Source organism: Bubalus kerabau, chromosome 3 (genome assembly GCF_029407905.1).
Source record: "Bubalus kerabau isolate K-KA32 ecotype Philippines breed swamp buffalo chromosome 3, PCC_UOA_SB_1v2, whole genome shotgun sequence".
In the NCBI taxonomy this organism is placed as follows: Eukaryota; Metazoa; Chordata; class Mammalia; order Artiodactyla; family Bovidae; genus Bubalus; species Bubalus kerabau.
This window is the reverse complement of record NC_073626.1, coordinates 37,862,651-37,934,739: the sequence shown is the minus strand read 5'-3', so window position 1 is coordinate 37,934,739 and position 72,089 is coordinate 37,862,651. Positions and strand designations below refer to the sequence as shown.

Here is a 72,089-nt window from a genome sequence, read left to right as displayed (position 1 = left end):
ATGAGAGATAAGAAAATGCTAACTCAAGGAAATTTAGACAGTAAATCATCTCAGGAAAAATGTATTCATACTATAAATTAAAGGTATGCAGATGAAAACAAATTTAAGATGTAATTATACACATTTGATGAGCAAAACCAAGTAAACCATTTTTAAGGAGGTGGGAATGGGCTATTTTCACATTAGGTTTTCAACAGCTACAAGACTGTCTTAACCATAACTCACATGGGGTCTGTTACTGGCCCCTCTAAGCAGCTTGGGAGGGGTGGTGATTCATTCTACCTGGTCTGGACTCAGCACAGAAAAGAAAGTTAAGAGAGCCATAGATGCTAGACCATTTATGCTCATCATCATTATTATTCACATGATTCATTTACCTACTTCCTGTCATCCTCCTCTTTATTGGGGTTATTGAACGATAGACTTTTCTGGAAAGAGCTCAGGGGGCTATAGCAACTGGGCATCTCTTAGGTTCTCAGGCAGAGGTCAGGACAAGAAGAGCAAGGGCAGAGGCAGAAGGAGGGCCCAACAGCAGGTCACCAATCTGATGGGCCAGGGCCTGAGCCAGAATATAGTGAGAAGACCTAGGGCCGTGAAAACCATCAGAGCGAAAATCCAGACACCCAGGATGTGGAAGACCAGGATATGGTTTGGATATCTTACCCAATGGCAGCTTCACATTCCCAGTCTGTGTTCATTTAAAGGGGAGATTTGCGAGACACATAAACACCCAAGACTGCCCAGAACTCCAGACTGGTCCTCCTATCTATCCATTTACACATGTATTTCTGGCTGCCTGGGATGTTGTGGAAATAACCACTGACCATTTGTGGCACTTCCTAAGGAGCAAAGGGAATGTAAAATGAATCATGGAAGAAGGTAAGTTATAAATACCAGCTACGACCATATAACCAGATTCAGAAAAGACGAGGCAAGGAATTACGAGTTCTTTTCCTCATTTTGGTATGAATATATTTTGCATTTATTAACCCATTTTCCCTCATCTCATTCTATGATCTAGGTAAAAATGTATTAATAGTAGTTAATTTTATATCTTACTGTCTGAGTTTCACAATATTAAAGAGAAAATATGACATGGACTGAAGGGAGTTAATATAATGCAAAGATGGATAAAACGTGTCTCTTCTTTTGAGGAGGGGGTGGGGTGTTTTTAGTTGTATAAAAGACAGAGTTGCCTCATGTTAGGCAGAAGGTTGACTTTGCTATTGTCTATATTTGGAAAGTCAGTAGAGTTAAAAGAGCTGTGTATCCCCATGTCCTAACTTCCTTATATAGTCCTGACTTGTAAAGGTTAAAATGATGTGACTTAAGATATACAGAGGCATTCAATTAATGGTGTTTTATTTTTATTAGTAGTATATTGGGATCAAATGCAAGTCTATCAGACATTATAAATAAAATATGCTAACATGTTTATGACTGAGAGAGAGAGAATGAGGGAGGAACAGAGATGTGAATGGATGTTAAGTCCTTACAGTGTGGGTTGTGGTGGGTTTGTCCTGTGTTAACTTAGCCGTACTAGAAATGCATTTCCTAGAATGTGTGGTTTGTGGCTCGAGTTGGTCACAAGAAAAATTGAGCAGTTTGCAAGGCAAAGGCAAGGATATCCAAGACGGTGGAGTAGAAGGACAGGTGCTTATCTTATCCTGCGAGAACTTCAAAATTATAACTCACTGCTGAACAACTGTCAACAGGAGAATGTTGGATCCCACCAAAAACAGATACCCAACATCTAAGGGCAAAGGAGAAGCCCCAACAAGATGGTAGGAGGGGCGAAATCATGGTTAAGAATCAAACACCATACCTGCCAGAGACACTCAGAAGGCTCAAACAAAACCTTGTGCACACCATGAGACCCCACCCCACAGAAACTGACCCAGACCTGCCTTTGGGTGTTAGAGTATCTCCTGCAGAGGTACAGGTCATCAGTGGCCTGCTGCAGGGGCAGGGGCTCTGGGTGCAGCAGACCTCAGTATGGCATAAGCCCTCTTGGAGGAGGTCACCATTAACCCCACCATACAGCTACCAGGACTTACACAGGAATGGGGAAACAGGCTCTTGGAGGGCACAAACAAAACCTTTTGTGCACCAGGACCCAGGAGAAAGAAGGAATGACCCCACAAGAAACTGACCCAGACTTGCCCATGAGTGTCCAGGAGTCTCCGGTGGAGGCATGGGTCAGTGGTGGCGGCCTTCCACAGGGTCTGGGGCACTGAGTGCTGTACCTTTTGAAGGAGGTCGCCATTATCTTTATTATTTCCACCATGGTTTGACCTCAGATCAAACAACAGGGAGGGAACACAGCCCCACTATCAACAGAAAATTGGATTAAAGATTTACTGAGCATGGCCCCACCCATCAGAACAAGACCCAGTTTCCCCCTCAGTCAGTCTCTCCCATCGGGAAGCTTCCATAACCCTCTTATCCTTCTCCATTAGAGGGCAGATAGACGGAAAACCACAATCAAAGAAAACTAACCAATCTGATCACATGGACCACAGCCTTATCTAACTCAGTGAAACCATGAGCCATGCCATGTAGGGCCACCCAAGACAGATGGGTCAAGGTAGAGAGTTCTGACAAAACATGGCCCACTAGAGAAGGGAATGGCAAACCACTTCAGTATTCTTGCCTTAAGAACCCTGTGAACAGTATGAAAAGGAAAAAAGATAGGACACTGAGAGATGAACTCCCCAGGTCAGTAGGTGCTACTGGAGATCAGTGGAGAAATAACTCCAGAAAGAATAAAGAGACAGAGCCAAGGTAAAAACAATACCCAGTTGTGGATGTGATTGGTGATGGAGGTAAAGTCCAATACTATAAAGAGAAATATTGCATAGGAACCTGAAATGTTAGGTCCATGAATCAAGGCAAATTGGAACTGGGCAAACAGTAGATGGCAAGAGTGAACATTGACATTTTAGGAATCAATGAACTGAAATAGACTGGAATGGGTGAATTTAATTCAGATGACCATTGTATCTACTACTGTGGGCAAGAATCCCTTAGAAGAAATGGAGTAGCTATCATAGTCAACAAAAGAGTCCCAAGAGTACTTCAGTGCAATCTCAAAAATGATGGAATGATCTCTGTTCATTTCCAAGGCAAACCATTCAATTTCACAGTAATCCAAATCTATGCCCTGACCAGTAATACTGAAGAAGCTGAAGTTGAACAGTGCTATGATAGACCTACAAGAACTTCTAGAACCAACATCCAAAAAAGATATTCTTTTCATTATAGGGGACTGGAATGCAAAATAAGGAAGTCAAGAAATACCTGGAGTAATAGGCAAATTTGGCCTTGGAGTACAAAATGAAGCAGGCCAAAGGCTAACAGAGTTTTCCCAAGAGAACACACTGGTCATAGAAAACACCCTCTTTCAACAACACAAAAGAAGACTCTACACATGGACATCACCAGATGGTCAATACCAAAATCAGATTGATTATATTCAAAGATGGAGAAGCTCTATATTGTCAGCAAAAATAAGACCGGAGCTGGCTGTTGCTCAAATCATGAACTCCTTATTGCCAAATTCAGACTTAAATTGAAGAAAGTAGGAAAAACCACTAGACCATGCAGGTATGACCTAAGTAAAATCCCTTACAATTATACAGTGGAAGTGACAAATAGATTCAAGGGATTAGATCTGATAGAGTGCCTGAAGAACTATGGATGGAGGTTCGTGACATTGTACAGGAGGCAGGGATCAAGACCATTCCCAAGAAAAAGAAAGGCAAAATGCTTGTCTTAGAAAGCCTTAAAATAGCTGAGAAAAGACAAGAAGCTAAAGGCAAAGGAGAAAAGGAAAGATATACCCATTTAAATGCAGAGTTCCAAAGAATAGCAAGGAGAGATAAGAAAGAAGACTTCCTCAGTGATCAATGCAAAGAAATAGAGGAAGACAATAGAATGAGAAAGACTAGAGAGTTGTTCAAGAGAATAAGAGATACCAGGGAACATTTGTGACATTGTACAGGAGACAGGGATCAAGACCATTCCCATAGAAAAGAAATGCAAAAAAGCAAAATGGCTGTCTGGGGAGGCCTTACAAATAGCTGTGAAAAGAAGAGAAGCAAAAAGCAAAGGAGAAAAGGAAAGATATAAACATCTGAATGCAGAGTTCCAAAGAATAGCAAGAAGAGATAAGAAAGCCTTCTTCAGTGATCAATGCAAAGAGATAGAGGAAAACAACAGAATGGGAAAGACTAGGGATCTCTTCAAGAAAATCAGAGATACCAAAGGAACATTTCATGCAAAGATGAGCTCGATAAAGGACAGAAATGGTATGGACCTAACAGAAGCAGAAGATATTAAGAAGAGGTGGCAAGAATACACAGAAGAACTGTACAAAAAAGATCTTCACGACCCAGATAATCACGATGGTGTGATCACTGACCTAGAGCCAGACATCCTGAATGTGAAGTCAAGTGGGCCTTAGAAAGCATCACTACGAACAAAGCTAGTGGAGGTGATGGAATTCCAGTTGAGCTATTTCAAATCCTGAAAGATGATGCTGTGAAAGTGCTGCAACCAATATGCCAGCAAATTGGGAAAACTCAGCAGTGGCCACAGGACTGGAAAAGGTCAGTTTTCATTCCAATCCCAAAGAAAGGCAATGCCAAAGAATGCCCAAACTACTGTACAATTGCAGTCATCTCACACGCTAGTAAAGTAATGCTCAAAATTCTCCAAACCAGGCTTCAACAATGCATGAACTGTGAACTTTCAGATGTTCAAGCTGGATTTAGAAAAGACGGAGGAACCAGAGATCAAATTGCCAACAACCGTTGGAACATCAAAAAAGCAAGAGAAGTCCAGAAAAAAAACATGTATTTCTGCCTTATTGACTATCCCAAAGTCTTTGACTGTGTGGATCACAATAAACTGTGGAAAATTCTGAAAGAGATGGGAATACCAGACCACCTGACCTGCCTCTTCAGAAATCTGTATGCAGGTCAGGAAGCAACAGTTAGAACTGGACATGGAACAACAGACTGGCTCCAAATAGGAAAAGGAGTACGTCAAGGCTGTATATTGTCAACCTGTTTATTTAACTTATATGCAGAGTACATCATGAGAAATGCTGGACTGGAAGAAACACAAGCTGGAATCAAGATTGCTGGGAGAAATATCAATAACCTCAGATATGCAGATGACACCACCCTTATGGCAGAGAGTGAAGAGGAACTAAAAAGCCTCTTGATGAAAGTGAAAGAGGAGAGTGAAAAAGTGGGCTTAAAGCTCAACATTCAGAAAACGAAGATCATGGCATCTGGCCCATCACTTCATGGGAAATAGATGGGGAAACAGTGGAAACAGTGTCAGACTTTATTTTTCTGGGCTCCAAAATCACTACAGATGGTGACTGCAGCCATGAAATTAAAAGACGCTTACTTCTTGGAAGGAAAGTTATGGCCAACCTAGATAGCATATTCAAAAGCAGAGACATTACTTTGCAAACAAAGGTCCGTCTAGTCAAGGCTATGGTTTTTCCTGTGGTCATGTATGGATGTGAGATTGGACTGTAAAGAAGGCTGAGTGCTGAAGAATTGATGCTTTTGAACTGTGGTGTTGGAGAAGACTCTTGAGAGTCCCTTGGACTGCAAGGAGATCCAACCAGTCCATTCTGAAGGAGATCAGCCCTGGGATTTCTTTAGAAGGAATGATGCTAAAGCTGAAACTCCAGTACTTTGGCCACCTCATGCGAAGAGTTGACTCATTGGAAAAGACTCTGATGCTGGGAGGGATTGGGGGCAGGAGGAGAACGGGACAACAGAGGATGAGATGGCTGGATGGCATCACTGACTCGATGGACATGAGTCTCAGTGAACTCCGAGAGTTGGTGATGGACAGGGAGGCCTGGCGTGCTGTGATTCATGGGGTCGCAAAGAGTCAGACATGACTGAGCGACTGATCTGATCTGAAGGGAACATTTCATGCAAAGATGGGCACAATAAAGGACAGAAATGGTATGGACCTAACAGAAGCAGAAGATTTTAAGAAGAGGTGGCAACAATACACAGAAAAACTACACAAAAAAGATCTTCATGACCCAGATAACCATGATAGTGTGATCATTCACATAAAGCCAGACATCCTGGAATGCTAAGTCAAGTGTGCCTTAGGAAGCATCACTATGAACAAAGCTAGTAGAGGTGATGGAATTCCAGTTGAGCTACTTCAAATCTTAAAAGATGATGCTTTGAAAGTGCTGCACTCACTATGCCAGCAAATTTGGAATAATCAGCAGTGCCAACAGGACTGGAAAAAGGTCAGTTTTCATTCCAATCCCAAAGAAAGGCAATGCCAAAGAATGCTCAAACTACTGCACAATTGCACTCATCACACACACTAGTTAAGTAATGCTCAAAATTCTCCAAGCCAGGCTTCAACAATGCATGAACTGTGAACTTTCAGATGTTCAAGCTGGATTTAGAAAAGACGGAGGAACCAGAGATCAAATTGCCAACAACCGTTGGATCATCAAAAAAGCAAGAGAAGTCCAGAAAAAAAAACATGTATTTCTGCCTTATTGACTATCCCAAAGTCTTTGACTGTGTGGATCACAATAAACTGTGGAAAATTCTGAAAGAGATGGGAATACCAGACCACCTGACCTGCCTCTTGAGAAACCTATATGCAGGTCAGGAAGCAACAGTTAGAACTGGACATGGAACAACAGACTGGTTTCAAATAGGAAAAGGAGTACATCAAGGCTGTATATTGTCACCCTGCTTATTTAACTTATATGCAGAGTACATCATGAGAAACGCTGGGCTGGAAAAAGTACAAGCTGGAATCAAGATTGCTGGGAGACATATCAATAACCTCAGATATGCAGATGACACCACCCTTATGGCAGAAAACAAAGAAGAACTAAAGAGCCTCTTGATGAAAGTGAAAGAGGAGAGTGAAAAAGTGGGCTTAAAGCTCAACATTCAGAAAACTAAGATCATGGTATCTGGCCCCATCACTTCATGGCAAATAGACGGGGAAACAATGGAAACAGTGACACACTATTTTGGGGGGCTTAAAAAGTCACTGCAGATGGTGACTGCAGCCATGAAATTAAAAGATGCTTGCTCCTTGGAAGAAAAGCTATGACCAACCTAGATGGCATATTAAAAAGCAGAGACATTACTTTGCCAACAGAGGCCCACCTAGTCAAAGCTATGGTTTTTCCAGTAGTCATGTATGGATGTGAGAGTTGGACTGTGAAGAAAGCTGAGTGCCAAAGAATTGATGCTTTTGAACTCTGGTGTTGGAGAAGACTCTTGAGAGTCCCTTGGACTGCAAGGAGATCCAACCAGTCCATCCTGAAGGAAATCAGTCCTGAATATTCAATGGAAGGACTGATGCTGAAGCCGAAACTGCAATACTCTGACCACTTAATGCGAAGAACTGACTCATTTGAAAAGACCCTGATGCTGGGAAAGACTGAAGGCAGGAGGAGAAGGGGAGGACAGAGGATGAGATGTTTTGGATGGCATCACCAACTTGATGGACATGAGTTTGAGCAAGCTCAGGGAGTTGGTGATGCACAGGGAAGCCTGGCATGCTGCAGTCCATGGGGTCGCAAAGAGTAGGACACGACTGAGCAATTAAACTTAACTGAGCTTGCAAGGCAAGTAGTCCTGCTTCCTCTCTGAAGGTCATTGTGGATGGGCCTGCTTGTTTGGTTGGATCCTGACTGGTAAAAAGTCTCCTCCCTGTGGCATCTAGCATATTGCTCTCTGTCGACAGAGCCAGGGACCACATATCCCCCCTATTTCCATAAAGACAACTCTCACTTCCTTCTCTATGAAGACTGAGTGTTGGAATGATTACAACTGGCCTTTCTTCCCTTTGAGAGGGTAACAGGCAAGAAGGCCAGGGGTCTCCAAACAGAGGAAATAGGTTGCAAGTGTCAGACATTTTTTATCTCTCTCTTAAGTGGCAGGAGGAAACAAACTAGTGTTACATTTTTTCTCCCCCCTTCTCTGTACAAATTTCAAAAGAGATTTCTCTGAAAATTCTGTGTTGCCATAATGAAACCTGGTTCCACCTGAACTTTTCTCAAATCTTGAGCTAACCAATGCATTTTTCTTAAGGAAATGTTTGTTAATGTTAAGCTATGTTAATGTGCTATGTATTTACCCCAGACTCTATCTTCAAGTAGGTTCCACCTAAAGGTTCAGAACCAACTTGACAAACCAGTCTGTTATACTCATACATTGTTCTCCTAATCTATGTTAATGAAACTATATATTTGTATGGAAATCTGCCTTTCTTCAAGATTCAAGTCAATCCTTTTATGGCCCAGGATGACTCACCTGGTGCCAGATTATCTCAAAATGCATCTTGTGGATGAGGGGCCTGATGCCATTCTTTGAGTTTTGAGACATTTCCTTTTTTTAATTAGCAGACTGCTAGTAGCTATATAACAACCAGCTAAAGACTAGCAGGATGAAAAACTAGCACTGAAACCATAATCACAGAAAACTAGTCAATCTAATCACATGGACCATAGCCTTGTCTAACACAATGAAACTAAGCCATGCCCTGTGGGGCCACCCAAGATGGGCAGGTCTTGGTGGACAGGTCTGACAGAATGTGGTCCACTGGAGAAGGGAATGGCAAACCACTTCAGTATTCTTACCTTGAAAACCCCATGAACAGTATGAAAAGGCAAAATGATAGGATACTGAAAAAGGAACTCCCCAGGTCTGTAGCTGCCCAATATGCTACTGTAGATCAGTGGAGAAATAACTCCAGAAAGAATGAAGGGATGGAGCCAAAACAAATACAATACCAAGTTGTGGATGTGACTGGTGATAGAAGCAAGGTCCGATGCTGTAAAGAGCAATATTGCATAGGAACCTGGAATGTTAGGTCCATGATTCAAGGCAAATTGGAAGTGATCAAACAGGAGATGGCAAGAGTGAATGTCAACATTCTAGGAATCAGCGAACTAAAATGGACTGGAATGGGTGAATTTAACTCAGATAACCATTATATCTACTACTGTGGGCAGGAATCCCTAGAAGAAATGGAGTAGCCATCATGGTCAACAAGAGAGTCCGAAATGCAGTACTTGGATGCAATCTCAAAAATGACAGAATGATCTCTGTTCATTTCCAAAGCAAACTATTCAGTATCACAGTAATCCAAGTCTATGCCCCAACCAGTAACGCTGAAGAAGCTGAAGTTGAATGATTCTATGAAGACCTACAAGACCTTTTAGAACTAACACCCAAAAAAGATGTCCTTTTCATTATAGGGGACTGGAATGCAAAAGTAGGAAGTCAAGAAACACCTGGAATAACAGGCAAATTTGGCCTTGGAATACAGAATGAAGCAGGGCAAAGACTAATAGAGTTTTGCCAAGAGAACACACTGGTCATAGCAAACACCCTCTTCCAACAACACAAGAGAAGACTCTATACATGGACATCACCAGATGGTCAACACCGAAATCAGATTGATTATATATTATTTGCAGCTAAAGATGGAGAAACTCTATACAGTCAGTAAAAACAAGACTGGGAGCTGACTGAGGCTCAGATCATGAACTCCTTATTGCCAAATTCAGACTTAAATTGAAGAAAGTAGGGAAAACCACTAGACCATTCAGGTATGACCTAAATCAAATCCCTTATGATTATACAGTGGAAGTGAGAAATAGATTTAAGGGCCTAGATCAGATAGACAGAGTGCCTGAAGAACTATGGACGGGGGTTCATGACACTGTACAGGAGACAAGGATCAAGACCATCCCCGTGGAAAAGAAATGCAAAAAAGCAAAATGGCTGTCTGAGGAGGCCTTACAAATAGCTGTGAAAAGAAGAGAAGCAAAAAGCAAAGGAGAAAAGGAAAGATATAAGCATCTGAATGCAGAGTTCCAAAGAATAGCAAAGAGAGATAAGAAAGCCTTCTTCAGCGATCAATGCAAAGAAATAGAGGAAAACAACAGAATGGGAAATACTAGAGATCTCTTCAAGAAAATTGGAGATACCAAGGGAACATTCATGCAAAGATGGGCTCGATAAAGGACAGAAATGGTATGGACCTAACAGAAGCAGAAGATATTAAGAAGAGATGGCAAGAATACACAGAAGAACTGTACAAAAAAGATCTTCACGACCCAGATAATCACGATGGTGTGATCACTGACCTAGAGCCAGACATCCTGGAATGTGAAGTCAAGTGGGCCTTAGAAAGCATCACTATGAACAAAGCTAGTGGAGGTGATGGAATTCCAGTTGAGCTGTTTCAAATCCTGAAAGATGATGCTGTGAAAGTGCTGCAACCAATATGCCAGCAAATTGGGAAAACTCAGCAGTGGCCACAGGACTGGAAAAGGTCAGTTTTCATTCCAATCCCAAAGAAAGGCAATGCCAAAGAATGCCCAAACTACTGTACAATTGCAGTCATCTCACACGCTAGTAAAGTAATGCTCAAAATTCTCCAAGCCAGGCTTCATCAGTATGTGAACTGTGAATTTCCAGATGTTCAGGCTGGTTTCAGAAAAGGCAGAGGAACCAAAGATCAAATTGTCAACATCCACTGAATCATGGAAAAAGCAAGAGAGTTCCAGAAAAACATCTATTTCTGCTTTATTGACTATGCCAAAGCCTTTAACTGTGTGGATCACAATAAACTGTGGAAAATTCTGAAAAAGATGGGAATACCAGACCACCTGACCTTCCTCTTGAGAAACCTATATGCAGGTCAGGAAGCAACAGTTAGAACTGGACATGGAACAACAGACTGGTTTCAAATAGGAAAAGGAGTACATCAAGGCTGTATATTGTCACCCTGCTTATTTAACTTATATGCAGAGTACATCATGAGAAATGCTGGACTGGAAGAAACACAAGCTGGAATCAAGATTTCCAGGAGAAATATCAGTAACCTCAGATATGCAGATGACACCACCCTTATGGCAGAAAGTGAAGAGGAACTAAAAAGCCTCTTGATGAAAGTGAAAGAGGAGAGTGAAAAAGTTGGCTTAAAGCTCAACATTCAGAAAACGAAGATCATGGCATCTGGTCCCATCACTTTATGGGAAATAGATGGGGAAACAGTGTCAGACTTTATTATTCGGGGCTCCAAAATCACTGCAGATGGTGACTGCAGCCATGAAATTAAAAGATGCTTACTCCTTGGAAGGAAAGTTATGACCAACTTAGATAGCATATTCAAAAGCAGAGACATTACTTTGCCAACAAAGGTCCATCTAGTCAAGGCTATGGTTTTTCCAGTAGTCATGTATGGATGTGAGAGTTGGACTGTGTACAAAGCTGAGCGCCAAAGAATTGATGCTTTTGAACTGTAGTGCTGGAGAAGACTCTTGAGAGTCCCTTGGACTGCAAGGAGATCCAACCAGTCCATTCTAAAGAAGATCAGTCCTGGGTGTTCTTTGGAAGGATGTTAAAGTTGAAACTCCAGTACTCTGGCCACCTCATACAAAGAGTTGACTCATTGGAAAAGACTCTGATGCTGGGAGGGATTGGGGGCAGGAAGAGAAGGGGATGACAGAGGATGAGATGGCTGGATAGCATCACCGACTCAACAGACAGTGAGTTTGAGTGAACTCAGACAGTGAGTTTGAGTGAACTCCGGGAGTTGGTGATGGACAGGGAGGCCTGGCGTGCTGTGATTCATGGGGTTGCAAAGAGTCGAACATGACTGAGTGACTGAACTGAACTGAAAGACTAGCAGGGGGGCACTCTTTCTGCCCCCTTCAGATGTGTATGTCAGAAGCTTTCTCTATCTCTTTTATACTTTAATAAATATTTATTGCACAAAAGCTCTGAGCGATGAAGCCTCCTCTCTGGCCTTGGATTGAATTCTTCTCCTTCAGATGCCAAGAATCCCAGCGTCTTTCATGGTTCAGCTGCAATGTTTCAGCTTCATCTTGTTTAGACCCCGCCCCCAGAGACAGGAGCAGCCAATCTGATTTGCGATCACCAGACATCCTTTGACCACAGTCCCACAGCTGGGAAAAGTCCGTGTCAAAAGGCCACTGCTCACCTGGGGCACATTCTCTTACCCTCTCAGACAAACACACTTAGACTAAAGATAGCCTTCTCCTACTCTTCCTGTACCCATCTGGCTTCAGCTAAGAAAAGAGAGGCTCCACGTATAATTTCATGATGAAGGATGAAGGATTCTGTCACCTTGTCCTATATAACAGTTATTGTAGACAGAGAGGAGGGAAGGAGGGAGTGTGTGAGCATGTGTTTGTGTGAATGAACATTTGTTTAGCAGCTAATAAACATAAAAGGTAATCAACAAAATTAAAAGGTGTTCTATTGTTTCTAGGTTTCAAAACAGCAGACATTAGCTTAGGTATTTCTTAAAAAAAAAAACATTTCTTCTGATGCAGCAGGAAGAGAGCAGTGCACTATTCATCATGACCTTTTGGAGCTTTCACTGAGCTTTTTTTAGTATTGAAAATAATGCACCTTCAGAAAGAAGCTTAGTAAGCATGACTGCTGGTTTATTTATATCAAGTGATAGAGATTTTTAAATTGTGAAATAGATCATACATACAGGAGAGCACAAAAACATAGTTACTATAATGTGGTAAACCAACTATAGTTCAATAAAAAATAAAATGTCTAAGGTATAGTTTAAAAAATCATTATGAGGTTATTTAATGTTAAGAAAGGCCAACACTTTAGACCAGTGGTCCCAACTTTTTTGGCATCAGGGACAAGTTTTGTGGAAGATAATTTTTCCACGGACCTGGTTGTGGTGGGGGGGTGGGCAGGCAGATTCTGTTTCACCCACCACTCACCTCCTGCTGTGAGGCCCGGGTCCTAACAGGCCACAGACGGCTACTGGTCCATGGCCCTGGATTAGGGACCCCTGCCTTAGAAGCCCCTGTGAGTTACTCCCCAGTTACATAGTCCCCCACTCACAGAGGTAACCATTATACTGTTCTGTTTTAATCATTCTTTGTTTTCGCTTTTCGCCACCCATGCATCTTCTCTCTATTAACAGAGTCAGGCACAAATCTAGCTGGTATAAGGACAGAACAATGTGGCTCCTGTTAGATGAAAGCTCCTAAGAAAAACCAAGCTGAATTGAGTCTTTTGGTCAGAGTCTGGGAGAGGTTAACTAGGCACACAGGTAACCCAAGCCAGAGAAGGAGAAAAGCTGGGACAAACGCAGCAGAGACTTCCACCTGTAGATTGAGAAGAATACGGCAAGCAGCAGCGGGGATCCTCACACATGAGCTGCCTGTATCTGCACGAATGCTGCCTATGCCTGCAGCTGTCACCACAGGACCTCCGTTTATTGCATTTGCCTCTGTGATGGGTCTCCTCTTATATTTCATCTTCCTCTCTCTCAATCTAGTCTCTCATCTTTAGTGAAGCACAGTGCACAGCTCATTGTGGAGAAAGGATGCAGAGGAAGTCCACTTTTTGATTCTCTGAATGTCAGAAAATATCTTCTCTGCCCTCACGCTTGGATGATAAGCTTGGCTGCAAGTAGAGTTTGATTAATCAGTGACAACTTGCCTCAGTCTTATATCAATGATAGCATGCTTCCCTGAATACACTTGTGCAAACTAACCAATCCAGGAGAGCCACTGAAAGTCCATCAGTAGCCAACTTACTGCAGTGAAGTCTTCTCTAAAGTAATTCTTGCCAAGCCTAACACAGCTTACTCCCTTTTCTAAAACCATTACAATCCCCACATTATCCCTGACTCCGAAACTTTACATAAGTGCAGCCATCTTTGCTCGGATAAATTGTTCCTAACTAGTGTAACTTTTCGTTAAGCTAATAATGAAGCAAGCCCCTGTGTATAACTACCTAATCACATACAACCTCACCCCTAGATGTCACTATTATTTTTTTGTTTTAATCTTTTTTTAAAACTTTTTACCGCCTATGCATGTACACCTAAACTAAGTATCAGGCCCCAACCTAGCTACACAAGGAAAAGAGTAGCATGGCCTCTGTTACATGAAGGCTTCCAGGAGAAGCTGAGCTGGGTGGAGTCTGCTGGCCATAGCTTTTTGTCTCAAATGTTAAGGGGCAGCCTTTTTCTTTCACAAAACTAAGGGATTAAAAAACAACGACCGAGTGCTCACTCACACTTAGGATCACTCTCACATCAGAAACTGATGCCTGTATGATGTGTTATTGCTTACAATTTCTGTTGGTCCCATTTGAGGTTCTACCCTTCCAAAATCCCTGGGTTGCTGGCCCCAGTCTTGGTCTTCCTTAGCTTAAAACTCCCCTCCCAGCTCCATGCCAAATCTAATAATACCTTCTGGAAATCTTTCAACTCTTCATGGGGCAAGAGCAGTCAGTCATCCAAAGAGGAAGAGTGCTGAATGGGTAATCAGGACCCTTGGGTTCAAGTCCTAGTTCAACAAGTGATCAGTGAAGTCACCTCGTGTTCCTCGCTGTGCTTCTGTTTTCCTGTCTGTGAAATAAAGCTTGGACGAAATCAATAGCTCCCCACCTTGGCTGCACATGAAAATCACCAGGCAGTTATTTTAAAATACTGACTTCTGAACTCTACCCTAACCAATTAAACCAAACCTCTGAGGACAAAGTCTGGGCTTCAGTATTTAAATCTCCCATGTGAGTCTAACATACATCCGGGATTGAGAACTTGCACCAGCTGACCTTTGAGGGACCATTCAGGGCTCACATTTGGCCTTCTAGGAAGTACTGTGATACATCACTGAATAAGTTGGAAATTATGTCAGTAGGACTCTGTTTGTTGGGTTTCTAAGAGAACAGGAAGTAAAAGACTCAACACGAGAACATCTATGACGCAATTTGTCTATATGACAGATATCGATGAGCCGTATGCATAATGGAAGCTGGTAGAATCAATGACCACAAAGTGCAGATTGCAGTCTTTTCTCAACCATGCCTGCAACTGGTGACTGTAGTTGTAAGTGATAAACACAGTGGGGAACATCCATCAATCACTCTCTGGCTTACAGAGGCTGCATGCATTGGGAGGTGGGGGCAGCTCCAGCTTGTAAGAACCTCAGTCGAAGCAGCTGAAAGACATTGTGACCACATCTGCAGGGTCCAGGGTCCCTTCTGAAGCAAAGTTGGAGCCCAGATATCATTAAAGACATCATCCTTGTTCAGTTCAGTCGCTTGTCGTTGACACTAATTAACGGGGCTCCCCCGTGTCTGGCTCTGATGCCAGAAATGGGCAGACCTTCAAGGGCCATGTCTGAACTCTGTGATTTTGCCGCCTTTTTTTCCAAAAGATCAGCAGTCTTTTTTTCCAAAAGAGGTTTCTTGGGAGAAATTCCATACTGATATTCTTGACGTGTTTCTGTTATCAGCCCATCTTGCATCCAGGTTGTCTGGCTATTCTTTAGATTTTTTGTGAGCTGCCCCACTATCCTTCACACAAAATTTATTTTTTATTTAACAATTTGTATTTCTTGCAGCCAAAAGAATCTAAACTGTTGTAGCCCCCATCCTTAAATTTCCCAACACAGGGGTCGAACCTGGGTCTCCTGCATTGCAAGCAGATTCTTTACCATCTGAGCAGCCAGGGAAGCCTTTAAATAGTAACAACTTCCACTTATTGAATGTCTGATATTCATCAGGTATTTAACTATATTATTACTCATTCTAAAAACAACCCTGTGCCAGAGTTGCCCAAATAATAAAATTGAGTTTTGAGTAATTTGCTCAAAAACATAAAGCTAGCAGTCAGCATAACCAGGATTTGAACTTACTTCGAACTTTTGAAAATGCTATTTTCCTGCTATTCCATGCAAAAAAAAAAAAAAATTTTTTTTAAACTATCTAATAACTGGTCCTTTCTGCTAGCAACTTCTACCCATATCCAAAGTCACTTATATGAGTCACTGAGTACATCTCACAAAGAGGATGGGGAAGGTCATGGGAGATTAATCTATAGTCCATGAGCATCTCTGTTTTTTATTGATGACAGGAGCTTGCTGGGGTCAGAACTAGGCTCTTGGCACCAAGGGCTTCAGGATGCTCAGTCAAAACTAAATATGGAGGTGATAGGAACAAAAATTCCTGCCCCCGAACTTCAGCAAATGAAGAGTCAGCCTCAGGAAACCTGCAAATTAGATGCGCTTCCCAGGTTAGATGTGGATGAGGGCCTGTGACTGATGAAGAATGTGGCTAGAAAGGAACATAAGAGTCATTTCCTTTTAACTTCTTCTTCTTCTTCTTCTTTTCATTTGGGAGAACCAGGGTCCAGGGAGGGGAGGACTAAGAAGGAAAGGGTGGCCAGGTTGCTCACCAATGCGGTGGCTGAGGCAGTCTGACCTTTTCGTATGTTTTTTTCCCGCTGGTTTATCCCATCATCGGTCACCTCAGTATCTCTATTTGTGATAGTGATGCAGCTTTTGAAAGGGGGTCAGATTTAGAAACTGGCCTGTCTTTGTCCCCCACAATCTGAGTGTGTATACTTGAAACAGGTTTTGTCCTCAAGACACGCAGGCTCTGGGAAGGAAGTCTACATCTTCCCACGTGGAGACCCTGTGATCATCCTTTACTTTTTCTCTAGGGATGCTAATTATTAGATTTCTGAAACGCAGATGTTCAGAAGTGAAAGAAAACTGATGCAGTGGCATCCGAGAATCCCAGAAGGGGCTGGATTTCAGGTGGACGCCCTCTGTGTGACAGATGACATTCCCCTGATGATTACAAGCTGGCGATGCTGCTCAGGGAAGCCAGCCCATCAGTCTGTCTGCCTCAGATGTTGGCAGTCGTGGAAGCCCCCTGTTGTCCTGAAACCTGAGGATGTACAAACTTCTCCCTGGTGAAACCACCCACTGCTTCCTTCAAAGGGGCCCTGCTGATGGAAGGGGATTCCCAGACCTGGAGGAAAGAGCATGAGACACGAGGCGGTTCGTCGTGCCTCACATCACTGATTGCAGCATGTCTGTGGCAGACAGATCCTGCCTCAGGGTACCGAGGAAGCCTCTGCTTTCTGCCTCCAGGCTTTCTGCGGGGCTGCAGGACTTAGTCCACACCTGAGCACAGCCGGGAAGTGCTGGAGAGTTAGTAATCCAAAGGGCGACTCAACTACTGGAGGACAGAAGCCAGTGAACAGACAGGTATCCCAGCTATTGATCTTTCAATAGCGGGATAGTTATTAATAAAAGGGACAGTTCTGAGGTATATTCTACATGGTTCCCCAGGCTGACCCTAGCAGGAATGAACCCCAGTTTTCCACAGTGGTCCCCAGCTCACTCAGTAATACAGTCTTTCAAAAAAATTGTAGCAAATTACACACACACGTATGGGCTCCCCAGGTGGCGCATTGCTAAAGAATGCCTGCCAATGCTGGAGACGCTGGTTCAATCCCTGGGTTGAGAAGATCCCCTGGAGAAAGAAATGGCAATTTGCCCCAGTATTCTTGCCTGGAAAATTCCTTAGACAGATGAGTCTGCCAGGCTACATACAGTCCATGGGGTCCCAAAGAGTCAGACATGACTGAGCACGCATGCAAACACATCCATATATATGGACGTAAAATGATGATTAAAATGGTATACTTTGTTTATATATATTTATATTATATTTTGGGCTTCCCAGGTGGTGGTAGTGGTATAGAACCTGCCTTTCAATGCAGGAGACTTAAGAGATGTGGGTCCGAGTTGGGAAGATCCCCTGGAGAAAAGCGTGACAATATATATTATTTATGTATTTATATTATGTATTTCAATAGATGATAAAGTTTGCCATTTTAACCATTTTAAGTGTACAGTTCAGCGGCATTAATTACATTCACAGTGTTGTGCCATCATCGCCGCTATCGATCTCCAGGCCGTTTTCATAATAATTCTGCGCCTTAAGCCAGAAATCCCTCAACCCTTTCTACCCCTAGCCCATGATAACCTCTAATCTCCTTTCTGTCACCAGGAATTTATGTAACATATTTCGTGTAAGTTGAATCATATTTGTCCTTTTGTGTCTGGCTTATTTCACTTAGCATAAGGTTTTCAAGATCCATCCGTGTTGTATCAATAGCATGAATCAGAACTTCATTCTTTTTATAGCTGAAAAATATTCTACTTGCATGTGAAGACCACATTTTGTTTATCCATTCATTTTCTGATGGACACAGGTTGTTTCCATCTTTTTAGGTACATATCCAGGAGTGAAATTCCTGAGTCATATGGTGACTCTATATTTAACGTTTTGAGGAACTTCCAAACTGTTTTCCATAGCAACTGAACCATTTTGTATTTCCACCAACAACGTTTAAAGAATTCTAATTTTCCACATTCTTATTATTATTGTCATCATAGTAGGTGAGAAGTGGTATATCATTGAGGTTTTATTTGCATTTCCCTAAGAACTAATGATTAGCACCTTCTTGTATGCTTATTGGCCATTTGTATATCATCTTTAGAAAAATGTCTAAGTCATTTTTAATTAGGTTGTCTCTTTTTGTTGTTGTGTTTAGGAGTTATTTATATATTCAGTAATTAAACACTTGTGTGGTTTGCAGATCTTTGTTCTCATTCTATAAGCTGTTATTGTCCTTTGATAATTTCCTTTGCATGAAAGCTTTTAGTTTTGATGAAGAGTTGGACATGACCCAATTTATATACTCTTTTCCTCTGTTGCTCATGCTTTTGGTATAATGTCTGAGAACCCATTACCAAATCCAAAGCCATGAAGATTCACCCCTTTCTTTTTCTCTAAGTGTTTTATGGTTTTAATTATTACATTAGGTTACTGATCCATTTTGAGTTAATTTTTATATAGTATGAGGTAGGAGTCAAACTTCATTTGTTGCCATTTGGAAATCCAGTTTTCCTAGCACCATTTGTTAAACTCACTATTCTTTCCCCTTGAATGAACTTGGTACCCTTGTTGCAAATCAACTGACTATAGATAAATGGGTTTATTTCTGGACTCTCAATTCTATTCCATCTATTCTTACAACAATACTGCTCCGTTTAAATTACTGTAGCTTTTTAGTATATTTTGAAATTGGAAAATGTGTCTTCCAACCTTATTATTTAAAAAAAAAATATTTTTTTGGTTATCCAAGGCTCTTTGCTTCTGCTGCTGCTAAGTCACTTCAGTCGTGTCCGACTCTGTGCAACCCCATACACGGCAGCCCACCAGGCTCCCCCATCCCTGGGATTCTCCAGGCAAGAACACTGGAGTGGGTTGCCATTTCCTTCTCCAATGCATGAAAGTTAAAAGTGAAAGTGAAGTCGCTCAGTTGTGTCCAACCCACAGCAACCCCATGGACTGCAGCCCACCAGGCCCCTTCATCCATGGGATTTTCCAGGCAAGAATACTGGAGTGGGTTGCCATTGCCTTCTCCAAGGCTCTTTGCAGTTCTATATAAATTTGAGAATCAGCTTTTCCATTTCTGCCAAAAAAGATTTGAAATTTTGATAGGGATTGTGCTGGGTAGTACTGCCATCTTAACAATACTAAATCTTCCAAGTCATGCACAAAGAACATCTTTCCATCTACTTGCTGCTACTGCTGCTAAGTTGCTTCAGTCGTGTCCGACTCTGTGTGACCCCATAGACGGCAGCCCACCAGGCTCCCCCGTCCCTGGGATTCTCCAGGCAAGAACACTGGAGTGGGTTGCCATTTCCTTCTCCAATGCATGAAAGTGAAAAGTGAAAGTGAAGTCGCTTGGTCGTGTCCAACTCTTAGCGACCCCATGGACTGCAGCCTACCAGGCTCCTCTGTCCATGGGATTTTCCAGGCAAGAGTACTGGAGTGGGGTGCCATTGCCTTCTCTTTATTTAGGTCTTCTTTAATATTTTTCAGCAACTTTTTATAGTTTTCAGTGTATAAGACTTTTACCTCCTTGGTTAAATTATTCCTTAGTATTTTACTCTTTCAGATACTGTTGTAAATGAAGTTGCTTTCTTTTCAGATTGTTCATCGCTGGAATAGAGAAACACAACTGATTTTTGTTCTGTTGATTTTATTTCCTACAAATCTACTGAATTTGTTTATTGCTTCTATTAGCTTTCTTATCGTTTCTTTGGGATTTTCTATATATAGTATATGTCATCTTTGAATAGGAATCTTCCTTACTAATTTTGATGCTTTATATTTCTTTCTCTTGTTTAATTGCTCTAGCTAGAACTTCTAGTACAGGGTTGAACAGCAGTGGTAAAAACAGGCATTTTTTCTTTTTCCTGATCTTAGAGAGAAAATGTTCAGTCTTTTACCATCAAATATGATGTTAGCTGTGAATTTTTCATAAATGCTCTTTATCATGTTGAGGAAGCTTCTTTTCATTTCCAGTTTTCTGAGTTTTTATCATGAAAGGATATTGGATTTTGTCAAATATATTTTCTGCATCAATTAGATGATCATCTGGTCTTTTCCCTTCATTCTATTACATGGTTTATTACATTGATTATCTTGTGCTAAACCACCTTTGCATTCCTGGGATAAGTCATATTTGGTCATAGTGTATCACCTTTTAAATATGCTGTTGGATTTGGATTGCTAATATTCTGTTGAGTATTCCTGCATCTATAAGCATAGGAGATATTGGTCTCTAATTTTTTCTGTGATGGATCTTTATGTGGCTTTATTATTAATGTGGTTTTATTATTAATAATGCTAGCCTCAAAAACGAACTAGGAAATGTTTCCTCTTTTCTCTATGTTTTGAGAAGGATTGGTATTCATTCTTCTCTAAATGTTTGGTAGAACTCACCACTGAAGCCATCAGATCCTAGACTCATGATGTCCCATTTATTAGTTTTCCCTTATTCCAGTCTTTCTCTCCCTGTTTCCTCACTTTGGCAGCCTGGGTTCATCTCCCAAACAAACTTACTTCACCCAAAGCTTCCTTCAGCCTCTGCTTTCAGGGGAATCCAAGCTAAAACAAGATATAATGAAATTCCAAGGTTTTATATGAAAATGGAAATGTTGTGTGAGAGAATATTGACTCATTGGACAATCCAGGGAGATGGAGAGAAGGGGAAAGAGTTTTCTATCCAACACTGGTGAAATAGGTATTAGTATGATGGATTGGAGATTCAAGAGAGGATGCTGAAATGTTCAGGAAAACTGGATCCAACAAGATGAGAAATAGCTGGATGAGTTACTTAAGAGTGGAAGAGCCGGAAAAGGGGTCAGAGCCCATTCAAAAGAAAACAATAGATCATATAAGAGGAAGAAAGTGGGAGAAATGAAGAACACACTGGTTCAAATGGAAGACTCAGTACCCAGCCACTGAAGAAGGTAAGGGGTAAAGGCTAGCTGAGGAATTTCTATGGGCAGAGAACAGGATGAGCTGGTGGGCATGGGATGGGGTTGTGGCAGCCCTGAGAATATGCCCTGCAGACCTCCAACTGCAGGGAGCTTAGCTGTCTAAGGGCCCCCAGTGCTGTGCTCTGAAACCCAGTATCATGTTTGTTCCAGGGCAACATTCCATGTCTCAGTGGGCTGCTCCCACCCCACGACTGAGTGCAGTGGGATACGCAGGTGAGCAGGTCCCCGAGAGACCCAGACACCTCTGACAGGGGATTTTGGCCTGAGAACAACAACCTTGCCAAACCCCCTTTAGCATATATAGAGGCCTAGGGTGTTCCAGCCAACCTCCCTTCTCTCTTTCCTTCATTCATCACCAGTTTCACGTTGCAGTCTGAGGACTCTCCTAGCCTTTACTGGCTCCCTCCTCTTTTTGTCCTTTAGCGTCCCCCTACTAAAACCCTCGCACATTTAATTCCATCCTAGCACCTGCTTTTTTAAGGACTTGAACTAGACATTGTCTGTGACATGTCCATTTTGACCCAAGGTTAGAAGGTGGTGTGCAGGCAGAAAGGGGCTATGCTTCATCAGGCACCTTGGGGAGCAAGGAGACTCTGCTGGCCTGGGACAGGAGGGGGTGACCCAGCAAGAGAGGGCAGTGGGACAACAGTCCCAAGGACAGAGGGAGACGAACAGCCAGCGCCTGGGAGGACCCTGGAAACAGCACCGCTGAGACAAGCCCCCTGAATGCATGAATTGGTGCTAAGTCATTTGGGTGAGGTGCTTCATACTCCTTATCTCTATTTCGCATGGTTGGTACCCTGAAGTCACCCACATTGTATTAAAAATAGCTGTGTACACTCCAGTGGCGGACAACACTGCTGTCCATCTTCCCATTTCTTCAGGTGGTGGCCGCAGGCACTTACAAGGAGCAGAGATGCCGGGTACCCGGCCCAAGGGACTCCTCCAAACCCCATCTACTGCCTCAGGGATGATTCAGGAATGTCTCAGACTACTTCGTCCCTGAAGCATTTTACATCAGCTCTGTCTCTGTGTGCCTTTCTTTCGTTTGGCAGGAGATCGCCCTCCATGGAAAAGTATTCTTTAGATTCTCCAAGAAACACACCACTGGTGGAAGGAGGCTCTTCAGCTGCCCTTGAAGCCATTCCTTCCAACCTCTCTGAGGGTCAGGCTAGGCTGAGCATCCCTGGAAAGATGTCTCAGCAGGGGAACCAGCCTCCTGGTCCAGATGGGGAGGGCTGGCTCTCTGAACCCACTGCCCAAGCTCCCAGTGGGCAGACACCCAGATTATCTAGAGGACTGGTTCTCTCTGCCCTCAAGGGCTCTAACAGGCTAGATAAAAATTTTCCCTCCAGATCTTTCCCCCTGTGCACTGCATCACTGGGTCCACTTTCCCTCGAGCCCTGGTTGGGTTTGGCCAGTGGGAGGCACTGGCAGGAAGTAGGGGAGAGAGGAGTCAGGGTCCTGGTCTCCTGGCCCTCTCTCAGTGGTGTTGCTGTGAGCCGGCCACATCCCTTACCTGAAGGTCACAGCTCCGCTTCCCTCGGGGTTCCATGTGACAGCCCTCCCCTTGGCCTTCCTGACCTGGAGGGGAATAGAACCCCTCCCCCACTACAGTACCATCCGCTATCTCCCTTTCCCTGCCTGCAGCTTTGTAAGTGTCCCTTTATTTCAATCTCCTTAAATGACCTGATTGGAGGTGCCATCTGTTTACCATCAGGACCCTGATGGATGCACCTGATCTCCCTGAAGAGGTGCAGGGACCTTTACCAGCTCACTCACGCTCCAGCTTTCCTCATGATGGCTGCGTCCCAGCCCTACTCTCCAGGAGAGATGCCTTTCTCTGGGGCTGTGTGGAGGAAAGGGTAGTTGACGAGCTGGGGTCAGGCACTCCAGGCTGCTGTCCTCCTGCTGACTCAGGTGTGACCTGAATCAGTCCCTCTCTCAGGCTCTGCTCTGCTCTCTGTAACGGCGTCGATGGTCATGCCTGGTGGCTCTGCCCATGACTGAAGCCCAGGGTTCCTGTGGTTCCAGGCTCCCTCCTTGCGCCAGCCAGTCACATCAGTGAGGACCGCTCCTGCACTGGGGGAGGGGGTCCAATGACACAGACCTTCATCACTCCTCCTCCTCTTGGGGACAAACAAGATCTTCCCCAGAAGACACACAAAATTCCCCCTCCCCTTACTCCTAGGATACCAGGGAGTTGAAGACAGGATCTAACTTTGGCTTCTGAGGGCTCGGATGGGAGAGTTAGCAACCTGCCGACCTCCGAGTTAGAAAGCAGGGTGTGGGACTTCTCCTGGGAACTTCCTGCCTCTGCAGAAAGCCTTCAGGATCTCAGAATATCCAGAAGGAGATGAGTTACCCAATTAAGTATCTGCGGCTTCCTCAAGACTGAATAAGTTTGTGATGAAACCATCCAACATCATCCATGAGACTGAACGTTCTTATTTGTGAACAGGTGAAGATAAATTCATAGAAATCACTGAAGCAAAGTGACAAATTGAGCAGGGTTCTGCACCAAGACTCAGCCTTAATGTGGAATGAGTATTCTTGCTGGCAAGGGATAGTCCTTACTGGATGTGTGGAGAAGGGGGTTGGTTGCTGAAGGGCTGGCAGGGGTGGTGAAGGAACATGTATCAGCCAGGTTCTGTGCAAGAAAAGAGATTGAAGACATGGGATTAAGTGCCTGAACATCTCCAAGATCTGGAACCATGTGGGCTTCAGTCGGGGTCCAGGACCCTGGAGCTGACCTATCAATGGAGCTGACCTATCAATGGAGCTGACCCCAGAGGCGACCACTGTTGGTCACTGTTGAGTTCAAGGTCCACAACCGTGATGCAGGATCCAGGGACCCAGACTCAGGAAGCCAGCCCTGCAGCTGTGTCCCCATGCCCACCTGTCTTGAACCATTCTCAATGCTGGTGATCAGCTGCAATGTGATTTTCAGCTGCTGTGTCCACCGCCGTTGCTTCTCAACCCACGAACAAGAAGAACGGGCATCTGAGTACTGCCACAGGGGGGAAAAGCCACATCTCTACAACCTCATTTTCCAGCAGGAAAATAGCCAAAGGCAATAGCAAGGTGGCCTCCAAGTCACCTTTGTCCCTCAGGTCTTGTGCAAGGATATTGAAATCAGAGAATTTAATTCACATGCAGAATGATAGCTACAAAGAAGTCTAAGGAGTGTCAGTTTTAGCTTCCTAGCCTTGGCAGGGCAGGGAGACACCCTAGAAGTAGCGGGGAATGGAGGGTGGACAAGCTGCTCCATCACGCCCCCCACAGACAGCCTCCTGCATTAGGAGGAAGCTGTGGGCCTGAGTAAAACTCCCCTGGGGGCAGGCCATTCTCTTATCAGTTCAGTTCCTTGCATAGTCATGTCCAACTCTTTGCAACCCCATGGACTGCAGCATGCCAGGCCTCCCTGTCCTGTTCTCTTATACCTTCCCCAAATTTTCCTCTCAGAAAGGGTTATGGAGACCCAGTATGGCTGGATCTCATGTCACACCCATGTCAAAACAAATGGGGCAATAACTTGTATACAGATTTGATCTAGTAATTAATTGTATGTGGTGTGAAGAGTGTGAGTGGGTGTGTATGTGCGTGTGTGAAAGAGAGCGAGAGAGAAGGGAAGAAGAGACACAGACACTGGTGTTTTTGTTCTGGAGTAATGTTGATATTCAACCGTTCAAATAATTTCACGTCCCCAAGATAACAGAGGTTTCGGACATACAGAGACTTGGGTTTAAATCCCAGGTCTGCCACTCTGTGACCCTAGACTAGTTGCTTGTCTTTTCTGAGCTCGGTCTTTTCATCTGTAAAGTGGAACGAATGACACTGACCTCACAGGGCTATAGGGAGGAGTAAAGAGATGAACCTGAAAACTTTGCAGTTCGGTGCCTGGCACATGCACACAGGGGGCTCCAACGTCTATTCTGCTGTCCTGGTCAGTGCATTTTGCAGGAATAGCCAGTGCTCATGGCAGGAAATTGATTGTCCCTCCAATAAATACCAACTGCTTCATGGTGTCCGAGAAGCAGACACGATGGCATTTCTTCCCTTGTGCTTCAGGGAGCCCTCCACAGACCCTCATCACCCGGTGTTCTAGGCGGCACACCTTTCCAGAGATGATCTCTTCCAAACAGCAAGGGTCACGAGGGCAGCACAGGGAAGAGAAAGGGCAGTGAGAGGTCCTCAGACAGTCACAGCAGCAGGCGTTTTTACACTGTAGGTCAAGACCCATCAGTGAGGAGCCTTGGCGGTTCGGTGGTGGAATTCTTGCCTCCCATTAGTGGGGAGCAAAATCAATTTAGAGGGTTGTGACTAGTATTTGTCCAAGCAGAAGAGGATGGAAGGAAAAATAAAAAGAGACGAGGCAGGGGATAAGAAAAGAGACTCTGGGCCTGCATCTTAACAAGAGCGCTATTTTGAGAAACTGTTGTTTCTGTTCATAGATTGTGTGTGTGTGTGTGTGTGTGTGTCTGTACTAGGTCACAATGTGCAATATACATTATTTGCATGTGGATAATGACTAACAATGGTTGTGAACTAGTAACCAAGAGAGCTAGCCCCTTTTCAACGGGGGTCAACTCAGACCAATCAAAGATTGGTCAACTCAGATGACCAATCTGCTATACAGCTTGTGACGAAAAGGGGTTTGATGGAGAATAACTTCACTGCCCCAGAGATAAATGTTTACGAAGAAGTCTCTAAGCCCTGGGCTGCTCATGCCCCAGGTCCTGCGGTCACTTCTGGTGGCCACAGGGGACCCTGCGTCAGGCTGCAGGCGTGGCCCTTTAGAGCCGCGCGGTGGCCGCACACCCTCCGGCCCCCCGTGCTCTCCCCCACCCTGCTCTCCTCCTGCCTGCTTCCTTCCGCCGCTCCTCTCCTGCTGTCTCACCTGCTGCTTCCATGGCTGAATGACTTTGTGTTCTCAGCCAGCAGATAATTCCTGTAACTTCACAGTCTGCACACGGTTGCCACTGCCGCCGCCAGGCCTGAGCCATCTCAGGCTCTCAGGCTTGCTCCTGGCCCCACTGATGGGACACGGGAGACACCAGGCCCCTTGATCTTTCCAAGCCTTTGTTTCCCCATCTGCACAATGGGTGTGATGATCAGCCGTGCCCAGGCTGCTCACTAACACAATGGAAGAGCCACACAAGATGATAGAGCGATTCTCAAAACCCACGAGGTCCTTCCCAGGAGCTGGCAGGTTGAAGGGCTTTGGGGCTCCTCACAACCCTCCCTGTCCTTCCCCTTCCTCCCTCCCCTCAGAGCAGCCCATGGAAACACTGGTTTCCTACTCCATGCCCTGCACTTTAGGAAACTTCTGTTTTGGAAGGAAAGGGCCAATGGGAAACAACTCTCACCTCCAGGACGCCCAGTACTACCTCGGCTTTGATACTCTCTGGTTTCCTTACTTTGAACCCCACCCCCACCCCAAGTTGAAGGGATCTTCCACTCCTGCATACAACTGGTTGATTGCAAGACAAATGGAAGAGCTTTAAACTTGTAATGGTATTCATGAAAAGTCAAAATGAAAGTCACCCAGCTGTGTCTGGCTCTTTGTGACCCCACAGAGTATACAGTCCATGGAATTCTCCAGGCCAACACTGGACTGAATAGCTGTTCCCTTCTTCAGGGGAATCTTCCCAACCCAGGGATCAAACCCAGGTCTCCAACATTGCAGGCAGATTCTTTACCAGTTGAGCCACCAGGGAAGCCCTATCCATATCAGAATGTAAACGGCTCGACTCTCAGATGGATAAACAGGATCACAGCACTCTCTCATCTGGTTTTGGACAATGTGGTGCCTCACACCAAGCCCCCCCGCCCCACCCCAGACAAGGCTCAGAACTGGGTATTGCAGATGCATGGTGGGCCCAGAGATCGAGGGAAGCAACCTCCTGGGACTCGAACCAGGAATCAGATGTTTAAGACACAGGAAACACCTTAGAGTCCAACCGAACGCCTGTGATGATAGACACGCTCTAGTCATGCTAATAAAATAGTAATACAACAGCCACCAGCCAGGCGTGGCCACTGAACACAAGTGAGAGTGCTGGTGTGACCGAAGAACTGAATTTTTAATTCTGCTACATTTTACTTAATTTCCGCGTAAGTGAAAACAGCCATGGGTGGCTGGTGGCTCTCACACTGGACGGCATCACCTGATATCTCCTTCCAGTCCCGCCTCCTTCATTTCTCCCTGGGCGTCTGGCCTGATCACTGCTTTCCACATGGGACACTGACTCTGAAAATGGTGAGCAGGAAGGCCTTCTTGATCCCCTGGGCCCACCTCCTGCAGCCCCACGGCCTCCCACCTTCCAGCATCCAACAGGCTCTGAATCCGAGATGCAGCTATAATGGCAGCACAGACAGCAGCCAGGAGAAGGGGAAAGACAAGAGGGTAAATACACATTAAGGAAACCAACACCAAGATTAAGTGATTAAGGGAACAGGGCTCCTGCTGAGACAACCCTGCCTAATGAAGCATCACAGACGTCAATCTTTGCACCACGACACCCTGTGCCGGGCCCGGTTCCCTCCCAGCCAAGGAGCCGCCACTTCTTCAGTAGCTGTGGGTCATCTGCAGCCAGTGACCCTTTCCCTCCCAGTAAACCATCTTCCAAGGTGAACTGGGTAGGTGCCAACACATTTTTCCATGATCCCTTTCAAAATAAACAGAAGGAAGCCAGGCTACATACAACCATGATCAGGGGCACCCAGCATGAAATCAAAGGGCCGGTCAAGGAGACGGGGTGAGACCAGGACAAACCTGGGAGCCATGGAAGTCAGACCCACCTCTACTGGGAAACCTCTCCCCCAGGTAGGTCACTCACTAGGACTCAGCTTTCCCATTTGCTATGTGGAGTTGATGGTTACATTAACACAGGACAAAAGTCTATGCCTAGTGCTCCGTGCAATGACTGGCATATAGTAGGTACCCAAGGTGTGTGCTGAACTCATGGCTTCATTGATTAATTCAGCTGTACAACTGGTAATTATCAGCAGTGACCAGCACTCCAACCAGACATTATGTATGGCCCTATGAAGAACATCATGCAGTAGAGGACCTGCTTCCGGGATGAATTTTCACTTAGGAGTGGAAAGAATCTTATTTCCCCTGCTACTCACTGCAGGGAAGGCTGATCTTTTGTGCCTTCCTGCTGGCAGAGAAGCCCTCAAATACTCTGGTTTATAGGCATCACCCTGCTCCCAAAACACATGGAATCTTTGGGCCTCAGTTCCTTCACCTGTAAAATGGGGTGCATCCCCTTCCAGCTCTGCAGCTCAAAGATCCCATAGCCTTCCTGCAGAGGGAGACTTGAGTGCACCTGGGGACTCATCAATTTCTTCTTCCTTGCCTCTGGAGCAAAGATTCTGATTAGACTGGAGTGACGGGAGAGGGACACTGCAGCCTTCTCCTCCCTTCTTTGTCTTCCCCGCTAGTCCCAACTAGCCTCTTTCATTCCTCAGCTCTGAGGGGGAATTTGCATATTAATTTGAAAATGAGATCAGTTATTAGCCATAACCTGTCTTGTATCATCCAATGCATCTGGACCTGGATTAGATTAAATATTGCCACAGAATAAAGATGGGAGGGGAAAAAAAACGAAATAATTTAAACTCATTATTTTACTAATCCTCCCGCTTGGCTGGGCTCCCCGGAGGTGAGTTAGGAGGTAATTGAAAACAACGGAGATTCGCTGAGAAGACATTTGAGATGAATGCTGCCAAGCCACGCTGTGGAACACGTGGGACTTGATGGTTTTTCCCTCTCATTTACCCACAGGGAAGGGAGGAACATGGTGGAGTGAGGCAGAGAGAGACTCCAAGAACACCAGGGTAGATGGATGGAGTTTGAGGGCATAGGGCCCAGTGCCAATGAGGCCAGGGACTCAGTTTCAGGTACAGTGCAGGGGAGTCTCTGCTCACCAAAAAGGTTCCAGGAAAGGGGAAGAGGAGGATGCCATTAACCCCTCTCCTACAGACCCTTACCCACCCTGCTCCTTCTGTGCTCTGTGTAGCCTTATGCCTAAGAAAGTGGTAAACTGAGTCTGCAAAGGGGCAGCTCGGTCTTTTTTTGTTTGATCTGATGGCACAGTGCCTTTTTGTAGGTGAGTTTAATGCCAACACTGTCAAATCAGGAAATTTCACACAGAGATTAAAACCTCTGCCTCCCTTGCCAATGCTAACCTGGGTCTGGTTCCTTGAAAGCAGTGTGGGCTGGAGCTGAGTAAAGAGGCCCACTAACATAGGTGGAGCTTGGGGTCCCTAGAAAACCATCAGCAGGGCTTCCTTTCTCTGTTATCTGCCTCCATGCCCCCCCTACCCCCAGGCATCTGTGTTTGCAATCTCATATTTCAGGGCATAAAGGCCCTTCCCTTGCAGCTCTCAGGAAATGGATCTGCTGCAATGCAGATAATCAGAATCCCAGACCCATCTCCCTCCGGGTCAGCCATATAAGGGCAGGAGCAGGGAACTGATGTTTCTAGAACACGCACTCAACCAGGTGCTGGGCCAGGTTAACGAGAGATGAGAGAAGTGGCTCTTAGTGTGGGGAGTCTTGAAAGGGAGATGGCTGTGTCTGTATGAAAAAACACAAACCAAGAAAGAACTTCCTGGCACAGGTTCTGAGACAGACTGATTTGGGTTTCTCTGCTCTGATGGAGCTCCCTAGAGACGGGTAGCTCACGGCAGAGGACTGGATACAGCCCCCTGTGGACAGATGGCATCCTGACCTGTGTATTCCAGGAGCAGAAGCTCTGCGAGGCTGGGGAGAGAGCCCAGGGAGGCATGAAAACACAGCGGTCTGGACTGCAGGCCAGGCTCTGCCAGCAGTTCACTTTGAAGATTGCCCTGGGGCAAACTGCGAAACCCTTTAACCGCTGGTGCTTCCGGCCCTCCCTCTTTCCAGGAGCCAGAGAGCAGTGATATGGAGGGATGGCAGAGCTGCTAGGGATGGGACCAGAGCCCCATCTCTTCCAAGTGCTACCCGCCCTCTCCCCTCCAGAGTGTGGGACATCTAGCACCACCCACAAGGGACCCCATCTCCTGCCACAAACCAAATGCTTGGATATTAGCTCTGTTTACCACCGCTGTAGCTGCTGCTTAATTAATTCCTAATGAAGAAAGCAGTGTGGGTCCCTGCAGAGGCAGACACAGCCCTTCCTGCCCACTCCTGCAGGCCTGCACTAGTATTGTAAGTTCTCTTCTAAGGCTGCACCATGAGCAAGGCAATTATCCTCTCTGGGCCTCAGTTTGTTCATCTGTACAATGGAGAGTTAGACCATTGTTCAGAAGCATATTATTTTCTGTTTCTTGTCTGTATACCATTCCCCACCAACTCCATCATCTGAATCTCAAAAAAAAAAAAAAAAAGAGTGGGCAATAATAATAAAAAAAAATATATGGTTTGTTATCAATTAAGCCCTCTAATCACGTGTGAATCATTTCATTGTTTCCATCCAACCGAGCCTCAGCTCTGTGAATGGGGGCAGACAGTCCCTTCTTCCTAAGTGACTCAAGGAAATGAAGCCAAGTAAACCTCTAGCTCATATCTCAGCACTGTGATTCTTGCAGGCTTATTAGAGAACTTGGAGAATGACCGGTGGTTGACAAGATCTCTGATGGGTAAAGAATGAATCTTACATTTGGGTTTCTGTTGCCACAGAACAGATCCCATGAATCACTGCTGGATCGTCACCCACTGTGCTTTGCTCAGCCCTTATCGCCAGCATCAGGCTTCTTTGTTTAGGAGCCTGTCTCCTCAGCCAGGAAGGGAGCGGCATCCTATTGGTCCCTCCAATGTCTGCTCCACAGCAGGCTCTTAGAGAATGATTGTGAATGAAGAAATGAATTATGTGTAATAGCCTAGAAGCATTAATCCACTGAGGATGAGGACTGGGAGGCTCTGTCTGGTTTATCTTCAGTATGTTCCAGCGGGGCTGGCCCTGCCAGGGGCTTCTGCAACACCTGGTGTGCTGGGCCTTCAGGTTAAGCCTTGCTTGCTCCCTTTGCCAGGCTCCTCACACCCTGGCCCACTGTTATGCATCATAAAACTTTGGTGCTCTGGGCCAGGATCAGTGAGCGAGATACTTGCTAGGCTGCAAAATTTCAGAGGGAAACCAAAAAAACCTAGTAACCAAATAGCATTTTAATACAATATTTCTAAAAATGAAAATGGATGCAAAAAGTGTCCGTGATGAACAAAATATCAGTATTTTCAAGAAAGGCAAGATCCAACCCTACACTTGCAAAACCCTGCCTCACTCACCTCCACCTCCACTTAAGAGTCTTTCAGGAGATAATGCTTCAAAAGTAGCAAACTGGGAATCTGGTAGTAACATTTCCATCTGTTGGCTATGACATTGACCTTTTGGTTTCCTGAGGTGTAGTCTGGGGTACTGGTTTTCAAATGGATTCCAGTGTGTGACATCAGGGCCCCTTCCCCCACCAGCCCAATTAGAATTTAAACTCCCCAGACAAGGCGGCCAATGAAGCCCCTGCCAGCTGGTCTGGAAGGCGAGCATTTTAAAGAGAGCCAGTTCGGCCAGGCTGGTCTTGCGGTGGCCCACAGTGAATGTGATGAGGTAGTCATGTACTCCATCCCTTGAAGTCAGGTTCTGCCATAATTCTGCTGCCTAAATGCCGTGGGGTGGTGTGTGCTCCACGCGACAGGACACAGGTGCTAAGAAGGTCCTTATGGGTCTTCTGAGCCTCACAGCACAGGGAGAGCCTGGGTCCCCCATCCCCAGGGACATTTGGCGATCTCTGGAGTCAATTTTCATTGTCATAATTGTGGAGGAGGATGCTATTGGCATCTAGAAGATAGAGGCTAGGGGTGCCCCCCAACAAGGAATTATTCAGCCCAAACTGTCAATAGTGTCAAGGTTAAGAAACCCTGGTATAGAGAAACTAGGAAACATTAGTTCAGATCGACCTGGCTGACAAATGAGGGACAATCCCTGCTTCTCTGACTCCTCACTGAAAGGCAGTCACCTCTCAATCAGCCCCCTAAGTCCTGAAAGCTTTGTGGTCAGTTCCTCTGTCCACATGTAGGATCAACCCTAAGCATTTATGAGAGAAGAGTTTGTAATTTCCTTAGGTCCCTAGAGGTTTCTTTGGCTTTCAGAAAGTCCCTCCTAAGATCTAACCTTAATCTCTCCTGCTGCAGGTCATGAATGTTTGGTTTCCCAGAGGTCTCTCTTCTGCTCCATCCCTTTTTGAGCCTTTGAAATAACCTACCATAACACTGCTGATTGAATTTCCCTGTTCAAGAAGGGGAAAACAGCTCAGATATCACAGGGAAATGGCAGTTCTGCCTCCCTAACACCTTGTACATACTGAGATAAGCAAGCACCCAGGTACCTCTTACTTCATCCAGGCGGCCTGTGTGGGGTTCATTATGATGACCCTCAGGCTCTCAAGTCAGGGCTCACAGGCTGGAACAGAAACCCCTCTTTGCCTCAAAGTGACAAAATTCCTAATACACAGATGGATCCTATTTGAGAAAGAGCCCAGGGAGAACCTGTTTCTGTAGACTGGATGAAGTGGGTCTGCTCACCAGAGTCATCCCTTCCCTCAGCAAACACTTGCTGAGTACTTCCTGTGTCTGGGGCCATGACGCTTAACCCTGATATACCTTAGAATCCTCTGGAGGGCTTGTTGACACAAAGACCCCTGGGGTCACCCCCATCGTGTTGCATGAGGCTGGCTGTAGCCTGCAATGGACCACTCACCATAGCAGAGCAGGAGTGAGCGGTGGGGACAAGAGGGCGTGAAGTAATAGAGAAGAGGTGTCTGGAGCAATCTAGGGGTTTCCCAGGTGATGCAGTGGTAAAGAATCCACTTGCCAATGCCAGGAGATATGGGTTGGATCCCTGGGTCATGAAGATCCCCTGGAGGAGGGCATGGCAACCCACTCCAGTATTCTTGCCTGGAGAATCCCATGGACAGAGGAGCCTGGCAGGCTACAGTCCATGGAGTCGCAAAGAGTCAGACACAACTGAGCACCCACGCATGTCTAGAACAATCCACCCCTTGAACCACTCAGACCTTCCTGGGCCTTCCTCCCTGTCCGACCCATCATCGAGTTTTCTTCACAGTGGTGGCTGCCTACAATCTCTGTCAAAACTGAATACAGGAAGGTAAGCGAAACTTGCTATAGTTTCTGTGATTGCAAATAGTCCTGAGACCGAAGCTAACATCCATCATCTCCCTCCTCCAGCACACATGTTGGGATCCCTCCCCCTTGGCCTGCTGGTCTGAGCTGGTCTCCTGTGAGATACCACTGAGCCTCATCTCAAGGGCTCTGTGCTCTCAGCTGCCCTGCTCTTGTCAGGCTACGACCGCAGTTGTATTTTACCATGACCAGGCATGGAAGCCCAGGAGACAGCTCAGCAGATTCTTGAGTTCTAGACAGGTTCCTCCCTGCTCATGACATGTACCAGCAACCCCAGCTCCTCATGAGGGTCAGGGCCAGTTACTCCTGCTTACAGAGTCTCTGCTTGCTGGTCCACTGGCAGGAGGAGCTCAGACTGACCATGCTGTGGTTGCAGCTTCTAGCGCAGCATGATCCACTGATAGAAGCATATCCCCTTCCTGGGAATCTGACAGAAAACAAGGTTATGAGCACAGACAGCAAAAAATCTCAAAGTGTTTCCATTCGCTGAGAGTGATGGTGAGAGGTGGGCCATTCATCAGCCACGGGTTCAGTCTGCATCCTAGGGGATGGCACCCCAGAGCTGAAGAGCACGTCAACTGAGCTTGTCTTTCCCGTTTACCTTCACACACACTCATGCATGTGTAAGAAAGAAAAGGAAGAAAGTGAAGTCGCTCAGTCGTGCCTGACTCTTTGTGACCCCATGGACTGTAGCCTGCCAGGCTCCTCTGTCTGTGCGGTTTTCTAGGCAAGAATACTGGAGTGGGTTGCCATTTCCTTCTCCAGGGGTTCTTCCCTACCCAGCGATCAAACCCCAGTCTCCCGCGCTGCAGGCAGACTCTTTACCGTCTGAGCCACCAGGGAAGCCCTGGTGTGTACATAGGCACCAACACACATTTACATGCTCCCACACAGCCATGTGCAGGACCATGGACAGAGGCCTTTCCCAGCTCTGACATTCCATTTCCTATGAGATGTCTCCACCTACGCCCCAGTTCTTTCCATCCTCTGGTCTCTCTCAGACCTACTCTCCTCCAGCCTATAGGCAAAACCCTAAGAGCACACAGATGATTCTGGAGACAGAACAACTACTGTCCTTGACCCTCCTTGAGGATAACATTCTATCCAGTCCAAGACTAGTGTTCGACTTCCAACCCAAGGCTCTCTGTGCTTCATCAGCCAGCCCTTACTCCATATAATACTTTCTGGGACACCTCCATGTGCCGCTCACTCATATTCACATACGCTCACACACACACAAAGTCATAATACCCTTCTAGCATATACCTACTGGACCCAGCAGCCAGGCCTCAGCTAAAGCATGTTCATTTAAACCATATGTTATATAATAAAAGAATCTGTTCCTGGGTCCTGGGAGGGAATCTCAACATGTTGGGATTTCCCATGCTATTCATGGTGGGCCCTTAGACAACACCCGAGTTTATGTTCACAAGATGACTCAGGATGCTGGCTGGCCACTCCAGAAAGATGAAATATTTAATTAGATGGTTGGGGCTTGGAGCCACATATCAGCCAGAGCTCCTGGGAGGGGCAGGGGACTAGAGATTAACTTCAATCACGTGGCCACTGTTTCAATCACGCCTACATGATGAAATCCCAATAAAAACCCTGGACACCATGGCTCAGTGAACTTCTCCCATTGGCAACACTCAGCATGAGCTGCAAGAGTGATGCATCTTGAGGACACAGAAGCTTCCCGTTTGGGGCCCTCCCGGACCTCCTCTGTGGCTTGAGGGGTGGGGGGGTGGGGAGCTGGTCCTGATGTGTATACTTTATAATAAAATTGTAGTTATTACATAAGTAAAGCACTTTCCTTAGCTCTGAGTCACTCCAGTGAATTATCCAACTTGATGAGGTCATGGTAGCCTTGGATTTGTAGCCAGTTGGTGAGACGTACAGGAGGCTCTGAGAACCCTTCAAACTAGGGCTAGTGTCTGAAACGAGGGCAACCTTGTTGGATGATGGTGCCCTCAATTTAGGGAGTCTGACCTAACTCTGAATGGTTAGCATCATAATTGCACTGCATGGCTCCCCACTCCAGTACTCCTGCCTGGAAAATCCCATGGACGGAGGGGCCTGGTAGGCTGCAGTCCATGGGGTCGCGAAGAGTCGGACACGACTGAGCGACTTCCCTTTCACTTTTCACTTTCATGCATTGGAGCAGGAAATGGCAACCCATTCCAGTGTTCTTGCCTGGAGAATCCCAGGGACGGCAGAGCCTGGTGGGCTGCCGTCTATGGGGTCTCACAGAGTCGGACACGACTGACGCGACTCAGCAGCAGCAGCAGCAGCAGCAGCAGTGCCGTGTGAGCTGGAGTGGAGATGGCAAACAGGCCAGGGACGGCCTAAGAAGGACCGGGCTCCCAGGCGGCGCTAGTGGTAAAGAAGCCGTCTGCCAACGCAGGACACTCGGGTTCGATCTCTGGGTTGGGAAGATACCTTGGAGAAGAGAATGGCAACCCACTCCAGTATTCTTGCCTGGAAAATCCCATGGACAGAGGAGCCTGGCGGGTTGCAGTCCATAGGATCACAAAGAGTCGGACACGACTACGTGACTGAGCAAGAAGAATTAGGTGAGAGGGAAAGAACAGGAACAAATGACTCACAAAGGCAGCTTAGAACCCACCCCCTCCCCAGCTGTTCACAGTATTTAGAAGCAGGCTAGATGGTCAGTCCTTGGCACTACTGAAATATTAAAATGCTTTCATCCCCATGGCTGTGTTGAGCCCTCCAGCGCCCCCACCCTGCCTCTCCTTCAGGATTCCCCCCAACACCTACTGCTCTGAGATATAGAAGCGAAAGAGTTAAGCATCTGGGGTAGCGGGGATGCCACACCCCCGCCCACGGGTCAGTGCCAGAGCCCCCCATTTCCTTAAATATTGTAAATTTCAGTCCACAGTTCCAGGAGTGTCAGTAGGAGACCTGTCAGAGCAAACTAGTTTCTAGTCTTAGTTCTGCAAGGACTTTGTCAAGAAAGACTGGTCTAAATCAGGGTTTTTAGGCTAGAAAAGACAGAAGAATTGACTGGAAAGTGAAAAATTCAGTCAATTTGGTTACTTGGCAGCTTGTACATTTAGAAATAATCCATTGGTCGGGCTGAATTCAATGTTATTGTGGCTCTCTATCCCCTCTCTTCCTACGTTCAGCCAAAATAAGAGTTAGCAAGCTCAGACTGCATCTCAAAGAGCTCTCTGTATACAGAAGGAATCTAATTGCTCTGTTCCCTTGCTCAGATATTTCAGCCAATTTCAAGACACATAAATAAGCCTGTTATTCGGGCACAGAGGAGAGTGGGATTTATTGATTTAAATGAGTTGATTTGGAGGTCTCTGGGGAAAGGCACCTGCATTATTCACTTGCAAGTCCCAGGGTATAATTTACAGTGAGTTTTCCCTTAATGCGTTGGACCTAGTTGAAGCTAGGGCATAAATTTCCTCAAGTCATTATTATTATAATTTATTATTCATTGAATGTTGACTCAGTGTAACACAAGCAGTGGCGGAAAGACAGGATCCTCCCAAAGGGCAGGACAGCCAGGGCCCCGGCAATCCCAGAGGGAGATGGAAAGAACTCGGGGGGATCGGAGGAGAGTGCCATCTCCCCAGGACTCCCCAGGAGCTTTCTGGTGTCCACTAAAGTCTACCCCGGAGAAACAGGCTTTCAGCAGGGAGAGTACACCTGCAGGCTTTGTGGGAAATCGCCCACAACTTGGGCTAAGTGTTGACCTGAATTCATTAGGATGGGAAAGGGCCCCTGCACAGGACAGGGACAGAAGTGAGACCCTGGGGTGGGGGAGGAGATGCTTCCATTTGGGAGCCCCTCACTCATTTTCCCTCCAGGTGCTGGGTTAAGAACTTAAGGGTTTGGGCTGTGAATGCATGCTCATTTGATGAGTCGTGTCCGACTCTGCGAACTCATGGACTGGAGTCCATCAGGTTCCCCTGTCCATGAGAATTTCCAGGCAAGAATACTGGAGTGGGTTGCCATTTCCTGCTCCAAGGGTTTGGATTAGTGTGCGCAAAATAGATAGCTAGTGGGGAGCTGCTGTGTAGCACAAGGAGCTCAGCTCGGTGGGTGGTCTGTGATGACCTTGCAGAGTGGGACCGGGTTTTGTGTGGGAGGGAGGTTCAAGAGGGAGGGGTGGTATCTATACATATAGCCGGTTCATGTTGTACAGCAGAAACCAAGACAACACTGTAAATCAATTATCCTCAAAAAAAAAAAGAACCTAAGGGATCAGGCAGGTGGGAGGCAGCCAGGTGCAGGCATCATTCTCCAGCCCTCCCCGACCCTAGCTCACATCTGTCCCTCCTCCCTCTTCCACCCAGTCTGTTCTCCAGTGCGGGACAGAAGTATCTCTCTTTACCCCTCAATCACATCAAACAATCGTGCAGCTTGGAGGCACAGGCAGGCCCAAGTGACAGAACGTTTTAGCCCTAGCAACAGCAAGCAATTAAGTGCAGTTTGGAGCCGCGCATAAGTGCAATCGGAATAAGAGGGGAGATGAAAATGACATGCTTGCTCCCTCCCTCCTTCCCTCACTCACAGAGCATCGGAGCATGGGTTGTGAACCAGATTCTGTGCTGTATCCTCGGGGTGCTCACTACTAGCTGTGAGGGTGGAGGCGTGAGGACTCACGAAGCAGTGTGCTCTGCCAGGAAGGGATCTGGGGTGCTGCAAAGTTACCGAACCTCAGTGAGCCTCAGCTGCCCCACTCTAAAGGTGGGGTGCCACCCACCTCACGATGGTGGTGAAGGATGGTGGTGAAGGAAATACGCACCAGCGATTAAAGCACACGCCCAGTGACAGTTAGCTCTCTGTCATTAATGATAAGTGTCACTCTGTTGGTGGGAATGTAAATTGGTGTAGTCTCTACGTATGGAAAACAGTATGGAGTTTCCTCAAAAAATTAAAAATAGAACTACCATATGATCCAGCCATCCCACTCCTGGGCATATATCCACATAAAACTACAATTCAAAAATATGCATGCACCCCTGTGTTCATAGCAGCACTATTCACAATAGCTAAGACATGGAGACAACCTGTCCATTGACAGATGAACAGATAAAGAAGATGTGGTGTGTGTGTGTGTGTGTGCGTACACACGCACACACGCACACACACACATGATGGAATACTACTCAGCCATAATCAAAAAGAATGAAATAATGCCGTTTGCAGCAGCATGGCTGTAACTAGAGATTATCATACAATTCATAAGTGAAGTAAAGGAGAAAGACAAATACCTTATATCACTTATATGTGGGATCTAAAATACAACACAAACAAACTTACCCACAAAACAGAGACAGACTTATAAACAGAGAGAGCAGACTCGTGGTTGCCAGGGCACGGGGTGGGGGAGGGAAGGGCTGGGAATGGGGATTAGCAGGTGCAAACTATTAAATATAGGATGGATAAACAAGAAGGCCCTACTGTACAGCACAGGGAACTATGCTCAATATCCTGTGATAAACCACAATGGAAAAGAATACGAAAAAAGATATATAATGGGATCACCTTGCTGCACAGTAGAAATTAACACACTGTAAATCAACTATACTTCAATAAAACTAAAAAAAAAAAAAAGTCACTTATAGACACAGTGTATTGAAAAGCTACGCTTCCACCAAGCAACCACTTTTATTTGAAATTGTCAATGAAACACATATACACAAACACATAAATATCTATATTTATATGCAGCTTGAAGAATTCTCACAATTCCACACTCAGATGGAGAAATAGGTCATAACTGGGACCCCCTGGGAACCCTGCCCTACCATCTTTCTATTCATCGCCCCACCCCCAAGGATAACACTTATCTTGACTGACAACAGCATGGGTTAGTTTTACCTGTTTTCGTAGTTATTATTTAGTGGCATTTCACAGCATGCACTCTTTTGCATCTGACTTCTTTAATTCCACCTTCTGTTTGGGTTGGGGGAGGGTCATCCATTTTGCAACTGACTTGTCTTTGTCAGTGAATTCTGCAACTGATCATATTTTCAGGGAGCTGAGAGCTGCTATAATGACCCCCTCCATAAACCCCCTAGAGAAGGGAATGCAAACCACTCCAGTATTCTTGCCTGGAGAATCCCATGGACAGAGAGCCTGGTGGGCTACCTTCCATGGGGTCGCAAAGAGTCGGACATGACTGAGTGACTTTCACTCACTCACACTCACACTCACACTCACCAGAAACCCCACAGGACCTCACAGGGAGCCTTCTGTACACTCACCTTGCCCTTGCTCCCCCATATTCGCCCATGAACTTTATTTTGTCTCTTTTGGTGAAGTGTAAGGATGTTTCTGACTCATCACACATCCTATTTGGAATAATACATTTGAAAAAACGATAATAATCATTGAATGCTAGTTCTGCCTTCCCTAGTCCAAGGTTCCTCTCACTATACAACTATTTTAGGAAGATGATGATGATGGAGGAAGAGGAGATGATGCGGATGAAGCTGAAGCTGGTGATGGCAGGTGACATGTATTATGTTGCTCATATGTCCTGGGCCTTATTGTAGCCTCCTGACCTGTACGGACTCATGAATTCTTCATCGCAACACACATCGATCCCCATTTTCAATTAAAGAAACTAAGGCACAGAGACGCTAAGTATCTTGCCCAAGGCCGTCCAGCTGGTAGGTGGTAAAGCTTGGTTCAGAGCCCAGCCTAAAGCCGTCTGGTTTAAGCTCTGCTGTTAGTACTGGCCGGTACTGCCCTTGAAGGACTTCCTCTGAGCCAGCTGTATTGTCATCCCTTTTGAGGAAGTGCTCCTGACTTGCTCCTCTGATCCTCTGCGTCAGTTACCAAAGTACCAATGACAAGCCTGATCCACAGCCTTTCACAAACTTCTGTGTGTGTGTGTGTGTGTGTGTGGCTGGAGAGTAAGAGATGCCCCTGATTCTAATGCAAATGAGCACACACCACAAAGGCTAAAGGCTCCAGCAGAACAGCCTCCCTCCACCCCTCCCCCAGGCAGCACCAAGTACAATTATCATTGTCTTTCCGCAGAGCCGAGGCAGCCTTTAGCAGCATCAACAGCTTTTAAATCACAAAGGGAGAATGCAGGCAAATCAGGCTGACCAGTTTACAGAAGAGCCGTGGCTGCCTGGGCAGGAGGGTTGGCACTGTTATCTGTGGGAGGATTGACCCAGGTCTGATCAGTTTCCATATCAATTTCCAGACTCTTTAGGTTCTTCATTTCTACACTTCACAGCCATCCCCTACAGCAGGAGTTACCTTTTCCATTTTCCAGTTGAGGAAACTGAGGCGCCAATAAGATGGAGTCAATCAAGCCTGAGCAGTCTGGCTTGATTTACCATGAAAAAGAAATCTCAGTGTTTGTTAAGAAGAGAAATACACTGATTTTTTTTTTTCTGCAACAAAATCAAAGGGACTGGGTCCCCAGAGCAGACACAAGAGGGAAACTTAGGTTCAATCCAAATTGCGGTGCAGGTAAAGACAAAGCTCCCCAACAGTCTTTGAGCATAGCAGGCTCCTTTCCTCCCCGAGCAGCCTGCACGGGCAAACTACAGTGAAAATATGCACCGACCTCCAGCTCCCCAGGAAAGCTCCTCCCAAAGTCCTTCCTTGGGCTTTAATCCTTCTTACCACTTAATTTCTCAGTAAATTCTGTTGACAACTAGCCTGTGCTTTCTCCAAGAGCAGTAAACATCTTGCAATTTATAAATCACTCCATCAGTAATTGCCTGCAGAAGAAACGAAGCCACCAAAGACTGAGTGGTGAGGATGCAGAAGAAAGAAGGGCTGTCGAAGACAGGGGTGACGTTTAAAGAAACAGAGACAGGCCCCCCCTTTAGCACCACCACCATCCAACCCTACTCCCCTCGGTGCCTAGAAAGGGCTGCCCGTCCTCAGAGACTCATTCCTATTGCCACACAGAGAGCACAGGATGAATGATAAACATATCAGGTACCTGGCATTTTCAAACTATGCAGTGAGCATCATTGTCCCAGCTCTCATACTACGTAAGAGGGTGAGTAGTCTGTCCAGCCTGCAAGTGGCAGGGCCAGGATTCAAGCCTAATTCTGGCTGACTCCAAACCCATGAAGATTTCCAAGGCCCCCTTGGTCTCCAGTGGACAATGGCTGTCAAGAGTACTTGACTGCAACCCATGGGAAAACACAGATGTGACATTTCCCTGTGCTGGAAACTGTCCCTTCATCCCTTGGGGTCCCTCTGCCCCAGGAGCTGCAGGGCACTGTGCCATGGTTTTTTCTTGCCCTCTGGCCTCTGGGACACTCCGCCAGTGGGCAGCCCCAGTAGAACATGGAAGGGTGGAGGGTGAAGTTGGGGTATTTTCTCTCCCGGCTTCCTTCCTGCCGGGTCTCAGCAGCCTGGCCGTTCCTCCAAGGAAGGCCATTGCTCCTCTCAGAATGGCCTTTTCTACAGGACCCCCTTGTTGGGTTCTGGAAAGAACTCCCTTCCCACATTACTTTTGTCTGAGGGGTAGTAACAGCCCTGCAACCGCCAAGTCCTGGTCCTGCATCTTTGATTTCCCTATTCTCTGCCTTAATTAACAGTCCATGAAGCCCTGCTCAAATTATTCTCATTGAAGTGATTGGCATGTGGTAGCCACGTGTTCTGGGAAACAAACTCACTCAGAAAGACAATGCAGATAGTGGAGTGCAGTTTTTTACAACACCGGGCCCAAGGCAGAGTCTCCTCTTACCCAACTACCCCAACCAACTTTTGTAAAAAACTTATATACCTTAAGTGTACTCTCAAGCCCACATCCCCAAATACCTTAAACCTAGCCTGGAAAGAGTTAAAGGGAGATATAAGCTGGTTACAGCCATGATCATAATCAGAAGAGTCAGCTGGTTATACATTGTAGCCTGCACCAATGGGTACCATCAAGATGACAAAGGTGATTGACTATGTAGGGGATTATTACATTCTTTTTGGCAACACAAAATCTTGGTATGGAATCTGGTGTTTGTCAGTCCAGGAGGCCAGTTTGGCCATAGGTATGTTATCCCCAAGGCTACCAGGCACATAGTCCAAAGCTCACTGAGAGTGCAAAATGGAGTTTCCTTCTTTTGCAAGATGCAGTCAGCTCGGCCTGTTCCGTTCCACCCTCAGGCACAGTGACCCAGTATGCTTGTGTGTGTGTACACACACACACACACACACACACACACACAAAACAAAATTTCAAGAAAACATCCTATTCTGCCAAACCCTACTCTGACTCACCAAATAATTACATATTTTTTCATGGCTCACATTTTGGAAAAATCCATTTTATACCACAGCCATGATAGCATCCACAGTGATCATCTAACCTGATCCTGTCTTTTTGGAAACAGGTGAGGAAAAAGAATTGGTTTAGAAGGATATATTGCATAGCATGGGGAATAGAGCCAATATTTTATAATAACTCTAAATGGAGTAAAACCTTTAAAAATTGTGACTCACTATATTTTACACCTGTAACTTATACAATATTTTACAGCTACTATACTTCATTTAAAAATAACTGGTCACAGAAACTTTCTCCAAATTCTGGACTAGAACTTGAATCAGGTGGCCACTGACCCCACTTGTAGCACCCAGACCAAGTCCCCCTTTGCTTTGGGGACCCTTGACTCTCACATGGAAGTGGCCACAAGATGGTCATCCCCTTACTAACCAGATTCTCCCTCTTACTCCTGGCCCTTTTCAAGGCTTCCACTTACTCTTCCACTCACGAATGGCACCGCCAGGGTTGATGGAAGCCGTGCTCCTCGGGGCTGGAAGGAGCCCAAGTAATCACTCAGCCCACGCCTCTCATTTTACAGGTGAGGAAGTATGTCACCTAAAATACAACTCACCACTAAATCAGCACAGGCTTGATGCACAGCACAGTGGCTGAGGTCCAACAGTAGAGAGAAAAGTCCGCACACTCTTACAGCAAAGGCAGAACCACGGAGCACCGTCTTCAGCACGTGCAGTCAGGGAGCAGCCCGGGGGGCCAGGAGGTCCCCACCACGGCCTACCACACCTTCCAAAGGCCGCAGAATCAGGAGGAATTCACGGTGGAGGGAAAGGAAGCCTGAGGTTTTACCTGATTGTAAGCTCTGCGTTCCCTCCTGAGAATCAGCATTTGCCAACTGGAACTGAGGAGGCAGAGGTGGATGAGGTAAGGAGAAGGACCCGTAGTGAAAGTCGCTCAGTCATGTCTGACCCTTTGTGACCCTGTGGACTGCAGCCCGCCAGGCTCCTCTGTCCATGGGAGTCTCCAGGTAAGAATACTGGAGTGGACGGCTATAACCTCCAGGGGATCTTCCCAACCCAGGGACTGAACCCAGGTCTTTCACATTGCGGGCAGATTCTTTACCATCTGAGCCACCAGGGAAGTCTGAAGGGCCCATAAGGGGAGATGATTCCTGTCTTTGAAACTAAGCAGGACTCTGTGGGGCACCTAGCCCTGAAGGCTTTCAAACAGTTCCTAATCAGGGAAGGGAGGGAGGCTGGGACGAGGGAGAAGCGGCCAAGAAACCACATTGCAGCCTTGGGGCAGGGTCCTGGTTCACTCAAGGGATACACATAATCCTTGCTCTCTACAGAAATAAAACACCCAACAGATGGAAGATGTTAGCGTCCTTCATTCCAGAGAAGACCACAGTTTGATAACCCAGAGCAGCTCATCAGGAGGCCACCTGAGACCAGATTAAAGGAGCACAGGCCCGGCACCAGGTGGCGCTAGCGGTAAAGGAACCCACAAGAGACATGGGTTCGATCCCTGGGTCGGGAAGATCCCCCAGAGACGGGAACGGCAACCCGCTCCAGTGTTCTTGCCTGGAGAATCCCACGGACAGAGGAGCCTGGCAGGCTATAGTCCATGGAGTCACACAGAGTCGGACACGACTGAAGTGACTTAGCACAGCACACGCACACAGGCCCTGCACACACCTCAGTCCTTATCAGCAACTCCATCCTTGAACCATCGCTATAAAACTCCTCACCAAATCCCCCTGGGGTGGGACACAGTTTTTCAGGGTTCTAGTCTGCTGTGTTCCTCTTCGGCTGGCAAAGCAATAAAGCTATTCTTTTCTATTTCACCCCAAATTCTGCCTCTGAGATTCAATTTGGCACCGGGGCACAGAGGCTGAGTTTCTAGCATCTTCTCAGTGGCTAAATCTCCTTTCCCAGTCCCTCTGGCCATGACCTCCAAAGTGGGGAGCATGGAGGATTAGAACACAGAATTGAGGGAGCAGGAGGGAAGAATTACAATTTCTATCTGTGTTTATTTTTATCCTTAAAAAAATGTTTTCCTATTATTTAATATCCTGGATTTCAGGATTACATGTATAAAACTTACACGTTAATACCCTTATTTTGAGGGTGAGAAGTAAAATGTGTTCATCCTTGGGATACAAATCCACACAGGTTCCAGGTCGCTGCTCTGGGGAACCGGGGGCTCTCAGAGTGTGGGCTGGGTCAGCATCACCTGGGAAGCTCTGTTCAGGGCCCAGGTCAAACCCGCTGCAGCAGCTTCGCTGGACCAGAAATCTGCATGTTAAGCAAGCTCCTCTGGGAAATCCATGGCCATGAGCCTTTCTTTGTTGAGGGTCACTCTGGGCTTTGCCTCTGCAGCAGTGGGAAGAACCCACTTAGTCCACAGCAGTCCTTCTGTCTTCCCTCCCCAGGGCTGCGTCTCACAGAGAAATCGGTCCTGGCAGCCCCAACTTCCACATGCGCATGCAGAGTGTCTGGCCAAGCGGGGAGGCTGGGGACAATGAAGTCCTCAGGATATGCGCCCTGACAGGGAGCTGCCTCTGTCTCCTTTAGCTCACGTTTACCCAGAGCTGCCCTGTGGCCTGGCGGTGGCTCTGGAAGGCTCTCAATCTGCCTGCTGGGGGAGCCTGGCCTTTCACTGGGACCAGGTTGGGAACTTCAGGATGACAGCCTCTGTGAGGGTAGGAGGGGAAGGCCCCAGGACTGGCCTAAAGTTAGGGAAGTAACCCCCAAGACTGGCCCACAGTTAGGGAGGACTTTCTGATGTGAGAATATTGAAGTGGAAAGTTACGAAGGACCCACCTCAGGGAAATGAAGACAGAGAAAAAGAGGAGGGGAGAAAGTGAGACAGAGAAAAAAACAGATGAGAGAGAATAAGACAGGCAGAGACTGGAAGAGGAGAAGAGAGAAACAGACAGACAGCTGCTCTTGAGAGGGGGGCACGGTGAGGGGTGGGGAGTAGGCACCATAGCACACCTGCCCGACAGAGCTGGGGAGAGGGCAGGATCTGGCTCATTTTAGGAAAGAAACTGTGCCCTGCAACCTGTTAGTCTCCATATTCCTTTACAGTGGCCCCAACAATGGCTGCAGGAGAGAGGAAGGCTCTCTGACCAGCGATGCTCAGTGTTTCTGGGACTTTTCCTGGAGAAGGTGAGGAAAAGCATTTTGCACTATCGATGCTTTTGCATTGGCCACTGGAGCCTGTTTACATTCGCGTTTTAGCATCTGAGCCATAAACCAGCAAATTACCTGTTGGCTGTTGTGGCCGGGATGCTCGCTGCTGATGGCATTTGCACGGGTGACAAGTACCAGGTGGGGTTCTCCAGGGTGACTGCTATCATCGCAACATCAGGAGTTTATCTTGGGAGCGTTTGGGTTTTGCTGATTTAATAACCAAGGCCTGGAGCCTGTGCTGTGGGGGAAATGTTTCTTCTGATGAAGGAAATTGGTGAGTCCAGTGTCTCCTCCACAGGTCAGGCCAGAGCTTATTTAAGAGAGCTAAAGGAAAAGGTGCGGAGAAACATTTGCTTGTTTAATTGGCCATAGATTCCCTGGCAATAATTTGCAGCAAGATAAGGGACCTCTTCAAGGTCATGTATCTAGGCTGGCTGGGTGAGGAACAGGAAATTCTGGGTGCTTGGTTTTTTAAATGAGTTTGCTGATTTCTCTCGGACTCATCCATCAGCTGATGAATGTCTATTGTTTACCCGAAGGTTCCTGCCTGGCTGGCCTGGCTCTCTGCCTGGATCCAGTGTGTCTGGATGAAGGCAAAGTTGAAGGACTTACCCTGGAGTTTGGCGTGTCAAAGGCCTTATATCCAGACCCCAAGGCACAAACCCCAGCCCAAGGTCAGTCAGCCACTGAGCCTCGAAGTGGAGAGAGAGCTCTGCGGAAGAGTGATGGGCAGCAGTGCCCATGTCACAGCTTGCGCAGGTCCAGGCTGGGTCTCTCCCTGGACCTACACCCTAGTCCCAGACTGGTGATCTGCTGGAGCAGATTCTGTATTTCCAGGGTCTTAGCACATGACTTGACACTCAGCAAAGGCTCAGTAAGTGCTGGAACGAATGAATGATGTAGCAACTTGCCCAAGGACATCTAGCTGGTAGAGGCAGAGCCAGGATACCCAAGACTAGCGCTGTGTTCCTCATACTCCCGCCTCCCTCCTCCACACTGTCCACCAAGGCGTACAGCAGGAAAAGTATATAGACATCTGGCCCCAGGCCCCTGGAGTCTGAATCCTGATTTACTTCCTAGCTGTGAGATGGCCTTAGAGGCACACCTCTCAGATCCTTCTTCAAGGAGGAATTCCCTGTTCAGTGACAAGGAGGGCAGTTAGCTGACAGCCTCTGGTTATACACCTTCAAGGGGCCATCCCAGCTCTGGAGCCCAGGCCAGTTCCTCCCAGTCAGGCCCAGTCAATGAATGACAGCATGGCAGGTGTTGGGGCCCAGTCTTTTCCACCCAGAGCCAGACTTACCTAATGGGCATTCTGGTCCAGAGCTCCTCACTGGGCTGCCTGAGATGCTGCCGCGGTGCATGACCTGGTGCGGTGGTCTGGGACATTCCTACTCCATTCCCCGTCTCAGCTCGCAGGTTTGCATTGTGTTCTGAAGACTCTCTCTGCCCTCGGACCATAGTTTACTATGTAATAAATACGATGATACTGTCCAGGAATAACTATACCATCACCTGGACCACAGTGATTGCTGAAGGAGGAAAGTGATGGGAACACATTATCCAGTTTTGGTCAACGAGTTATGAGATGTTTGGTGTTGGGGGGCTACTTCAAAGCTACTTCTTGTATAGGAACCTCTTAGAGAGAAGCTATTTATCTGCAGGTGGTTCTGTAGCCACCAATGTGATAGGGGCTGGTGGGCAGGTGGTCAAAAAACTGATGTAGGAGTGGAGCTGAGCCCAGGGAATCACAACGACATGGAGCCAGAGTCCCGTTGACAGTGGGAACCCCTGGATCAAAGCATGATGGAAGCCAGCAGGACTATCTCTGAACTTTTCAATAACTAATTCATTCAATTATATTACCTAACACTAAGCTAAGTGTTCTGCCTATCATTTATAATAAAAAATAATCCTGATATAATTAGGGGGAAAAAAAGAGGGAATCAACCACCCATCCACTGACCTACCCCAGGCCAGGTCACAAAGCAATGAAATCTCTTATGGTAAAATTTCAAGCACATGGCAAGGAAATCTCAGGAAGAGGTTTGGGAACAGAGGATTCAGCTGGTGTTCTCCAACTCAGATTACATAGAGAGTGGATGCTCCAGAACCCACGTGTGGCCTGAGAGCTGGAGAGACAGAAGCCAGGGTTACAGTGGTGGCATTTCCACCAGGTGGGATACAAACCAACCCCTGGGGCACGAAGAGAGCCAGTCCACCTGCCCACACATATACACCACCCCCAAAGGGAGAGGAAGGTTCAGGAGCTGATCTGTGTTGGGAACCAGAGTAAGCCCTAAGGTACACCTGACATCCAGGCTGAGGCCAGGGTTAAACAGAGCTATGACAACCCATAGCTGCCCGAATCCAGGGCTTAATCTTTGCCCCTCTGCCCCCAACTCCCAGGGCCCAGCACCCTCACCCCTTGGCTCAGCACCCTCACCCCTTGGCTCAGCTTCCTCTCCCAAATGCCATGCAAATTGCCCTGTACAAGCCATTGACAGGTCCTGCTGAGCTAACTGCACTCCAAACGCCTAGAACACGAATTGTCTCAATCAAAAGGAGAAAAGGCACACAGCCAATTAGGCCCTGAGTTATTTGACTAAGTGTGCCAGCTTAATGGCAATTATTAATGACACGGTAGGGAGGGCAGAAATGTAATTACCATTACCGACAATTTCTCTTTGTCAGAGGTGGCTGTGGGGGATGGGAATCTGAGAAACCCATCAAAGAAACCCAACCAAGTTCGTCTTTCAAGCCAGGGCTGGGAAAAGGTGTCAAAGGCCACAGCCAGTGGCTTTTGAGGGACACACCAGCCCAGGGAGGCCATCTGGCTGACCCTGAAGGTGGATGAGATTTTGGTGTGGGTTCTGTATGGTGAAGTGATGGTCAAGGTGAGGATGTGGCTGTGGTCCTAGCTCTGCCCTGATGCACCAGGTGAACCTGGACTAGTCACCTTTCTTACCAGGGACTCAGTCTTTAATTTATCAAAGAGGGGTTGTTCTAGAATTAGTGTTTCTCAAAACAGGAGTCCGTTGGCACTTGAGGGGGTCAGTTCTTCCCGTATAGGACTATTCCACACGCTGCCCCATGGGGATCCCCATATTCACTAGAAACACCCACTTCCCCACCCCCTCATGGCCCCAGCCACTGTGAAAATCAAAATCCACACACCCACTCATATCTCAATATATTCCCTTGGGAGACTGTCACCCTGGCTAAGGACCTTTTCCAAGAGCTGGGGCGGGGGGCTTCCCTGTACCTCAGGGTCCTCTCATGAACAGTGGGGATTATGGTGCCTTCCTCACTGGGCTATGAAGATGAAATGAGATACTGCTTATAAAAGTGCAGCCCAGTGCCTGGCACAGAGAACAGTAACTGTTACCATGGTGACACACAGAGCCCCCTCCCAAATATCTACTGTCTAATGTCAACTCTGCAAAGTACATGCCATTATTCCCATTTTAGAGCTGGGGAAACCAAGGGCCTGAGACGTTACATAACTCAACTGGTTTCAACAAGGGCTCAGGTTGACTTCCCAGCCTGGCCTCTTAAGAGCCCATCTGGAGGGCACATGACAAGGCCAGGTACTCACTGGTGTCTGTTATAGGATGTCTGCATTGTGGGGTGGAGACAGGATGAGGCTTGGGGCTGATCACTGTCGGTCCCTGAAGACGGACTGGAGGTGAAGCCTTGCTGAATTTGCCCAACTACACGCTTCTCCTGCCCCGGTTTGTGAATTCCAAGTTCAGGTCAAGGAGATTTTCTCCTTGCTGACTTAAGATGGTTCTAAGGAATAGGAAGCGAGGGGCTAGGCTCCAGAGCCAAGGTCTGCAAGAGCAAAGCCAGGGCAGGGAGTTCACAGACTGGATGGTGGGGGGGGAGGGGGTGGGGGTCAGAGGTGGCTGCAGGAAGGCATTGCACTGGCAGGACACCCCCTCCATGATATTCTGGGGTGACAGGGGAAGGTGGCAGGCGACGGAGCTCAGAGCCCCGAGTCGGTATCACAGAGAAGCCACAAAAATCTCAGGGACATCCACGGGTTGGTAGTCAGCACCCCTGAATATTCATTGGAAGGACCGATGCTGAAGCTGAAGCTCCAATACTTTGCCACCTGATGCGAAGAGCAGACTCATTGGATAAGACCTTGATGCAGGGAAAGACTGAAGGAGGGAGAAGGGGATGACAGAGGATGAGATGGTTGGATGGCATCACTGACTCAACGTACATGAGTTTGAGCAAGCTCCGGGGGATGGTGAAGGACAGGGAAGCCTGGTGTGTTGCAGTCCAAGGGGTCACAGAGAGTCAGGAACGACTGAGTGGCTGAGCAATAGCAACCCCATGACCTCCCACTCCTCACGGTATCTATGAGGCCCTGTGTCATCCCCACGTGTCCTCCTCCCCAACCTCTGACCTCATCTTGTGCTACTGTGTCCAGATACACAGACCATTCTGTTCTTCCCCGCTCAGGGCCTTTGTACTGTGGCTGGTTCTGGCTGGAATGCTTCTCACCCAGACCTTCCCATGGCTGATTCCTCATTATCTGATCTCTTGGCTCAGAAAGGCCTTCCCGGAACACCTCAGCTGAGAGTCAGAAACTCCACCCTACAGAATCGTCCACTCTGCTTTTCATTTGCTTCTTAGCGTTTAGCAATGGTAAGCTTTGTTATCTTACACTGTTTGCTACTTATCAGTGTAATATTCTGAGAGCCTAGAACAGTGTCTGGCACTAAATAGGTCCTCAGCAAATGCCAAATGAAGGACAGAGACACAGTTTCTGATGGCAGGGTCCCGAGTCTGAGGGGAGACACAGCCCCTCCTCAGGGAGCCCCAGTCTGAGGGGGACACAGCCTGCCTCAGGGAGCCCCAGTGTGAGGGGAGACACAGCCCCGCCTCAGGGAGCCCCAGTCTGAGGGGAGACACAGCCCCGCCTCAGGGAGCCCCAGTCTGAGGGGAGACACAGCCCCGCCTCAGGGAGCCCCAGTCTGAGGGGAGACACAGCCCCGCCTCAGGGAGCCCCAGTCTGAGGGGAGACACAGCCCCTCCTCAGGGAGCCCCAGTCTGAGGGGGACACAGCCCCTCCTCAGGGAGCCCCAGTCTGAGGGGGACACAGCCCCGCCTCAGGGAGCCCCAGTCTGAGGGGAGACACAGCCCCGCCTCAGGGAGCCCCAGTCTGAGGGGAGACACAGCCCCACCTCAGGGAGCCCCAGTCTGAGGGGGACACAGCCCCGCCTCAGGGAGCCCCAGTCTGAGGGCAGACACAGCCCCGCCTCAGGGAGCCCCAGTCTGAGGGGAGACACAGCCCTACCTCAGGGAGCCCCAGTCTGAGGGGGACACAGCCCCTCCTCAGGGAGCCCCAGTCTGAGGGAGCCCCAGTCTGAGGGGAGACACGGTTGCTTTTCTTGAGGCAGTGCAATAGTTACCAGCAAGTACTGTCCAAACACGTAAGCCCTGGAGGAAGTGTGGCCGAGGAGCCATATGCTTACGGAACTACCTGGAAGGCTTCCCATAGGAAGCCACCTCTGAAAACTGGAGGCCCCACATGTTAGACCCCTAGTGGACCAACTCCATCTTTTTAAATCAGAGCCAAATAAAAGTGGTTGTACTCAGGGCAACTTTCTGGAGGTCCAGTGGTTGGAACTCCAGGCTCTCACTGCTGGGGACCCAGGTTCGATCCCTGGTCAGGAAACTAAAATCCTACAAGCCACATGGTGCAGTTGGAGAATAAAAAGCAAAGCACAGCGTGGTCATGCTTAGACGCAGGCCACGAGTGTGACTAGTGACAGACCCCTCGGATCTCTGACCACAGGTCCTGACATACCTACCTGACTAGTCCTTTTTGTGGTGTAAATACTTGTCTGCATCTTGATCGGAGAAGAAGTGGTCACAGGCCACCATCTGCTTGGAACTTCTCCCCTCTTCTCTGCCCTCTGGTGCTTTCAGTTTATATCCCCATTTATAGATTCCAGGACCATAGAGTGGGATGCAGTGCCCAGCTTACACCACAGTCTACAAGTGGCACCTATGTGGCGTTGTGCGGTTCACAACCTGTTTAGCTGTGTGTAGCAGCCCTGGTAAATTCCCAGTCTCAGGGCTGAAGGGAACCTCAGAAAGCCTAGAGTGCAGTCACTCAACTTTAAAATGAAGAAACCAAGGCTCCTGGTAGAGACCAGGCTTTTCCGGGGCCATGCAGCGGTGCCTCAGTGAAATGGCTGGGCTGTGTGTACCCACAGCTCTTGGCTCTGAGAGCAGCACCATGAGATGTCCCTTCCTCGAGGATGGTCAGAGTACCCCCTTCCCTCCCCTGCAGCACACCCTTGAGCCTAGCCTCTGCTCTCATTCAGACTCAGTACATGCCATGCTTGGGGTCTTGCTCTGTGAACCACACCACCAACCTGTGACCCCCACCATTGGTCCACTCAGAGAGGGGGGGGCCCCCGACAGAGTGGGATCCTCATCTGTATGTGGGGTGAAGGGAGCAACAGGGAGGTAGAGAGGACCCCAGTCCTCCTGGAAGAGTAAAAACACATAGTCAGACACACTTGGATAGAAACTGCTCTGCACCACCCCTAACTCTGCCCCTGCCAGGGGTATGACTTTGGCGGTTCACTCAGCCTTTCTGGGCTCCAGATTTCTTGACTATAAAGAGGGGTAAAGGTAACCCTGGTTTCTCCCCTCATCTCTCACCCCAGTGCAGTGAGGAAATTACACAAGGTAAATGATGTGTGGGACCGAGTGTGGCCCACACCACGGCTCTGCCGGCCCCTTAGAAATAAGCCCTCCTTCCGGACGACTTTCTCAGCCTCTGTTCTGCACGTGTGTGTTATGGCTCTTCCCCGCGGAAGCTGTTTAAAGGCAGGAACTGTTACTGGGAAGAGATAAAATCCTTGGCACAGCTCAACCATTACCAGAGATGTTTAACCAGCCCGTGTTCAAGGCAGGAGGACACGCATGGAAGCGTTTTATCTTCCTCCCACAAAGAGAGAGCAGAGCCCCGCACCAAGCTGAGATGAAGGCTTGATTTCTTTTTAAAATAGACGTTTAGGATTCTACTGATGCTTTGCTAACTCCCAGTCAAATCACGACTTCAAGGAAAGAAAAACTCCATTTTCTGTTAAGATGTTGAAATGGCCCTTTCTAATTAGGCAGCGGGCTCCGGGAGGGGGAGCCCAGGAAGGTGGCCCAGAGCTGGGTCCGCTCATCATACATTTCTGGGTCTGTGAGCCTCTCGGAGCTGAGCCTGCAAGTGCTGAGTGAGGGGACTGGCCTCCTAGCCATCCTGCCCTCTGAGTCTCCCACCAGACTAGGCTGTCCCCCGGGAGGGATGTGAAGTCTGTTAATTACTAATCAGATACATGTTTTGCATATGTCAGTTGGTCTGATCATCTACTTTGAATTAGCAAAGACAAAATTGCCCACAAAATGCAACTATGTGCAAATAACACCATCCATCTGGCCCACTGCTCCTGAGCTCCTTGTCTACCCGGAGGATGTAGACTCATCTATTAAAGCTCAGCTCAACGCTGGTGGTAACAGCAACAATGAGCACTGCAGGTCTCTTTTGCTGTCAGTCACCACGCTAGCTGCTGTCCACGTGTTAACTCGTTTCATCGTCACCTAACTGTGGTGCTTAAGAATGGCCACAAATTCTTCCCACTGGAGAGTTTTGAGTCTAAGTATTTTCACCTTGAATCTGGACAGACCCTGGGTCCGCTTGACCAGTCCAATGTTGGGGAAGTGATACCGTGCCAGTTTCTAGACCCAGTCTAAAGACGCAGCCTCCACCAACATCTCTAGGCACGCTTTCTTTGGCAGCCTCAGGCAGTGGTGGCAGGAGTCTGAGTAGCCCAAGACTGCCACCCTGGAGGGGCCACATCCATGCACTCTCATGAACAGTTCCAGCTGGACCCAGCCTTTCGGCCATCCTGGCCAAGGTGCCGGGCATGAGACCCTCAAGCTGAATAACCACTGAGTGACCTCAGCTGATGCCAGGTGGGGCAAAAGCACCAAGCAGCCAAGCCATGAGTAACTGACCCCCAAATTGTGAGCTATAATAAAATGGCAGGAGAACTTTGTTATGCAGCCGTAGATAACAGAACAACCTTTTGAGATAGGTCCAATGGAATACCGTTTGACAACGGAGAAAATTTAGACACGGGGAAGTTATGTAGTTTGTCCAAGGTCACACAGCTCATAAGTGCTGGAGCCAGGATATAAAACCCAGACATCCTGGTACCAAAGCCCAGGCTCCCTTTTCTCTGAACCTTGAATGGACTACTGCTCCATTGTCCGAGCATCTCTTGAACTTCCCCACTGGAAGGTCTTCTCCCCTACAGGATATAAGGCTGCTGGCAGGCAGATACCAGCTCTGAGTCAGTGCACAGCTCTGTCCTGGCACAGAGGAAGAGCACTCAGTGTTTGCTGAGAGTGGAGGCTGTAGCAGGGAGGATGGATGGATGCATGGAGCGATGAACAGGTGAATGGACCTGAATGGGATACAGCCTAGAGAATGTGGAGCTAGAATTGTTTGGGATATGAGTTTATTAGAGGTGCTATGTGAGAATCAGCATGAGAAGGGCAGAGAGAAGCTAATCATGTGGTTCTTCACACATTCTTCTCCAGGGTCTCATGAAGAGTCACTCTTTGAGGCTAAAGATTAATTTTTAAAAAACACTTCTACTTTAGTGTTGCCTCCGTTCTTTTTTTTTTTCTTTCTTTCTTTTTCTAGCACAGTTTTAACAAGGACCAAAACCAGAACTAGATGTCAGGAGCCTGAAATGTCTAGTCACTATCTGCACACTAATTTTGCTTCTGAATGTCCTGGTAGCCCAGGTTAAAGGGAAAATGCATTGAGTTCTTGTTTGGGGGAGATTGGCTGGTCTCTTAGTTCCAGAATCAGAAGCCCCAATAACTGCCTTGCAGAAGGCTCACCTCCAACCCTCAGGCAGGGAGCCGCTCCACACTCAGCCTCCAGACACATGCACCCCATGTATTCACTGCCAGTCCACCGTGAATGCAGTGGTGCTTATTCTGACTCTTCCTCTGCTGCTCTCATGGACACTGGCTGGAGTCCATTCATCTCTCAACCATGAATCCTCAGTACTCCAGGTCCTGTGCTTATTGCCAGAATAGTCCATGACCTTCAGATCTTCCAAACCTTCTGGAGAAACATGAGTCCCTGGGCTCCTTCCTTCAGCACTCTTTTAAGAGTCCAGGAAAACAAGAAGATTTCTATTACAGTGTCCAAGAGTATTTTTTCAGGAAGAATGGTTACTCTGAACCTCAATGGAAATTTCCACTGGGGCTTTTCTGTTTTCTAAAGCCCATTACATACACAGAGCAGCATGAAATTTACAGGATGCAATCTCTTAGATATTGATGGTTAGGTTATACAGTTCACATGAACAGATAAAAAGAGGCCGAGATTCATCTGGTGAGATGAAATCTCTCCTGCAAAGAGGGTGGTCTCTGCTCAGAGTTCAGAAAGAGAAGTCTGCACTTCCTGGAGGGATCTATTGCATAAATGGCTCTTACAAAGGATAACTGGATAACAGACCAGTTGACTCAGAGACGTTCATTATCTCATCAACCTCCTGAGAGTGACCGGGACAGCAGATTCTGAGCTCCTAGAGAGAGGGAAGAGGACAACCAGGCACAGTGCTCGTCCCTCCTGCCCTGCCGCCACCAGCCTCTGCCATGTGGCCTTGCTCAAGGCAGATAATTAACAGACCCCAGGAAAATGCTTAATCCTAGACCCGAGTCTCTCTACGCAGTCTCCTGTCTGGCACCCCCCCATCCCAACACACACACACACACCTTCCCCAGTCTCTGTGTTCATGGAACTAATACATTGTACTACCACCTTGAAGAACATGTGAATCACCGAGCAAAGACAAACACAAAGCTGAAGATAAGTTATTTTTGAAAACTCATTTTGAGGCCCCAAAAGCAGGCTTCTCCAGGGTCAGGGAGGCTGTGGAAGATGACAGCCAGGTGGGGCCATTGGCCGTTTCCTGCATGCATCCCTTTCTCCCGGACTCTCTGGGCCTTTGCAATGTCTGTTCCCTCCACCTGGGATGTCCTTTTCAATTCCATCTCTTTCTGGCAAAATGCCATCTGTCCCTCAAAGCACAGATATTCTCAATCTCCCCACCCCAGCATAAGCTTTCTGAGTTTAGGGCCCTCACCTCTCATGTCATAGAGTTGCTTCATGGTAAGTAGTGTGGACTCTAGAGCCAGTAGCCTGGGCTCCACTTAAGGCTGCTACTTAGTAGCTGTGTCAGAGGGAAGAACAAATCTGACTCCATATTGGGTCTATTTCTTTTACTTTAACCTTTGTATTCTATTGCTTTGGCTACAAGAATGTTGCCTCTAGCCTGAAATATACAGGACAACCCTTTCTCAAAGCTCTGACCTTTAAAGGTATATAATACTTTGCCATTCACATAGAGATAAAAAGTTGCAGAACAAACATTCACGTTGTTGTAGGTTTATAGGAACATAGTGACCAGACCTACAAGGATTGCTGCAGGAACAAAGGATTTTGACACCGAGAAGTCTGCAATAGCTAACCACACCCCTCCCCTTTTACTATAAAAGAAGCCTGAATTCCAACTGGGGTAAGATGGTTCTTTGCAATACTAGTCCACCATCTTTGCATCTGCTAGCTGTTCCTTGCCCCAACACCTCATCACTCAGTTTACTGGCCTGTCATGCAGTGAGTAGTACTAGCTTGGATTTGGTAACAGCTGTGCAACTTTGCACAAGTTACTAAATCTCTCTGTGCTTTAGATTCCCTTTCCATGAGATGAGGAAGATGACAATGTCCACCTGATCAAGGTTGTTGAGAGAATTTTAAAAGCAATGAATGTAAATTGCTACATTATCACCATCCCTGGGAGGCTGCAGGCATGGGGCTGGGCACTTCAAGGAGTTCAGACTGCCTCCTGAGCTGCAGTGTGGAATAACGAGTTGGCTGCTGTTCACTCTGGAGGGAGGACAGACAAGCCTGCAGTCAGGGCGGCTCCAGGGAGGAGGCAGGGCTGGAAACCCTGCCCAGCATACCCTAACTGCCTCTGCCAGGCCCTGACATTGTCCTCAGCACCAACTCCCATCTCCCCCTCCTCCAGACTCAGGGGCCATCTGAGAGCAGACTTGAAAGGGAGCTCCTGCCTCAGATCCACTCTGCAGGGGGCTGCCGGCATTGGTAGGCTGGCAGTCCACTCTCTGGAGGAGGGGAGGACCAATTGTGATTTACAGTGTTTGTCAATTTCCAAGGTATAAATATTCCCAGCAGGGCCAGTTTCAAGCTCCTGATATGATGCCGTTGACTGCAGAGTGGAGAAGAGGCAGTTGCCTTCTATAATGCAGCAGTTTCACTATGTGCCTATAGATGTAAATATCTGGAAGAGCATGGATCAGAGTGAAACACACAGAATTAGCTGAATAATTAGAAAGGGATAAGGTGTTAAAGTGAAACTTCCCTGGTGGCTCAGATGGTAAAGAATCTGCCTTCAATGCAGGAGATCCAGGTTTGATCCCTGGGTCAGGAAGATCCCCTGGAGAAGGAAATGGCAACCCACTCCAGTGTTCTTGCCTGGAGAATCCCACAGAGGGAGGAGCCTGGGGCGCTATAGTCCATTGAGTTGCAGAGAGCTGGACACAACTGAGCGACTGAGCAGGCACACACGCAAAGTATCTACAGCTGTTTCTAGTCTGCCAGGTGCAGCCACAGTGATCTCATTGGCAGGGTGTTTATGACGACCCCTAGTTTACAGAGAACTCCTGCCCCCACACACCACAGAAGGTATGAGGCTCCAGGATAAAGTGACTCCTCCAAGATCGCAGCTAATCAGACCACCCTGCCAGACCAGTGTTCCATTCCTTTGATGACAAACCTGGGTTTCACCCTCAACCCTGCAGGGACCTCCCTTCCCTGTCAGTCCTGAGTTAATGGGTCTGCCTCAGAATTCAAAAACAAGTTGAAAGGGGAACAGAGGGAGCGGTTCACTTTTCTGATGACTGGTGGGCCCAGAGCGTGCTCAGCTCTCCTTGTTATTCTTAGCGGGGATGCTCTCGCCTGGCAGCGGGGAAAGCAGGAGAGCGGGAGCTGGTGGGGAGGGGCGGGGAAGTCGGGCTCCACGGGTTGGCTTCCAGAAAATGAGATGTCAGCTGGCAGGAAAGAATTAATAAAAGGAAGTAGCCCCTGCTGACCCAGGCTCATTCATAGTAAATCTTGGATTCTGGAAGTTTCTCCATGGCCTCTGCTGCTTCTTAGGGGAGCACTGGGAGCCAGGTATGGAAGAGTGGTTGTTGTGAGCAGGTTGTGAGGTGGGGGTTTCAATTACCAGGTCCCCAGCTCTTTTGAAAATTACTTGCTTGTAAAAGGGAAATCAGTTACTGTTTCCTGGATACCCTTTTTCTGGAGAAGACCAAAGGCAAGCTGAGGAGTAGCCACGCCTTTTGGGAACCTTGGGCAACAGGAGCTGGATGAACCTCGATGATTGCAAGGCTTCCCAACCCTGTCCAATGCTACCAACCACCTGCCGTCGTCGTTAAGCAATTCAAATCCTGGGCCACGGCTGTCATGTTAGCAGGCATCAGACTCACCTGGAGAGCTTGTTCAAGCAAATGAGGGCCCTGGCCCTGGAGACTGAGCCTCAGGAGCCAAGTGTGGGACCTGGCATTGTGCAAGTGTAACAAATCCCCAGGTGTGCCGGCTGCTGTTGCAGCCGGACTCCACTTTGAGAGTCCCAAGGCCAACTCCCCAGACCCGAGCCTCAGGGAAGAGATCTGTGCTTTTCACAACTCCCCAGGTGGTTCTTCACATCAAGACAGCTCAGGAAGCTGCTCACATGAGGGCCACCTGTGGCTGAAGCCCCCTGGACCCTTGTTACATGGCAGGTTCCCAGGCTTTGCCTTGATTCTGAGGACTTAGAACCTCTGGGGCTGGGGCCCAGGAATCAGCATTTAACCATCTCTCTGTGTGATTCTGAGCTAATTACAGCTTGAGAGTCCTGACCGTGTATGCAGAGGAGAAAACTGAGGCCCAGAGGGGTGAACCGGCTGGGTAAAGCCCTTGCTACCACTTAGAAATCAAAGTGAACCCCAAACCGGGTTGTTTTCCAATAGAAGAACAATAATTCAAGGTTCAGGCGAGCTCGGGTTTGCCCTGGAAATCTCAACGTCTGCCCCTGAAGCCTGGACAGGTCGGCCAGAGCCCTCTGGATCCTGGAGTTCTCTCTCTTCTTAGGAGCAAGAGTCACAGGGCACCAGCCCCCAAACACACCACCAGCCCTCACATTGCCAAGCACTGTGGCCATGCCTTTATACCTTTGCACAACCTGAGATCTCAGCCTTAGGTTCCCTCTCTGCCTGGCATCTCTCACATCTCAGCCCTCACTCACCCCTCCATTAAAGCTCCGTCACCTCCAGCCGGCAGTAACGCCCTCCCCTGGACTCACACTGATTTTGAACAACTGTCCACTGCTGCTCTCGCTGTAATGACAGGGCCAGCCTACTGAAGGATCACAGCTGTCCCCACCTTCCAGAGGTTTGTCCTGCTTGCTGATGCCTCTGTCGTCCTGGCCATAGTAACAGGTGGAGAGGAATACCAGAATGGTGCTACCGATCTGGTAGTTAAATCCCCTTCATCTGCCTTCACTTATCCAGGTTGTTTTAAGACTTACCTGTCCTCTAAGCAGCAGGTATCCTAAAAGATAAGATGTTCTTCAAACCGTTTCCCAGGAACTTGGAATCAGTTGCCTATCTCAAGCTGAACAGGTTAAGATCAAATGGGATTCCTGACCCTTCAACTGGGCATGCACTAGCGTCCTTAGAGCACTTTGCACATGTGAAGCCCTGTTCTTTAGTTACACCTTGGCAGAAGGTGATTACTGCACCTTTTTCCAATCACCTTGCCCCAACGGCCCCACGTCCACAGGCCTGAGACTGCCCTGCTTATTTATTCTTTATCCCATAAACACCCGAGGCCCTTGCCTTCAGAGAGGAGGATTTGAGATTTCTCCTCCTGTCTCCTTGAATGGCTGACTTGCAAATAAACCCTGTATTTGCTGCAAATCCTGGTGTCTCAGCATTTTGGTTTGCTGCGCATTTGACAAAACAAACGTGGCTTAGTAGCACTACCCATGGAAGCATCGTGGAGGCATGACACAGGTGGGCTAGAGCTCTGGAAAAAGCAGAGACATCTAGAGAGCACTTTTTAGAAGGAAGAGGAGGTTAAAGGAAATTTTTAAGGAGTTTGGGTCTGTGTGCTGAGTTGCTTCAGTTGTCTCCCACTCTTTGTGACCCCATGGACTGTAGCCCACCAGGGTCCTCTGTCCATGGGATTTTCCAGGCAAGAATACTGGAGTGGGTTGTCATGCCCTCCTCCAGGGGATCTTCCCAACTCAGGGATCTAACCCAGGTCTCCTGCATTGCGGGTGTATTCTTTACCATCTGAGCCACCAGGGAAGCCCAAGCATATTGGAGTGGGTTGCCATGGCCTCCTCTAGGGGATCTTCCCAACCCAGGGATTGGACCTGCATCTCCACCGTTGGCAGGCGGGTTCTTTACTACTGGCACCACCTGGAAAGCCCTTGGGCCTCTTCTGTGAGATGTAATTCTTACCTTACTCCTCTCCCAGAGAATTTTCAGCAAAACTGCCCAGTATTTCAGAGAAGACAATGGCACCCCACTCCAGTACTCTTGCCTCAAAAATCCCATGGACGGAAGAGCCTGGAAGGCTGCAGTCCATGGGGTCGCTGAGGGTCAGACACGCCTGAGCGACTTCACTTTCATGCATTGGAGAAGGAAATGGCAACCCACTCCAGTGTTCTTGCCTGGAGAATCCCGGGGAAGGGGGAGCCTGGTGGGCTGCTGTCTATGGGGTCGCACAGAGTCGGACACGACTGAAGCGACTTAGCAGCCCAGTATTTGCAAAGCTTCTGGATACAATTTGTTCTGTATCATTAGTGTGATGCTGATGTGGTTCCTTAGATGGAAAAAAGAAGGCCCATTTTCAATAGGTCCTGACACTCTGTCCTGTCCTGTATTATTAGTTATTGCTGCTTGATGAGTTACTTGAAGACTTGGTGGCTTAAAACAATAGGGGCTTCCCTAGTGGTCCACTAGCTAAGACTCTACACTCTTCTAAGTTTGGTCCCTGGTCAGGGAACTAGATCCGACATGCCACAACTAAAAGATCAAAGATCCTACATGCCACAATTAAATAAATAAATGAAAATAAAATAAGTAAAAAATAAAGCAACAATGAGTATCTACGGTTTCTGGTTCAGAAACTTGGCTGCAGCTTAGCTGGGTAGTACTGGCTAGAGATCTCTCACGAGGCAGTCTGTAAGACATTGGCCAAGGATGTTTTCACTGAAAGGCCTGGCTGGGGCTGGAGGAGCCTGGGAGGAGAAGCAGCAGCTTCCAGCATGGCTCCCTCACGAGGCTGCTGCGCTGATGCTGCGCTTGGCAGGAGGCATTGTTCTTCCTCAGGGCAGCCTCTTTCTGGCCGCATGAGTGCCTCGAAGCTGGCTGGCTTTCCCCAGAGTGAGCAACTCAAGACAGTGAGGCAGACGGAACTAGCAATATCTTTATGACCTAGCTTTGGAAATTATAAAGTTATTGGCACTTCCACTACAGTTCTACTGACCAGGAAAGAAGAATCACGAAGTACAACCCCCTTCAAGGGAATTCGGCTCCTCCTTTTGAAAGGAGGGGTGCTAATGATTACTTGGGCAGATATAAAAAAAATCCCCCGGTTGTAGTATATGGGACACTGGGTGGCTGAGTCTGGTACTTAGGAGATGCTAACTAAATGTCTGGTGAACTGGACAGACAGTCACTCTTTCTCTGATGCCACTCTGCAGCTGAGATGGGACAGGAGGCAGCAGTGACTGGTGTGGGGCATCACTGTCTGTGGGCATCTCTAGCTGTCTGATGCCGCTCTTGGCTGTTGACCTATGCTGACATATGGAGCCAGCCTTCTTGGTCTGGGTCTCTGACCAACAGTGTCCTTCCTGCTCTGTGCACCCTTCTGGCTCCCAGCCTCCTGTGTATTGCCTCCTACGTGACTCCTGTTGACTCTAAAAGGCCAATATGGGCAGTCACTTCCACATGGGCTTGCTGCTAAGCCTGGATTCCTTCCTTATAGAGGGAGACTCTAGAATTCCCCTATGATGTGGGGTGGGAATGACCTTCCTCCAAGGCTACAATAACATGGCTGTTAATCAAACCAGCTCCTTCCCTTATCATCTTGACATGTCCATTTCAGCCAAGACTGCTTGTTGCTCTTCTCCCACCCGGAATGCCCTTCATCATCCTCTCTGCCCTGCTAGCTCCTACCCCCTGGGAGACAGTGTGGTGTCATGGAGAGAACACAGGCATTAAAATCTAAAGCCAGCAACTCAAGACTCTGCTTCTCTACATGGTACTTGAGCACCTTGGACAAGTCAGCCCAGGACCTTTCTGAGCCTCAATTTTTCTCATTTATAAAATGGGTATATTATACCACCTTAGGCTGTCATTTTAAGGCTTAAATGAGAAAACAGATGGGAGTCTGGTTTTAGTGCAGCACTATAGGGAAGGAATTTTTATTTTTTCTTCTCATCTTCCTGAGCCCAAGTCAGTTTTCTCTCTCCCATGAGACATTCTTCACATTTATGAACCTTTCCAGTCATCACAGTAAAGAATCTGCCTGCAATGTGGGAGGCACAGGTTCGATCCCTGGGTCTGGAAGATCCCTTGGAGAAGGGAATGGCTACCCACCCCAGTATTCTTGCTTGAAGAATCCCAAGGACGGAGGAGCCTTGTGGGCTAGAGTGCATGGGGTCACAGAGAGTCAGACACGACTGAGTGATGTTCACCTTCACTTCTTCCAGTCATCACATTTCAACCACTCGATTGTGCATTTAATCTGGGCACCCTCCCGTTTTTCTTTTCACTGACGTTAGGCCAGTTTCTGACATGGAGCGTTGATTCCTGTGTCTCTACCACAGCAGGGGATACAGTGCTGAGTCTACATGGGTGCTTGGAGAATCCACACCCACAGACCACACACGGGCATGCTGACTTCTGGGGGCTCCATTTTCTATTTTGTTGATCCCCATTTAGTGGGGATTCTGTGCAGCCAGTCTGCTCCAGCTTCTATTTAGTTTTTTGTTTTTTTGTTTTTTTTTTAATTAAGGTATCTGTGTCTGGCTGTGCTGGGTCTCTGTTGCTGCGTGCTGGCTTTCTCAAGTTGCAGCAACCTCAGGCTCCTGTCCAGATGTGCTGCTCAGCCTTCTCATGGAGGTGGCTTCTCTTGCTGCAGAGCACCGGCTCTAGGCACACGGGCTTAGCTGCCCCACAGCATGTAGGATCTTCCCCAAGCAGGGATCGATCCATGTCCCCTGCATTGGCAGGCGGATTCTCAACCACTGAACCAACAGCGAAGTCCAATGTAGCTTCTAATGGCCCATGTCTGCTATTCTCATCAAAGACCTTCCTTTGGGAATTGCTTGGTCCACCCTTACAGTCAGCAGTCAAGTGCCCGGGAGTTTACACCCTTTCTGGCTCCCAGCAGTCCTTAGCCAATGACTGACCCATGCAGAGGTCTGAAAACCCACCTCCCTGGCCTTAGAAAAGTGAAGGTGTCACTTGTTCTTTAGAGCTCCCTGTGGGATCAGGCTGAGGCTGGGATGTGCCCTGAAATCGCACCTTGCCTTGCCTTTTTTATTTCCCTGATTCCCTTCCAGTTTCCTAATTAGATCTTTTTTGTTTTGTTTTGTTAGATGAAATAAGTAAAATTCTAGCCTCTTTTATTAGATCTCAGGTCATGTATTCCGCTTAAAAAAAAAAAAAAAAAACACACACAACATATAGTTTCAACTAAGAGTTACATAAACTAAATTTTTCTTCCAGATCTCAAAATGCTCATGGAGAGCCAGCTTCCAAGATACATGGCGCACAGCACATACTTGAAAGTTGACCCCACAGAAATATTCATGTAAGCAAAATACGAATTTGTTTCTCATTACATAAACATCACCTGGGCTTAATTAATCAACACACTTGTTAAAAAAAAATTAATCTGTAACCAAAAGCACTATCGCATTTATTAGGTACCGTTCTTATTCAAATTATACCCCCCAAAAAGCCTAAAAATAACTCAAATCTAGAAATTAGCCCAAGTGCTAAGGCTGCCTATGGCTCTTGCTGTAAAATAGTTGCTGAGTCTGATTTGAATATCTGAAAAGAATGACAGAAATATAGGGTTCTTCTTGATTTCAAGAGAACTTCCCAGAAGGAGGTGGAGGGCCAAGAAATCCACCTGCCTGCTTTGTGGCAGCTCGAGAAGGGGCAAGGCCAAGAATCTTCTGGATGTTCTGTCGAATTGACATGGTACAGAGAATATACAGGAAGATGAAGGAACAGTCTGTGGTGTCATCCCAGAGCAAATTTCAGTGAGACGGTCCCTGGATGTAGGACGGGGGGTGAAAGGCAGCTTTGCCACCACTCTGCCATCAAATATGGAATTAAACATTCCCATTAAGGCAGTAAAACAAAAGCCAATTGCAAACATGGATTTCATTCAAACCATTGACAGATCTCTGTTGTTATTCTTCAGTTTCTCTTCTTGCCACTCAATCTTCTTTTTTTGTTGTCAACCAGCTGACTCTGTTATTGTTTCCTTCTTCTTTTCCAATTTTTTACTCTGTTTTTCCACTTCTGCCTTCAGTCTCTTGTACTTGTCTGTCCTATAAACCAGGACCCAAGTTATACCCTCGGCAAGCAGAGCGGTGCACATGGAGATAAAAACGATGAGCAGCGTGTCTGCAAACATCGTGCTCATCTCGAGACGGTTCACTCTCTGCACTCCCACCCTGCACGGGGGAAGTCCTTGACAGCCAGGAAAAGCGGAGCGAAAACGATTTTCCTAGATTTCCTAATTAGATCTTTTGCATCTGAATCCTCAGTTCCAGATCTACTTCTAAGGAACCCACCTAAGAGATCCCCATCCATAAGAATGAGCAAGGCAGCATGGATAAGCCACATGCACCAAGCTCTGCAGAGAGGAAAGGGAGGGAAGAAAAACACATCCCTTTCCCTCCTTTTGGTTGTTTCTTGATCACCACCACCACCACAACTCGGGGAAGAAAAAGTGATTCATTTTCAGTTTACCTTTTCTTTAACATAATAAACTTCCATGTTTGGAGGCTTAATTGGATCTATTCTTGGATGTGACAAAAAGTTAGTAGGAGATGAAAGGGGCACATCAAGAAAAAAAAAATTCCAAGTGAATAATTTAAGATCACATCCATAATTAATGGCATTTGGCATGTTTCCCCTGGAATCCTAATCACAGCATGGAAGTGCTAATTAGAGTGGTTTGGTGCAAATCAGTCATTGCAGGTGTGGAGAAGCTGCCTCTGTTCTTTCCAGCACCAGTGGAGGCTGAGGTGCTGGCTCTTCAAATAGGGCGGGGCTTGAATAAATGATAGGCCTCCAGGATGGACGAGCTTCAGCAAATGATGGAGCTCCATTTGGAAGCATTTAATGGTGCGAAATTAGTTTCTCTTCTTGTTGAGGAGAGGGACACATACATGGGGTGTGTGTGTGTGTGTGTGTGTGTGATGGCGGTACACAGTGGGTTGGAGCTGGAGAGACATTTTCGGTGACTTCTTTCCTTCTCTTGTCTTTGGGGAAGACAAGGGAATGAAACAGGGCTGGAGCTGGAAGGAGGGGAGTAAGGAGAGGAGGCAACCTCTCCGCCAGCCCCTGCACCCACCCAACACCCAGCGGGATGGGCGAGGTGACCTGTCGCAAAGACAGGTGCATCTGGGAAAGGTAAGGCACCAGAGTGTCTTCAGTTTACTCTTCCGTGTCCACTCTCCTCCCCAGGAGGGTGAAACCATGCACTCAGCCCTCCCTGGTGTGGTTACTGGTTGGATTCAACACATGGGGAGCACCTACTAGAGACAGGCAGGGAGGAGGGAAGAGAGAGCAAGCTCAGGTGACTTATTCCCCTCTCCTTCCTCCCCTTTGCAGGGGTCTCCCTGCCCCACTAGGACTGAGATTCCACTTCTTGTAGGACAGCGCTCTACTCACAGCCCTCAGATCTCAGGGCCCAGGTGACCTGGGGCTTCGGGGCCTGGGGCCCACCCCACCCTCCCCCTGCCTGGGCTACAGTGTTCCCCCTTGTGGTTCCCTCCCTACCTGCACCTTTGTAAAGTGAAGTGAAGTGAAGTCACTCAGTTGTGTCCGACTCTGCGACCCCATGGACTGTAGCCTGCCAGGCTCCTCAGTCCATGGGATTTTCCAGGCAAGAATACTGGAGTGGGTTGCCATGCCCACCTCCAGGGGATCTTCCTGACCCAGGGATTGAACCTGGGTAACACTCCTTTATTAAAGTTGCCTCAAATGACCCTAATTTGAGACTGACATTGCTTAACAGCTCTGTCAAAACTCTGAAAAAGAACTCCTTCACAAGAGTGACATTCTTTTAAAATGGAACTCTCTCTCTGAAAAGCCAACATTTTCGCCAATATTCTTTGGCAGTCTTTATAAAATGCATCCATCATTTCCCTGCCATCTTAAAGAGAAGTAACTTCACATGATTGAAAGCCACTCTTGCTAACTCTTTATGAACATCAACTGTTGTCCTGTGCTGGGCACTGCAGACTTGGATGACTGTTACGGGCTGAATAGTGTCCCCACCCAAATTCAGATGTTGAAGCCTTAATCCCAACTCACCGTATCCGAGTCTAGAACCTTTAAGGAGGCAGTTAAGGTTAATGATGTCATCAGAGGGGGTCTCCATGCGGTAGAACTGGTTTTCTTACAAACAGAAGGGCACCAGAGCTTTCTCTCTCCCCCTGCGCCCACAGAGGAAAGGCTGTGTGAAGACACAGCGCTGGGACTTCCCTGGCGGCCCAGTGGCTGAGGTGCTGTGCTCCCCATGCAGGAGGCTGGGTTCAATCCCTAGTCAGGGAACTAGATCCCACATGCCACAACTAAGGGTTCACATGCAGCAACTAAAGACCCTGCAGGCCACAACTAAAGCAGATGCGATGCAGCTGTTGCAGGGAGGAAGCCAACTCTGACTCCATGTTGGAAACTGTTTCTCTGACTTGCTTTTAGTTGCTTTTGTGATTACAATCATGATTACTGGCTCGCCTGGAGGACCCTGCCCCTCTGCCTGCCTGTGAACTACAGTGCCCTTGTTCAGCTCTTAGAGAGATGGTTTGTCCCTGCCCACCTGTGATCAGGACATGAGTTTGAGTGAACTCCGGGAGTTGGTGATGGACAGGGACACCTGGTGTGCTGCAGTCCATGGTGTAGCAAAGAGTCAGACACAACAGAATGACCAAACTGAACTAAACTGACCTTGTGAACAGGAGAGGTTAACACACCCCTTCCAAATGCTGGCCATTCCCTTGGAGATGTTTTGCAAGACTGAAGACCCTTTCAATTTACTTCCCCACTGCCCCTCCCTGTCTATTCTGTCTTCTGACTTTAGTTCCTCATTGCTTCTTTCTCTCTGATCTATAAAAGAAACTTGTATCCAGACCCCAATAAGTTGGCTATTTTGAGGTGCTAGCCTTCCATCTTCTCAGTCTGCAGGCTCCCCAATTAAAGTCTCTCCCTTGCCTCCACACCTCGTCTGTCGGATTCATTGGCCTGTCGTGTGGCGAGCAGAGTGAGCTTGGACTTCGTAACACAGCCAAATAAACAAATAGATAAATACTAAAAAAAAAAAAAAAAAGTATGGAGACCGCAATCTATAAGCCAAGAAGAGAATCCTCACCACAAGCCAACCCTTCTCACACCCTGATCTTGGACTTCCAGCTTCCAAACTTACGAGAAAATCACTGTCAGTTTAAGCCACCCAGTCTACGGTGTTTTGCTTTAGCAGCCTGAGCACAGACTCACACAGAGGCTCCAGAATGTAGAGAGGTTTGCCCTTACCCGAGTGACTCCAAATTTCAGCGTCCACCGCACTCGGGCTTTATAGTTCCTTTGCCTCAGCTCTGAGCTATCACCTCTCGCCGCCAATAAGATCACCCCCTTTAGCACAGCCACCCCTTCCTCACTTAAATCTTACTCATTTTCTAGTATTAAACTGTCCTGTGCGATCAGAAAAAGAAAGCTTGTTAGAAGTGTGGATAAAGCTAGAGTTCATAGGTTCCGAGTGAGGGCCTGAATTCCTCTCCCTGAAGAGCACATGTGTTTTAATGCAGAGACTTTATTGCGAGGACTTTTTAGATGCCCGGAAGCCACTGCTTTCTTACTCTGGCATCCTTGTTATACTCTTGTAAAGCTGAGGTTGCCGGACGATGGCCTAAGGAAAAACGCGGCATCATAGTAACGTCTCACTTTCCTGAACTGGATAGAACTCAGTGAAACTTCTTGTAAAATCAGGTCTTCACCTCACACCTGAGGATCCTCTGGCTTGAAATTATTAGAAACTTGGCTTCTGGCCCCTGCTACAGGCCCCCTGGTAAGAGAGTGGCCTCCGGATTCATTTGGCCAAGTGGGTTCCTGGGGTGTTTGCTTAGCTCGCAGGCCCCCCAGTAGCCATGCTTCGTCCGGGCCAGGACGGCCCTGCAGCCACTGATGGGCCGATTTTACGAGGGGCCGCCTGTGGAACGGCGTGTACGACTCCCCTCCAGCGTCCTCGGCTTGTAATGCTCATTGACCGAGACAGCTAATCGATCGTTGCTCCTTGCCAGCCCCCAAGATATCGACCTGGGGCTCAGGAAGACTTTATAAGGAGTCATCGGGGGGATTCTTTCAGTTCAAATTGAATTGTGGGCCATTAAATCTCTTTAGTGAAGACTGTGCCTCATATCGTATGCCAATGTGCCTTCTGAATTTTTAACCAGCATAGGAGAACCACCACCTTTCCTACAGACTTCTCAAGCAGGTCCCGGGTTTTCTTTTTTTTTCCCCTCCAGCAGATCTGGTTAATTGTTATGGATTTTTCCAGCAAGTAAAAGCCTTTGGAGTTTGGAAAGAGCAGGCTTTGTTTTTTCTCCTAAAGAAAACCAGCTCCGGTGCTTCTGCCTAGAGACACAGGTAGGAGGGAAGAAGGACAGAAAAGGAGAGAAGGTAGGACCTGGGGAGCCGGCCATCCAGGGCATCGCAGAGGAAACTATTGATCAGATGTCACAGGTGTGTACCCCACACTTGCAGCTCAATACACACAAGCAGACTCACATGCACAAACACACATTCACACCACCAGGCACATATATGTAAAACGAACTTCCCAGTAGCTCTGCGGTAAAGAATTTGCCTGCAAAGCAGGAGACGTGGTTTCGATCCCTGAGTCGGGAAGATCCCCTGGAATAGGGCACGGCAACCCACTCCAGTATTCCTGCCTGGAGAATCCCATGGACAGAGGACCCTGGTGGGCTACAGTCCATGGGGTTGCAAAGAATCAGACATGACTGAAGCGACTGAGCACACACACACACATAAACACACAGTCACGTGTGTACACACACACTTGTGCGTGTACACATGCCCAAACATACACAGGTGCATGTACACACGCCAGCTCCATCACTGTTAGCAGGTGACATTAGGTAAGTTATGTAAATTCTCCCAGTCTTGATGTTCTCATCTAGAAATCTGGAAGCAATCCAGGTCACAGTGCAGAATAGATTAGTCCATGGAGGAGAATCCTCAGGCACATAACAGGTATTGAATGTCTGGCCCTCCGCCTGCAATCCTTGGTAAGGTCTACTGTGGAATCAGAGATGGGAGGAACCTAAAAACATCCTTGTTGTATCCGTGAGGACACTGAGGCTGCGTGGAAGACATGCTTCATCCAAGGTCACCCAGCGAGTCACTGCAATCGTATAAAAGAAAGCCCCTGTCTTCTTGGTTCCTTGTCTTTTGAAGTAAAATGCTGACTCAAGAATTAATGATTGGGAAATGTGAAGATGTAGAAACAAAGAGTAGCTGCTAGGCTAAGGTACTGGTAACAATTTAGACTATAATTGTGCCACATAACAGAATCACCAACTCCCACTTCCCTGAAAGGTATAGATAAAAGCCTGACACACATTCTGAAGTTGTTTTTACAGGATGAGGAAAACTGCTGACCCCAATAAGAGAGACCCTAGACTGGTAGAAACCCGAAGGCTGATGATGCTTGAAACTTCACCTTGATGCCAACCAATCCCTGAATTGTCCATGAGCTGATCACGCCCTGCTCCTTGAGCACTATAAAACTCCTCCCTACCCCCTCCAGGAAGGGTTGCACAGTGTTCAAGGAGTTAGCGCACTGTGCCCCCCTTTGACTAGCAAAGCAATAAAAGCTACTCTTTTCTATTTCACCCAAAACTCTCTGCTTCTATTTGGCACTGGTGAACAGAGGGTGAGTTTCAGTAACATCAGTACTAGGTGGGAAAACTCCTGGGCTGCTTTCTTCCAGGACTGTTTTCTATTACTCTGCCTCCATCAAGGAGAAGGAAGAGGCTCTGTCGGCCACATGCTCAACCCCAACAAGATTAATAGTTCTTATTAACAACTCACATTTGTGTAGCATTTAATCTTTTCAGAGAGCAGAGGCTAATTAGAAACTTCAGTCCTAAGAGAGGCTGCCCTGGGCCTCTGGTGGGCACCCCTGGCCAGGGTGAAGGAAGGGAAGGGGAGCCAGAAAATAGGTCTCATTGAATACAAAGACGTCACCCCAAGTCTGAGCTCCCAGGCCTATGTGCGTGCCTAGAGAGAGCAGGGTTGCCCGGAAACAGCCTCGGGCTCCCGTGCCCAGCAACACCACTGATTTCAGCACAGTGGCCGGGCATCGTGGAGACAGAGGCCAGGCATTGTGGGGACAGAGGCTGGGCTGGGAACCAGAGCTCAGATGCACAACACAGCATGCAGCCAGGAGCAGAGGAGGCCCAAGGTCAGGGGCACTGGGGTCAGAATCAGGATGAGAACTCCATTCAGTAGGTATCGCCAAGCACTCTGCTGGTCTGAGTGGCTGACAACACACACAAGGTGAGCGAGGGGAGACACCCTGACCTTGTGGTTTAGTGACACGTGAGCACTCCCGCATGCGGGTGCTATTGTCAGGCTGTCAGTGTAATCTCCCGGCTCATCCTCCGAACAAGTTTATGAGGTAGGGTCTGTCATTATGCTCATTCTACATGTGAAGACACAGAGGCAAAGAGAGCTTAAGTCTCTCGCCCAAGGTTTAAGTGGAGGAAATGGCGTCCATATCCATACACTAATGGATATGGATATGTTCACTTGGGTTCCCCTACACAGGCCTGACCTGAGTCAAGGACTTGTGTACAAGTAGCTTAGTTAGGAGCTGGTCCTGGAAAACTCAGGCAGAGGAGTGGAGAGGTGGCAGGGAAGGGAAGGAAGCCAGGGCCGTGTGCACAGACAGTCAGATCCCCAGCTGATCCTGCCTCATCCTGTTGGGGGTCCAGGAGCCAGTGCAGAACCTGCGCTTTGGGCTTGTATACCCCTAGAGATGAGGGAGCTGGGGCATATACCTGTTCCTGTCAATCACGGGCTGAACTGCTCCCGGGCTGGTTATCCCCAGCTCTTCCAGCCTGTAATGTAGGGGCACAAAAGCCTTCCAAGGTCAAGAAAAGCCCTCAGGCAAAAAAATTGAAAAAAGCATTTGGAAGTGGGCCGGAGTGCACCAGAGGGGACATGGGAGGGGGCGCTGACAGTGCTCGGTGCGGCCACTGCGATGTTCTAGGTGGCGGAAGAGGACAGGGATCCCCACCTCTAGCTCAGAAATTGAAGCAGGTAGACCCCAAGGGGTGAGCGTTTGAAGATCTGAAATAGCTGATACACTGGATGATGTCCCCACCCAGTCTTGTCCAAGTTAACAGATCAGCCCCTGCAGCCCCATTCCATGAACTTCCCCAAGTCCTGACACAGAACACGCCTATCAGGCCTGAACACGGAGCACTTTAAGTTCAAGGATGAGACAAAGACCTCGCTTGATCCAACAGCTTCACCTAGCCTGCCCACACCCTTGATCTTGAGAGACACGATAACGCCTGCACCTTGAGTCCTGTTTAGGTCACTAATTCTCTGACCCTGGCTGGGGAGCTCCCACAAGGCGAGGCATGCAGGCTGGAGAAGGAAGGGACTGGATGTCCCGCTGCACAGGGCCACCCACCCCTGAAGTTGTGAGCCCTGATGCACTGGGAGCAGCAGCCCAGCTCAGGAGCTGAGGGCTGG

At 47.6% G+C, this 72,089-nt stretch overlaps 1 long non-coding RNA gene and 1 pseudogene across 1 annotated transcript; both read right to left on the bottom strand.

Moving 5' to 3' along the window:
* Positions 1 to 44,696: 44,696 nt before the first annotated feature.
* On the bottom strand, positions 44,697 to 60,559 carry LOC129645927 (uncharacterized). The gene is made up of 4 exons (XR_008711585.1): positions 59,573 to 60,559; positions 47,185 to 47,413; positions 45,957 to 46,205; positions 44,697 to 45,059 (listed from the first exon to the last, which is right to left on the bottom strand). It is a non-coding gene; the product is annotated as an uncharacterized LOC129645927 (long non-coding RNA).
* A 1,202-nt stretch (positions 60,560 to 61,761) lies between these two features.
* On the bottom strand, positions 61,762 to 65,897 carry LOC129645926 (calcium load-activated calcium channel-like; annotated as a pseudogene).
* Positions 65,898 to 72,089: the final 6,192 nt, after the last annotated feature.